Genomic DNA, 72,089 nt, shown 5'->3' on the forward strand with positions numbered 1-72,089 from the left:
CCTCCCACACATCATCCTACAAGTGGTAATGACCATGAAGTACTGCCTCCATTCATTTCAGAGCCTGATGCTAGGCTAGTTAAGCCAGAAATATACTCATTGGGCTGTCGCCATCTTTAAAAATGCTGTACAAGTGCTCACTTCCGGACACATTTTCACAAACAAGCCTGTTTTCCATAACAACAAGCCATATTATACAACCCCAAATCAGAAAAAGTTGGGATGTTGTGTAATGCAAATGATGCAATAATGCAATGATGAACTCCTCAAATACTTCACAATTTCATGTTAAGAAGCATTAAAATTGCATTGTTTCATCAATTGTCCACAGGTTTACAGAGTGATGAATACCCCTACATCTTTAAGAGATCTAAGAGACCCTGCCTGTCTGGGATGCTCTTTTTTATACCCAGTCGTGTTGCCAGTTACCCTAGTTAGTTATGAAACTTTCCTTCTTTTGTTTTTTTAGATTTATTTCAATATTATTGCAGGTTGTCACAACCTTTCCAGGATTTTGTGACCCCCGTCACAACTTTTTTTGAAACATGTTGTTGGTATCAAATTCAAAATGAACATATATTTTCCTCGAAGTAGTAAAATTAGTACATACGTTGTCTGTGTCCTTTTTGCAACTACATATGACTTTAAGAGATTTGCAGGTTATTACATTCTGTTTTTATTAGCATTTTACATAACGTCCCAACTTTTGTTGCTGTAGATGTCACAAATTGTTGTCCATGTCCATTGGCTGATCTCATCAGGAAATTGCAAGTTCGTCCACCAATCCACACAGACAACATACCTTTGTGTCCACCAGTAATGTGGCACATAATTGGCTTAATTGTGAAAATGTGGGCAGAAGTGAGCACATTTCGGACGCCACTTAAAGATGGAGTTGGCCAACGGGGATGCTAACTGGCTGAAGCTAACTCTTTAAACCCTGTCCCCCTGGTAATGACCCCACTAGGGATTCAGATCACCACCCTCAGCCTCTGATTGGTTGTGGGCTGCTGATCTTAAGTATCTCAGGCTGTAATGTGCTCTATGCACATGATTTGCGTATATGGACAGATCAACTTCCTGTTTACGCTGTACACAGTAGGCTATGATAGAAAATTACAGATTATTTCACTTTGAAACTGCATTTGTTTGTGACAGCCTGAAGTGACAGAACCTGAAGAACATAGTAGCTTAGAGCAGAAGTGAGGGGAATTGTCGAGGCCTGGTGGAGATAAACAGATAGGCCTGCTTGAGTGCATAACACTGCATTAGGTCCCTGCAGCGTGCAGCTAAGAATAAAGCTCCAAAGCAAGTGTCACATAAAATTACCGCTGCAAGGAAAGGAGCTTTAAATGATTAATTTGGGTGAAACAGTTGGCACAGGCACACAGTGACAGTAGAGAAGTGTTTTTGGATGCCTCCAGCCCTCCTGTGTAGTCTTGCTGCGACATGCCCCTGCATTCAAAACAACACTGTTGGTGGTGTGTTGTGGTGCCAGTAGTGTGTGTGGGACTATGTAGGTGGGCGGGGAATTGTACGTGTGTAGGTCAACAAACATTCAATAGCAACTTAAACTAGAAAACGCAATTCCAGGGAATTACCAGTGCATGAAAATGCAAAACATATGGTGTGAAATATATTGTTAAAACAGATGATGTGCTAATTGGCAACCAACATGATGAGGTTTAATATAGTTCAAATGACTGAACTAGGTAGATGAGGTTTAATATAGTTGGAATGACTGAACAGTTAAATAGGTGGATAGTTTAAAAGGTTAAATTATTTGCTAGGTAGACAAAGTTTAATATAGTTGGAATGACTGGACAGTTAAATAGGTGGATAGTTTAAATGGTTAAATTATTTGCTAGGTAGATGAGGTTTAATATAGTTGGACTGACTGAACAGTCAAATAGGTGGATAGTTTAAAAGGTTAGCCTGAGAAACTGATAGGGTGCAGGTGGCCTGGCCACCTGGCCTAGGGATTCTAATTGCTTAACGCAGTCTTAATAGAGCCATATTGTATGCTTAAAGCCTGAGACAGAGTATATAGTTTAAAAGTTAAATGTAGATAGTGTAATGGATGTTGATAGACAGAAAGTTGAATGGATGTTGATAGGCAGATTGTTTAATGGATGTTGATGGATAGTGGGTGGATGAGTGAATGGTTTGAAGAGGATGAATGGATAGAAAGTTGGATGAAATGTGTCTTATATCCTTGTAGAATGGAGAAACACAGAGAGAGTTGGTCTAGTTCAGTAGAAAGCAGTTGATACAGGTGCAATCAGTTGAACTGATTCTTTGATGGGGCCTAGATGAGCAGCTGGAAGATGATACAGGTGCAAATCAAGTTAATTAGTCCATTGTGATGTCATCAGCCCATGTTAAGTCTATGGGGAAATTTTGAGTAGTTTTTAATTAATAGTTTAAAAAGTATAAAAGCTGAAAAATACAAAGCCCACATGTCCTAAGTAAGACCTACGCAACATAGTTTGAATGAAGTTTCTACGTTAAACGGTTGAAGCTGCATTAACTGCGTTAGAAGAAGACAAATAATAAGAATAAGAAGAAGAAGAAGAAGAAGCCTAGGAAGAACAGTACAGTGCATTTTCATGCACTGTAACAAGTAGGCCTACGGGTGGGAGGGGAGAAAGGCAGTAAATTCTGCAGTTCTGTTGTAAGCATTGTAATAAATAGACAAAACTATAAAGATACGTCACATCAAAATCAGCAGCCAGGTCCAATTTTACCTCCTTTTCCACAATCTTAAATAGTTTCTTGAGGTCTTAATAAAACATCTGTGTCGTACTTTGGTCAAAACAGCAAAAGGATGAAGTCCCACAACATTATTTTCAACCCTGTCTGAAGAGCCCTGAGGGTTCCGTTTGTGCCTTTTTTAAATCAGCATGAGTATAGTGCATGATGGCAATAAAGTTTCAACATGTTGGTAACAGGTTGAGGGATAAAATTAACTGTTCACAATTTTGTTCTTCAGTCATGGGTATTGCATGCAATTTGGGCTAAATGCCTAATAAGAAATTGTCTTCAGGCGTAAAAATATATGGAATGCCATTGATTGCCAAAACATATGTAACAGTTATGTTAATGCGTACTACATGTTGACATGTACATATTAACATACAATTTAAATAACGCATTAACACGGAAATTACAAAATTTTGTGCTGGCACATTCTGAAAAACAAAAAACTTCTTGGGCTCTATGAACCTGTGCATTTGCAGTATCTCCTTGCTAAAAACTTTATCGTACCATGGAGCTTTAGCACCACCTACTGGTGTGGCATTCATGCTCAAGCACACAGAACCAACAGACTAGTCTTGTAAATGGCAGGATATCATTTACAATACACTGCGTTCCAAATTATTATGCAAATTAAATTTTTCTTAGATTTTCCTAAATAGTTGATGCAAATAACAGTCAGTATAATCTTCAAGTCATCAACTGTTAGAGTATTATTCGAATTTTATTGAACAAACCTCCCAATGATAACAGTATGTTTTTCAAAAATAAAAATAAAAATAACAGTATGTTGTTCAAAAATTATTGAACAAACCTCCCAATGATAACAGTATGTTTTTCAAAAATAAAAAACTCAAAATGCACTGTTCCAAATTATTATGTACAACAGAGTTTCAAAACATTTTATAGGTTGTAAAGAACTAAAAATGGTAATTTGTTGAATTTGCAGCATTAGGAGGTGATATAAATTAAATCAAAAGTTATTTCAATCAAAAACATCTTAACAGGCCAAGTTACAGTACAGGCCAAAAGTTTGGATTCAAAGCATTTCCTTTATTTTCATGACTATTTACATTGTAGATTCATCAAAACTATGATGTGTTCATATTAATGAACACGTGGAATTATTCTCACAAGAAAGTGTGAAATAACTGAAAACATGTCTAGTGTTCTAGTTTCTTCAAAGTTACTTTTTAAAAAAATTTAATTGCCATAAAAAATATTCGAAAATAACTTTGAAATCATTCATAGTTTTGATGCCTTCAGTGAGAATGAAAAGAAAGAAAACACATTGAAATGAGAAGGTGTGTCCAAACTCTTGGCCTGTAATGTAGGACCCCTTCATTGATATCACCTTCACAATTCTTGCATCCATTGAACTTGTCAGTTCTTGGAGAGTTTCTGCTTTAATGGGCAGCCGTGGCCTACTGGTTAGCGCTTCGGACTTGTAACTGGAGGGTTGCTGGTTTGACCCCAACCACCAGTAAGCACGGCTGAAGTGGCCTTGCCTTGAGCAAGGCACCTAACCCCTCACTGCTCCCCGAGCGCTGCTGTTGTTGCAGGCAGCTCACTGCGCCGGGATTAGTGTGTGCTTCACCTCACTGTGTGTTCACTGTCTGCGTTTCACTAATTCACGGATTGGGATAAATGCAGAGACCAAATTTCCCTCATGGGATCAAAAGAGTATATATACTTATACTTTGCAGAATAACCTCCCAGAGCTGCCAGAATGTCAGAATAGCCTCCCAGAGCTGCTGCTTGGATGTGAACTGCCTCCCACCCTCATAGATCTTTTGCTTGATGCTCAAAAGGTTCTCAATAGGGATGAGGTCAGGGGAAGATGGGGACCATGAGTTTCTCTCCTTTTATGCCCATAGCAGCCAATGACCCAGAGGTATTCTTTGCAGCATCAGATGCTGGTGCATTGTCATGCATAAAGATTTTGCTACGGAAGGCACGGTTCTTTTTTGTACCACGGAAGAAAGTGGCCAGTCAGAAACTACATACTTTGCCAAGGTCATTTTCACACCGTCAGGGATCCTAAAAGGGCCTACCAGCCCTCTCCCCATGATTCCGGCCCAAAACATGACCCCACCTCCTTGCTGACGTCTCAGCCTTGTTGGGACCCGGTGGCCATTCACCAACCATCCATTACTCCATCCATCTGGACCATCTAGGGTTGCACGGCACTCATCCATAAACAAAACTGTTTGAAAATGAGTCTTCATGTATTCCTGAGCCCACTGCAACCGTTTCTGCTTGTGAGCATTGTTTAGTAGGTTTATGCACACTTGCAAACTTCTTGAGGATCCTACACCTTGAGGTCTGCAGGACTCAAGAGGCACCAGCGGCTTCAAATACCTGTTTGCTGCTTTGCAATGGCATTTTAGCAGCTGCTCTTTTAATCCTATGAATTTGTCTTGCAGAAACCTTCCTTATTATGCCTTTGTCTGCACAAACTGCCTGTGCTCTGAATCAGTGACAAATTTCTTCAGAGTACAATGATCATGCATAAGTTTTCGGGAAATATCCAATGTTTTTATACCCTGTCTAAGGTAGTGCACAATTTCACGCTTTTCAGCAGCAGAGAGATCCTTTTTCTTACCCATAATGCTTGAAACCTGTGGCATGTGGAACATCCTTCTTAAATAGTTTTTCTTTGATTGGGCTCATCTGGCAAACTAGTTATCACAGGTGTCTGATATTGATTCCAATGATCCAAAGAGCCCTGAGACACAATACCATCCATGAGTTTAATTGAAAAACAAAAAAATAAATGTGTTATTTTTTAGTTTATGACACTTAAATCCAATTTGCATAATAATTTGGAACATGGTGTATATTTGTCAAAAAAGTACTAAGATATACCAAGGTACCAAGATACATTCAAGCAAGTAATGCAAGTAATGAAAAATCTTCATTTTAAGCAACTGTTTTTGCATTGAAACATCCTTTCACAAAACACTGCTATTATATTATATGGTGGAATGAACAAACATGAAACAATATGGAATGTTATTCCAGTGGGTATTTTGAATTAGGGTATTCTGAATAGATCAAAATAGTGGGCTCTGCATCTACCAACTCAACGAGTGTGCTTCTGATCTATGCACAGATATGTTACGCCATCTAGTGGAGAACGGATAATATAGACCTAGTCTACCTAGTCTACCATATCCTATATAAGTATATATAGTTTTTTGATCCCGTGAGGGAAATTTGGTCTCTGCATTTATCCCAATCTGTGAATTAGTGAAACACACTCAGCACACAGTGTACACACAGTGAGGTGAAGCACATACTAATCCCGGCGCAGTGAGCTGCCTGCAACAACAGCTATTGGGGAGCAGTGAGGGGTTAGGTGCCTTGCTCAAGGGCACTTTAGCCGTGCCTACTGGTCGGGGTTCGAACCGGCAACCCTCCAGTTACAAGTCCGAAGCACTAACCAGTAGGCCATGGCTGCTCCAAATTGATATGTGATTGTGATTGATTGTGTTTCCCACAAAACAGTAGGCCTGGGCCAGGGATGGGCAGTATTTCTAATATATGAATTTAAAATATGTATTTCAAATACAAAATACTATTTTGTCATTTGGATTTTATTGAGATGATGTATCAAAATACTTCAGTGTTGTGTATTTTTGTATTTTCAAAATACTGTAAAATACTTTCTGTGAAACACTGTGATGACATCTAACTAACTATAAAGCACAAAATCTCTGTCTCTGTCTGCCTGGCACCCTCGCATGGTCAAGCCCCTCTGCTCCAGTAGAGCATTTATTTTCCTTAGCTGGACTGATTAACAGGCCCCATAGGCGTCGTCTGAATGCAACACTGAGAAGTTAGATATGCTTAAAGGCATAAACTGAGGAGACATCACTAGTTACTGTAAGGTTGCACAAACTCCTTTGCGCACACAAGGTTTGCTTGCTTTGCTATTTTCCTTTCTTTTTTCTGTTTTACAGTTTTTTCAATTAAATTTAAAAACTTTAAATTGTCTATGCTCTCTGACTTGTGAAATATTACAGTGCTATGGTAACCCTACCTCAAACAAAGTCATTTCCAACCTCTTGCACATTTCAAATAAGAAATGATTGATAATGTTATAATTATTGGCTTCTGATTGGATGGTATTAATGTGACAACCTGATTTTTTATTTTTATGATTCAAACTGATTCAACTGTGATGAAACTCACCATAAGTGTGGTGGTGATGGTGTTAAATAACTTAAAAGGTTAAAATGCTACCCAGTTTAAATTTCTAAATAAATCATCCATTTGGATTGTTTGTCTTTTAGTTATTGTCACTGATTCATAGTGGGCAATCTAAATAAGTATACTTAAGGAAGGGTTCCTGAGTTACCGAACATTTCTCAGGGCAGAGGTTTATATTAAAAATGTCTAACATGAGGGGTCAGCATATCTAATCTGTTGAATGATTATGGAAGGAGTCTCTTGCTTTCAGATGTTTTTCCAGTGTACAAGTGAAGGGATAGATGAAAAAGGCTTTTAGAAGTATTTTGTAGTATTTTGAAAATACAGTATTTTATTTTGATACATGTTTTGGCTGCTGTATTTTGTAGCTTATTTTGATACATTTTTAAGGTGGGTATTTGGTATTTTATTTGGAAATACATTTTGATGTATTTGTGCCCATGGACATGGCTACTCGCAAGCTTGCTGCCTTCCCATGAAGAGAGTTTTGCCTAGCCATTTACATTGATTATACCTATAGGCTGCTTATCATTATAAAGTTTAAAACCAGCTGTATGGAAAGGCAATCATGTCATTCATAAACGCAGGAAAAGCTGAAAACACAAACACAACAAACACATTTACACCAATTCCATCAGGCTCTGACTATTATTTGAAAATGTAGCCTAACCTAAGAATGAATGACCTTTTTGGTCAACAGGGAGTTCAGTGCACGACTGTTTAGATTGTGGGTTCCCAAACTCAATCAATAGGCCTTTTCACACAGAGATCCCGCTAAATTTGCGGGAAGAGGAGATGTATTTTTGCCGTCTTTTTGTGTCTGAAAGCGAGGTGAAAATTGGCCGGCCTGCTGATCTATTCACATGATGCGGCATTTTGGGGAGCCAGAAGTCAGGATCAGCTATAGTAAATTAAATGGTGACGTGTAACAGGGGGCGTGTAGAGTGATAGTCGTAGGCCTTATTATGTGTGCGTGGGGCTTCAGATACAGCAGGTGTGTGATTTCAAAAACCATGGCGGGAGAACCGACTGCACTTTGGTTAGCTTGCATTTGCTTTGCTGTTGCTGTTAGAATGTTAGATTCTTGCGATAGATGTCTTCAGACAATAAAAAGTAATTTTGAAGGGAAATTGAAGAGAAGAGTTGCCCTTGCGTTCGCCGTGATTTCCCTTTGAAAATCAGAGGTTCACAGGCTACTGTGGCCTTGGTCAGTGGCGCCGCCAGCCGTAATCTACAATTTATTCATGAAATCATTCAATATTACAACAATAAAAAATAGCTTGTGTATTGTCTTAATTGAAACATGCTTCGCGCACAAATGATAGCCTAGGGCAAAGAGAATGGACATCTCAACATAAGGATACATTAGAAGATGATGATTGGTGTGGGCCTCCCCTCTGAAAACAGTGACACCTCCGCGCCCCCCCTCTCTCCTCCCCGTCAATCATTTTCAAATAATGATATTCACTTCAGTTACGCCACTTAAATCGATACTATGCAATGCAATGAGTTTTCATCATATTTTCGATGTTTGGCTTTGTTGCCCATATCAGGCTCGGGCCGTGCAGCGATTGTGACAAATCTGTCCATTTTAAGTTAGCTATCTTACGTATATGTGTCACTTAATATTCATTTCTATACAAACCAAGGCGGCGGATTCCTAAAGAAACGCAAGCACTCACACAAGCACTAGTATTAATAGTATTAATGTGACAACCTGATTTTTTATTTTTACTTTTTTTTTGTATTTACATTGATAGAGGTTGTGCACACACCAGTTTCACGTGAATACAAAATTATTCAACTGTGATGAAACTCACCAAGTGTGGTGGTGATGGTGTTAAATAACTTAAAAGGTTAAAATGCTACCCAGTTTACATTTCTAAATAAATCATCCATTCGGATTGTTTGTCTTTGAGTTATTGTCACTGATTCATCATATGATTTCATCATATTTTCGATGTTTGGCTTTGTTGCCCATATCAGGCTCGGGCCGTGCAGCGATTGTGACAAATCTGTCCATTTTAAGTTAGCTATCTTACGTAGGCTATATTTGTCACTTAATATTCATTTCTATACAAATAAAATTACATTTTACCGTGACTCGAAGAGCTGTAAACAGTGTTGTAAGGCTGCGTGTAGGCCTACAAATCCGCTTGGAGCTCCAGTGGAATTTTTATTTGCCGATGAGAATTCTTGGGCTAACCATTCACTGGTAACTTGCTGGCGCTCGGCTGGCGTTATGAAGTTTGGCACAATACATTCTCACACAGGATAGGGATCAATAATATTTTCCACTATCCATAAGATTTAGTATACATCTCTTCTATGATTTATTTAGATTTTAGAATGTTGACAATTACATAATCATTGAAAACATGATAGAACATGGATAGTTCTAAAATGAAATAAACGTTTTTCCTTCTTTTTTGAATCAACCTTCCGCGCCTCACCTCAAATTATTTGGCGCCCACCAGGGGAGGCGCGCCTCACAGTTTTGGAACCTCTGGATGAATCAAATGTTTAGTTGCTACATTTTGTGTGGACTGAACGGAGAACCACGGAAGGGCACTGCGGTCATCTGTCCACTTGATCTATGACATTTATAGCCTGCGTCACTGCGCACGAACAGTCTAGAGACTCTAGACAGTTTAACCTGAGCAGGAGAAGGTCCGGGTGCAGGTGCAGGTGCAGATGTGGTGCTTTTGCTGACTTCACGCGTCAGAGCGAAGTTTACAAATCGACATTATGGCCCTCTCCCTCCTCGAACGATTGCAAGTATGGTTTATGAGCGCTGTCATGTCAATGTTGTATGGTTTATTTTGGTTGTTGAGTCCAAGACCGACCGCTGGATCATCTACCAAAGTTCCTCCAGTCACCAACCCGCTGCTGAAGCTGTCTGCAACGCAACTTGCAAAGAAAATTCGCCAGAGAGAGGTTTGCATGAGTTTTTTTTTTTTTTTTTTTTTAAACAGAATTCTCATCGAAATGGAAAGAGAGGGAGGCCAGTGACAGATTATTTAACCAATGTTTAAGATTTGTAGCCTAGTCTTTGTAACTATATGGCTGTGACCTTCCTTAAAGTGTTGTGTGTAGTCTGCTATGATGTAGAGTGAGGGATGTAGAGAATCAGTTAGGCTACCTATTTTCACTTTGAACTCTGGCTTAATGATTGTAGGGCTGGGCGATAAAACGATAATGATATACATATACATATACGATAGACATGTAATCAATATCAATTAAAAAATAGCCTACGTGATAGAAAGTTCGATAATTAAAAACAACACACACCTCCTGCCTTAGGCCTGATACATAAGTAAATAGGCTAAATAATAATGTCATATTGTTGAGCTATGTGCACTATCTATACAGATTCTCCTTGAGTCCTTGCCCCGTGCTCCCCCCTCTCAATGGACACATCCCTCACAGTTAATCCAAACATTCACAATCGTACAAGACTGACTAAATTGCTATTAAATCCGGTCAGCATTAGCACACTGCGCGAATTTATTCACAACTGTTGCATTCAAGTTGACTGCTAAATTCTTATCAGCTAAATCCGGATGTAGGCTAAATGGAAAAGCTTTTTCCAAGACTCAAACGGGCCTGTCCTAAGGATAAAAATTATTCGTTACTTTGAAACTTAAACACATGTGGGGAAACTCAACAGTCCAACAGACTATAAAACTAGACAATTAAGCTATTTTGTTTACAATATTTTCAGGCTTCAACCTGGGGCCGGTTCCCCAAAACGTTCTTATCGCTAAGTAGTTCTTAACCTATTCCTTTACCTCTCTCTTAACGTTATGGCACGATTCCCGACACGTTCGTACGCTAAGTATATCTTCTGTAGGTCACACGTTCGTAAGCACTCTCTTATTACGGTACCGATCCACTTGCACGACACTTCATTTTTGTCGTGTCGCATAGATGTCGCGCTGCCTCCCCAAGTTCAGTCGTTTAAAATGTCAGTTACCAGATCATACTCAGTTCGTTTTAACGTATCTTAAGTGCTTTTCCACAAATGGACCACATTTTTAGGCATGTACTTAACAGTATACAACACATTAATAGCCTAAACAAACTATGCAAGCCATTTGGAAATCTTGTTTTATTTAAACTACTCAATGCAATCTCAAATCCTCCCCAGAAACACCAACAGTCAATATATTCATCCAAATTGAATATATTGACTGTTTGTTTTATGGACTACTAGGTGGTCGTGGAAGAGATCGTTAAAACATTATTTGTCTTGTAAGCAGAACCAAAGTTTCACAGGCACCGTTGTGGTAGAACAAAGGACCTACAACCTCGTCCTTTCATTGGAGAGTCGCCTCGCGTTCAACGGATTCATTTGCATAAAGATGGGCTTTGCCCAGCTTTTTGACGCGCGACATATTTTCAAATGCAGCGCTGCCTTCCCGGAATGCTTTGCGGGGGCGTTAAAGTCGCTTGACGTCACCCATACGGTACCGATCCACTTGCACGACACTTCATTTTGTCGTGTGTCGCATAGATGTCGCGCTGCCTCCCCAAGTTCAGTCGTATGTGGGCGTTTTGTTTAAAATGTCAGTTACCAGCTCATACTCAGTTCGTTTTAACGTATCTTTAGTGTTTTTCCACAAATGGACCACCATTTTAGGCATGTACTTAACAGTATACAACACATTAATAGCCTAAACAACCCATTTGGAAATCTTGTTTTATTTAAACTACTCAATGCAATCTCAAATCCTCACCAGAAACACCAACAGTCAATATATTCATCCAAATCCTAGTTTCGTTTGTTTTATGGACTACTAGGTGGTTGTGGAAGAGATTGTTAAAACATTATTTGTCTTGTAAGCGGAACCAAAGTTTCACAGGCACCGTTGTGGTAGAACAAAGGACCTACAACCTCGTCCTTTCATTGGAGAGTCGCCTCGCGTTCAACGGAATCATTTGCATAAAGATGGGCCTCGGCCAAAGATTCTATAGTTAACTAAGATGAATCATAAGACCAGATGGGCCTCGGCCTTTTTTTTTAGGACTGTCTATGGCCTGAATATTTTCGCCAATCCCTTAGCCCCTTTTTGTCATGTCTCCCTAACATACATTAATTCAAATGCAGGTGCTTGCCTTCCCGGGATGCTTTTCAGGTTTGTTGCAACAATAAATAAAAGCTTAACCCGTTCTTATGGTTAGTTGGCAGGCATTCCATTCACTTTCCGCTTAAAAGTGAAATTATTTCGCTTGACGTCACCCATAGGACTAGAGTGGAATGAATGGCACTAGTTCCGACTCCTAAATAGGGATGTCAAAAACATAAACCTTTCTGTGAATAAGCAATAATAACATATACATACAAAAACACTCTTTCGAAGTGAATAATTTATTTTGCCCGTCGTGCAAGTGGAAATCGAAATAACATTGTTTGAGCTCTCAAGACGCTAGTTTGAGGAGACAGTGACAGATCGCCACTGTGCAGCAGTCTTTAGAAATCAGCGCAGCACAGTAGCCTACAAGTCAAACTATGGTAGACCGACAGTCTGTTGACAATGTTGTGGCTCAACGATGATTTTATGTTATGGACATTTTATGACTAATAATAAAATATGTTCGCAATGGATGCAGGCCTATTTATGAAGTTTACTTTATTTGGTATCAGAACTAATATGGTGGTAATTAGCCTAGGCTATTTAGTAATTTCATTAAAGCGTTCAAATTGGCAATCACTTTTGATCATTAAAAGCTGGCAAAGAATTTGCCTCTAAATGGCTAAGATCTATAAATGGGCAAGCATGGTGGTGTCCAGTGAGCGACCAACTAGGCCTATGGCAGCGATCCAACGTGTCCTTGCATTAAATAAAAAACGCCGTGTAGTCCATGTCGCTCCATAGCTCTTTTTTGCTGTTGTTGCACAAGTTATTCCGAAAGCTGGAAAACGGTGTCACCTTGTGCAAGCTCACCTCGCCCAGCAAAACGTCAAGTTCTTCTGACGAGAAGCTTGGTGTCCTTTTTTTATGTTGCTTCCCCACCATACTGTATGTAAATCTCTCTCTGTTCATTGTAGATAGGTTGCTTTTTATTGAAAACATTAACCAATGGCAATCTTTTTTTTAATTTGAACCTTGAATTTCCCCTGGGGATCAATAAAGTATCTATCTATCTATCTATCTATCAATACCACATTAAACAAAAGTAACTGCAGCTCCTTGACAATCAATTATAATTGTAAGGTACCTTACCATTAATATAAAAGTGTATTACATAATTTTAAGAAGTTGTTAAATCCATGTCAAGAAGCGGCACAAGTGGCACAACGGGATAAGGAGGGTGGATGATTAGCGAGGGATAGGCCTACCCGGTTAGTCTACCCGTCACAACATATCGTGTGAACATGTTACTGACAATTTGATAATTTAGTTAATAGTTTATATTTTACTGATAACTTAAACTATGTTAAAATAAATGTTACTGGAATAATTTGAGGAATGTTTCATTTGCATAGAACGTGTTGTGTTTCTTAACGCCGTCATGCACCTTCACGTGAAGTAGAAAATCGATTCCTGAGCAATCGATGTCAACTAATTCAGCACCTTCACTTGGGACAGCGCCTTTGTAACGTCGAACGTAGGAGGCAGCGTGTTAAGAAGCTTCCTAAGGGACACTTCGGGGAACACACTTAGGAACATAAACAACTTTGGTAAGATATATCTTTTGAGTCTTCTTAGCGCGCTAAGAGTGAGCGTTATCGGGGAACCGGCCGCAGACCAACCTTACGAACGTGTGACTTACAGAAGACATAGGCCTACTTAGCGTACGAACGTGTCGGGAATCGTGCAATAACGTTAAGAGAGAGGTAAAGAAATAGGTTAAGAACTAGCCTGGCGAGCCAGACCCACATTAAAATGTAGGGTCTGGGCACTCACCGTTCGCAGTGCTCAGTCCGAGGGGCGGGATAATCAGTTGTCTTTCAAATTCCCTCTACATGCAATAGGACGCAATAGGATATTTGTTTTCAAGTAGCAGGGAATTCAAGCCAAACCGTTGCAACTCTGCCATTAATCATTATGTTAAGCCCACCAAACGACTCTATACACGATTTCAATGCCTGATTAAGTTTCGATTTCTGGAGCTCACAAGCCAACGGAGAGTTGCTAGACTAGCCCTGGCAGCAATTTGCAAACGGTCCCAGCCCTATTGCTATGTTGGCAGCAGTAGTGTGTGCTACTGTATGTGTGTATCAGATAATGGCATCTTCTTGCATTACAGACAGATTGTGTTATTTATATTGTGTGCAGGTGTCAAGTGTTGAAGTGGTCCAGGCTTACATAGACCGAATCCAGGAGGTTAACCCTCTACTCAATGCCATGGTCAAGGACAGGTCAGGCCCATTTTTATGTGTGTGTGCATGTGTGTGTGTGTGGCTGTGCATGTGTGTTGCAGCATATATGGCAGTGGAACAAGTTGATCACAACATCGCTTAACATCCACAGCCCAGGTAGCCATCCACAGGTATCAGCTGTTTCCCAATTCCAGGAAATGTCATTAAAGCATCTCTCTCTCTGTCTCTCTCTCTCTCTCTCTCTCTCTCTCTCTCTCTCTTTCAATTCAACCAAATGAGTGTAGGGTGTTTTCACATCTATAGACATTTTTAAAAGAACTGAACTCAGTACAGAAAAAGTGGACCAAAAAGTTGACCAAAACAAAAAGGACTCATTTGTTCATTTTGTATTCACATTGTTCATTGTTCATATGAAAGAGGACTTGGATCTCTTTCTGGTGCACTTTGGGGCCTCAGTTTTCTTCTCAAAGTAAACGGTAACACTAAAACAAGGGGCTACATTAGATCAGGCAGTCTGCCGATTGGACCATTAAACCACACAATGATCCAAAACATACAGCCAAACAAGGCAATAAATGGTTAACAGAGAACAATATCAATATTTTAGAGTTACCCAGCCAGAGTCCAGACCTCAATCCATCAAAAAAGTGAGCACAAAGTGATGGCATATAATCATCCCTGCCTCAAAACCAGATTGCTGCTAAAAAGGTGCGGTCTAGAATCATTCCAATTAGCTTATTCGCTGTCTCTGTCAGAGTAAGATAAAATGATGCATACCCTTCTCGGTAACACTTTATAATAACTACACACATTTCATCATTTATTAAGCCTTTGTTACTTATTAGTTAATGGTTTGTTCATCATTAGTAATTTCTTGTTCATACATAATTTATCATCAGTAAAGCATTTGTTCACACAATTATAAATGGTTCATAGTAAATAAGCCTATCCAAAAAATATGTTTGTAAGTACATGATTTATACTTAATAAGTAATGAAACAACCACTTATAATGAAATCATTTTCTTATTATAAACCAGTTGCAAACTATTACAAAATGCTTTGTTCATCATTTGTAAAGCATTGTTCCTATGTTAATTCTCATAAATAAAGTATACACACAGTTATAAATGGTTTGCTCATAGTAAATAAGCCTATATCTAAAATATGTTTATGAATTATTGTTAATACTTAATAAATTATGCAATAATACTTTGTTGATGAAGTAAAATTTCTAGTATAAACAGTTGTTACATACACATGCACTAATGATTAGTTAGGGTGAGAATACATATTTTAACCACTTCCTAATACTATAATTCATGATTAACTCAGGAGTTACAAGTGATTAGTTAATGATATTTTGTGAGCTTATCTAAAGTGAGGACTTTCTATGCCTTACAACACATTTAGTATACAGTATATGTAAATATGAATGTAATTCTGCGGCATAAAGCAGATGTATTTGTTTATTGCACAGAAAAATAAAAATGACATGTCAAGCAGTCAATTGACTACATTGCAGTCAAGAAGTAGGGCAAATTAATTTACGAAACTAAAACATGGGTCATAGTTGTCTAAGCCTCTATAGCGTAGCCTGTTAAAAACGTCGCAGAAGCCTACCCAAGGCTAGATTAATTCTGAACAGTTATTTCTCTACTTGCTTAATTATCACACCACTGTTTTGATTTGCGTAGTTGCGTTAACCCAACACTGACAATAATATAGACAGCAAATTTCGATTTCCGTTACCACCGTGTAGTCAAGCCTTAAGCCATACCCAAGTAGCCTAAATCGAGGTAAATCGAGCTTTTTCAGAAGGGGCGGCAGGCAGAGTGATGTACAGTGGCAGAGCGACGCACAGTGGCTGAAAGTGGTACTAAAGCTTCACGCAGCTTCACGCCTCGTAATGCGTGACTGAAGTGGCCATTTGAAAGCGATGCCCACTGTATATTTGTGAGTTTATCTAATGTGAGGACTTTCTATGCCTTTCAACACATAGCATCTGGACTTGTAACCGGAGGGTTGCCAGTTCGAGCCCCGAACAGTGGGCCACGGCTGAAGTGCCCTTGAGCAAGGCACCTAACCCCTCACTGCTCCCCGAGCGCCGCTGTTGTAGCAGGCAGCTCACTGCGCCGGGATTAGTGTGTGCTTCACTTCACTGTGTGCTGTGCTGTGTGTGTTTCACTAATTCACGGATTGGGTTAAATGCAGAGATCAAATTTCCCTCACAGGATTAAAAGATTATATATACGTATACTTATACTTACTTATACTACATTTTCAAATGAGTTGTAAAGATTACATTCACATACATTCATTTAGCAGACAAGCGACGTACACATTGAAACAACAGGGAAAGCCAGGAATCGAACCCCCAACTTTTCAAGCTACTGCATGATGGTCCAGCTCCTTATCCACTACACTACCTTGGCCTGGATAGAAACCCCCACAACTATGCAAGAGTTTCTGTTTTCTTCTACTACACACTGTCATTAAACAGCTGTAAACTATTATTAAATGCTGTATTCTTCGTTTGTAAAGCATTATTCCTACATTAATTCTCATCTGTAAATCATGTTTACACACAGTTAAAAAAGGTTTGTTCATAGTAAACACACATACGTATCTATATTATATTTTTGAATTGACTGTTGTAATACCACTGGGCAGAGGTAGTGTAGTGGATAGGGAGCCGGGTTAACATGCAGTAACCTATAAAGTTGGGGGTTCAAACCCCGGCATCCACCAATTTGGCCTTGCCCTTTAATTTCATTGACATGTGTAAGTCGCTTTGGGTGAAAGTATCGGCTAAATTAATAAATGCAAGTGTAAACTTTATAACTCATTTGTAAATGTGTTGCAAGGCATAAAATGTCCTCACTTTAGATGAGCTCACAAAATATCATTAACTAACCACTTGTAACTCCTGAGTTAATTATGAATTATAGTATTAGAAAGTGGTTTATAAAATATGTATCCTGTATATATATATATATATTTATAACTGTGTGAACAAATGCTTTACTGATGATAAATTAGAAATTACTAATGATGAACAAACCATTAACTAATAAGTAACAAAGGCTTAATAAATGATGAATTGTGTGTAGTTATTATAAAGTGTTACCCCCTTCTCATCTCTGTGGCAGATCCAACTAGCCTATAGCACCCAAAAGTGATAAAAGAACTCCAACATTTACTTGTTGAACTTTCCCATTTACATCTTATGACAACATATAGGCTACAAATATGCAATTTTATGAGCATATGCAAACTTGGAACTATGTTCTCATTCAGGAAAAGCACTGCTACTTTGGTAGAGTGATTTGCACACAGCACCTGAAAAGCTGCAGTAGCAGTGTTTCGCCTGAAAGAGAATGTAGTTCCAAGCTTGTATATGCTTAGAAAATCGCTGTGTTGCATTTTACATTAAAATGTGTACACATTGTAGTTATACCAGTCACAACATGTAAATAGAACGATGTTTAAGTGCTTTTGTCACTTTTGGGGAAAAGGCTAGGTGGAACTGCCCACATCAATGAGCTATGCTAAGCTATGTTAAAGATCTCATCTCATCGTTTTTTCATTAATTTTGCAGTGGTCTGTAGTATTGATGAATGCCCTGTGAGCTGGTTTTGGTGAAAAAAATGCTGTCCTGCATCTGTTTCATGCTGTTCTAGTTTGGTGGGGAAGGTGGGAGGGGAGGAACGACTGGATTTCGCCTCTAGTCATGAATATTAATGACATGCTAATGAATTCACCTCTGATTGGCTAACAGTACTGTGACGCTTCCTCCAGTGCCTCCTCATCCGATTCTGCCGGTGCTATGCTCCATATTCAACTTTACAGTGCTAAAACCTGGCTAAAACTCGAGTCAAAACTGTTGCACAAAATGTCTTCGGAGATACAACTTCATGTGTTTGATCCTAATATTCGTAGGAAGAAGAACCGCCTCCTGATCGCTTGGTCGGTGAACGCTTGGTTTAATAGAATGGTAAATATTGCCTGTCAGCTTAAAAAATTTCTCCTGAAAGAGGTAAACGTTTGTGACAATCGTCATCTTGCTTTCAAGTAATAAACAGTTGAAACGCTTTAAAATAAAGACCTATTTCTTTTTACACAGTCAAAAGTCTTTGCAATCTTCCTAGTAGATATTTTACTTCACAACACAGGTAAGCACCCTAAAGAGTACTCCTAAGAGCCCAAAAAGATTCTGAAGGACTCTTCTCATCCTAACAATGGATTATTCCTACCGCTGAAATCAAGAAGACGCCTATGTAGTCACAAAGCCAGAACTGAGAGACTCAGGAGAAGTTTTTATCCCCAGGCCATCCTAACTCTGTACTCACACTGTACTGACTTTGCACACATTCACTCCTCAGCACTCTCAAACATTTCCCAACTCTGAACTCACACTATACTGACTTTGCACTCATTCACTCAGCACTCCATGACCCCCCCCCCCCCCCCCCACACACACCTACAAGATTCTTTAGCACTTTTACATCCCTCTCCCCTATGCTACAGACCTTTTATTTATTTTTTTTCTTATTTCATCACACGCCAAAACACACACACACACACACACATATCTGACTTTCTCCAACTTTGTACACTTTTTATTTATTATTTTGATTTCTCCTCCATCTACCCATGTCCTTGATTGCTTCCAGTTTTCTGCCCCCACCCCACCCCACCCCACCCCCATCCCCCAACACACACACTTACATCATCACTGTCATCACTTCACATACATACAGCACTCTTCTACATATTTGTTGCACACTGCCCCCCCCCCCCCCCCCCCACAAACACAGCATTATTGTCTTTCAGGATCTTTCTCCAACACACATCCTTTCTACATACTTTACAGCACACTGCCCCTTACCTTACACACACACACATACACATACACACACAGTCACTGCTCCACTTCCGCCCCACACATATCTTTCACTGTCATTACTCACATACATTACATATAGTAATTTGTTGTAATAGTAAGTCCCTTGACCTCTCTCTCAACACACACACTTTACATCATCACTGTCATCACTTCACATACATACAGTACACTGTTTGCTACTATAAGCCTCTTTCTACATACTTGTGTTGCACACTGCTCCCCCACATACACAGCACATTGTCTTCTTTGGATCTTCTCCAACACACATCCTTTCTACATACTTACAGCACACTGCCCCCACCTACCCAATTCCACACTACTTACACACACACACACACAGTCACTGCTCCACTCCTCTCCCCCCACACACACATCTTCACTGTGTCATCACTACATACATTACATACAGTACTTGCTTGCAATAGTAAGTCCCTGCCCCCTACATACACAGCACATTATTTCATCAGGAAGCTTCTCCAACACACATCCCCAACATTACAGCACACTGCCCCCAATACACAGCACATTGTCTCATGAGGAAGCTTTCTCCAACACACATATTGCACACTGCCCTCTCTCCCCCACATACACAGCACACTATCCCATCTCCCCTGTCATCCCCCCCAACACACACACCAAGACCCCTGGCAGTTGTTAGCCCCTTGAGCTGTGGATCTGCCCAAGGTTTCTTCCTTGGTAAGGGGAGTTTTTGCTTGCCCTGTTGCTCTTGGTGCTCCTTGTTGGTGCCCCCCTGCCCAATCCCAATCCTCCCCACCTTTATGCAGCCCTTGCCACTTAATCTACTAAACCCCTCTTCTACTGCACTTTTTACCCCATTAATGCACAAATAGGCTGACACCAGACATAATTTCACTGCATTTCTTACTTCCAGTAACTATATGCATGTGACAATAAACTTCCTTGTATCCTTGTATCCTTGTAAATGCAGTTCAGCCACTGACCTAGCCTGCTAATGCTATCGGAATAGCTAGATAACTATCATTGAAAGACCACTTGGTCATAGCCCAATATATATATATTGTAGATCTAAATGCAAACACGCCTACCTAGCTATATTTTTGCTGGAATTGTACCAGAATGCCTACAGAAGCAGAGAATGTGTGCTGCAAGACTTCTCCCGGTAATGAGAACTATGGCTTTGATAGCCTGACAATGGCAGAGGTTAGCCTACTCAAGTTGTTTTATGTCTCGTATGACAGAAAAAGTAGCCTACTATAGTATTTTGGGACTAAATATTACAGCAATCTTATAGGAATACTATAGTATTTGGACATACTATAGGTACTATAAGACTACTATAGAAAACTATAGTGGTTACAGGATATTATAGTTATTAGTAGTACTTTTACAGTATGTCCCAATTATTCCTATAAGATTACTATAATATTTTGTCCCAAATACTATAAGATTCCTATACTAATTTTTTTTCAAGGGGATTGCTCATGGTTAGAAAAATGGGCAACACCAGTACCCCTGTTGTCTGTATGACCCTGTACCCAGGATTAGAACCAGTCTGCCTTAGCATAATGTACTCCCCTTCAAAATGCACTAAACATTCGATTATGACAACTATGGCCCTCTGTGAGACAGAAGATATGAAGGGTAAGATAAACCTTTAGCTTAAAAAGGGACAAAAACTGATGAAACTCCTAAAACAAATATACAAAACAGGTCAATTTTCAATAAATAACTTTATTATATTTACATACAGCAGTGGTACTCAAAGTGTGGTCCGCAAGCTCTCTCAAGTGTTCCACAAGTAGATGTGGTAAAATATAATAGATGAGTTGTTTGCAATATTGAACCAACTTGTATGTAAATCCAAACAGTTCTGCAACACTGATGTAACCTATGCCAGTTTAAATCATATGAATCCTCTGACACCATAAGCAAGGTGCAAAGACAACAAGCAAGGTGGTTCCGTGAGAAGGCCTATTGTGTCTGTTGAAGTAGGTCTACTGTTTTTTTTTTTTTTGCTAGGTGGTCCGTGAAACACTGACAAATAGTAATATTGCAGTCTATTAAAATAATGCAAACACAAAAACAAGAACATCCAAACTATGCACAGAATTAACAATGTCCTCTTTTTGCCAGACGATGCAGACATCTGGCCTACAGATCCTTTGTAAGATGGTGCTGGGATGATTTAGGAAAAAGGTCCGAGTTGTTGTTTCGGGCTTGTATTGTCCTGGGGATCCGAAGGGACAACACACAAAACACATTCGCTGGCTGTGATGATTCTATTACATTGCTCTTGATTGCGCTTTGGCCATAGGTGGAGCCATCAGGTGTTATTGTGGGAGATGTCGCTTTCATCCTCCTCCTCCTCTTGATCAATCCGAGGTCTTCTAGCTGGCCTTGGATGAACAGGCTTGATGGCAGTAGAGGTAGCAGGCCCCATGCCCATGGTGTATCCGAAGTGCTTGTATCAATACTCATACTTTTCATGAAGTATTCTGTTTGGGTACCTAAAGTAAATAAATGTGTATTACTGTCAAGTTACAAGATACTAATAGTACACAGGACATTCACTATCTCACAAAACTGTACTGGCACAATGGAAACAAAAATATTTTAGTGACTGTGGTAAGGTGTATGATTTACTAAGTAGCACACCCACAAGAAGACATTCGGTAATATCAATTCTATTCTGTTATGTAACTCATGGTTTCATCAGGTCCATTTTACACAGGTGTATTAATCAAGCACCATGCAGTCTACATTCATAATCAAGGTGCTTGATTTTATACACCTATGGAAAGTGACCTGAAGAAATCCATGAATTTACTTTCCCAAACATTGACGAGCACATAAGAACCTGTATTAGCCTACTAGAAAAAAGACTTCTAGAAACTAACACAACAATAAAAAGTTAGATCACAAACCTTTTTGCTTCTAACGATGACCTAATGTAGGCTAGAAAGCTGTGTAGCCTGACATGAGGATGTGCTCTGGAAGACATACAAAACACTAAGTAAAACAGCAAGTAATCAAACAAAACATCATTGTAGGCCTACAAAGGTCAATGTAATAATGGCAAGAAGACATAAATTAGACTGAAGTGTAAATACCTGAGCTCTAGTGATAGCAACTTAGCCTAATAGTGCACGGGTATTGTGTTTTTGATTTCCTGTTTAGACTAGAACAATACCCGCATTTAGTTGAGCATAAGATATTGTTGCTAATATTATTATTTGTGGTTTAACACTTAGGTTAGAAGATTATAGGTTCAACAAGCTAAATCTCTGGGTAGTGTGGTCAGTTTTTATGAGTGTAGCTACACCAGGCACATAACTGAAGCATTCCGCTCACAAGTATGTACTGCAACAATTAGCTTCCAATAGGCCTAATCAATGGAAGTAGCTACACCTGACGGTTTAGTGGCCTGTAGGCTACGCTCGGGAAAAATAGACCATTCCTCTAATGGATTTTACCAGAGCCCTTCCTATTAGACATTCTCTGATTTTACACGCCGCTTAACAGAACACTTCAGTTACGCGCCTGGTGTAGCTTCCTGTAATATAGGCTAGCCTAAGCCTAGCTTGTACCCCTTTCATGCATGCTAACGGAAGAATATGAACATGCTATTTTGTAACAGACGCTAGGTGGAAAAGTTTGTTTGTACTTACAGCCTGTGAGCTGGTGGTCGATCATCATGACAGTACAGAACCAGGTTTTCAGAACATCGATGCAAAACCACTTTCTAACTGTAGGCAGTGACTGTGGTCGAAATGATTGGAACACAGAACTAATGTTGCACTACTTCGGTGGTGGTGTTCCAACGATAAATCCAACCATTTCTTCCTCAACTCATGTTTCTAAGGCAAGACATGCAACATTGATGTGTTATTGCCACAAATAACACAGGCACGCATTTTTTTCCTCGCCATGTTAGCAACTTGCTGTTAACTCCTACTAGCTGCAGAGAGACAATCCCCTAGCCACAAAATCTTCCAGTCTTCCTGTAGGCGGTCACAGGTCAAGGTGGGCGAGGCCATGAATAATCAGTTTCCCTTCGGCCTCATTGGGAAGGGCTCTTTATGATTCGCTTGTTTTTCCGGGTATTTTCTTTCATTGGCTAATGCGGGCAATGGGGGTAGAAGATCATTTTCACGTGTAGCATGCATATGCAACTTGGAGTGAGCTATAGTATTTTGAAAGTAACAAGTATTAAACGGTTTCTCAGTGAATGAGACCTTTAACAGTGGGTGCTTCAAACTAAGTTACTACATGCACACAAGACAAGAAGGGTATCCTCTTATCTCACTCTGGGGGAGACGGTGAATAAGCTAATTTCCCAAAATATTGGTGTGTTCCTTTACATAAAGATGACCCAAAGGAACATGGATTACAGCTACTGTAGCTTTATTTGTCTACACAAAGCACATCAAAACAAATGTGGTGAGTCCTCCACTAGCCCCTTTCAACTCCTCTCTCCATATACATATTAAACAGACCAAATGTGTTTAGATATAAGAATAAAAATATGGGCACAGCTACACAAAGCCCATCAAAACATATGTTGTCAATCATCCACTAGCTCCCTCAACTCCTGAAACAGTCCACACGAGCCAGCTATACTGTACCGCTAACCCTGCTAGTGCAAATATTAATGGACTATCAATAGGCACCACTATACGACTAATTTTTACATGTGACTGGATTTGTACCACCATTGTATGGCCAGTTTTTACATGTGACTGGATTTTTAACCAGAGACAGACAAGCAGACTCTCTCTCTCTCTGTCTCTCTCTCTCCCTCCCTCTCTCTGTCTCTCTGTCTCTCCCTCCCTCCTTCCCTCCCAGGTTCTCTGCTGCTCTGCAGGAGGCTGCTCAGGTAGACAGACTGATAGAGGAAGAGACTGAAGGAGGAGAGGAGGCCCTGGCTGAACGACTCCCTCTGCTCGGGGTCCCACTCTCCGTGAAGGAGTCTTTCGCCGTGCAGGGTACACACACACACACACACACACACACACACACACACACACACACACACTCACTCACATACAAACACACTAGCATACATTCACACACACAGATACACACTTAAATGTTTTAAACTCTCTCTCTCTCACACACACACACACACACACACACACACACACACAGACACACACACACACATACCTTCTACAACAGAGATAGATATGCAGACACACACATCTGTACCCAGCTTCCACCAACAGCTGCCTAACATAACTCCTCCCCACAACAACTCCGCTGTATTGTCAGCCTAGTGTTTGCCATAGGAAAATACATGCATTTCCACATTGCCTCATTCTCACCGTGTTCTATTAGATCCTCATGGTTGTGGAGGATGATGGTTAGCAGCTGTGAAGTTTTTCAATGCTGCAATGGCTAATCGTTTCATACAATTAATGAGCTTTAACAATCTCACATTCTGACTTTTTCTGGTTGATTATATATTCATGCAGATCATCTTCGATTGAGCCATTTATGTTATAATATGTTACAGCATTCATGACATTCCGGTCTGGTTTTAGAGCCTTGCATAGCACAGAATCAACCCTGCTGAAAGTTCTAAATGACATTCTGCTCTGTATTGACTCTGGCTCTTGTGCTATTTTAGTCCTGCTTGACCTCAGTGCAGTGTTCGACACGATCAACCACACCATTCTTTTACACCGCCTTACTGTTCCTACCTATCTGCCTCCATCAGGTGTGGCGTCCCTGAAGGTTCCATCCTAGGCCATCTTTTATTTTCACTGTATATGCTTCCCCTTTGTTCAATTTTAGAGAAATACAACATTCAATATCACTGTTATGACACAACTGGACCTCTCCATTTCACCCAATAGCATCTGCACTATCAAAACTGTTTGACTGCTTGGGTGAAATTAAATCTTGGATGGCAAGAAACTTTCTACACCTAAACAACAGCAAAAACAGAAGTGATACTTTTTGGAGCACCAAGTGCTGTTTCTGAAATAGACGAAGCACTTGGACCTCTGGCTGCCAACCTGCACACAGTACGGTTGTACGGCTGGACAGCTCTCTAAATTCCAAGATTCGAAATGGTGATGTTGGCAGAGTTCTAGAACACTAGTTGTAATGATTTTACAACCACACATTCTTTTAGTCAAGTCAGTTTAATTTAATTTTTATTTTATTTTCATTTAATTTTGTCAATCAATAGCCTAATGACTACTATAGCTATAACTACTATAATAAACTATTAGAATACTATAATGTACAAACCATAACTCCAAATAAACGCTTAATTAACTAAATGCATGCTGAACAGATACACCTTCAGACCCCTCTTGATCTAGCACATATGGCTGGTTGCACAACAGATGCTTTATCAGAAGACCACAGTGGGCGGTTGAGGATGTACAGCTTGATCATAGAATTGAGGAAGCAGAGAGCAGATCCAGGAGGTGTCTTATAGGCCATTTGGGCCAATTTAAATGTAATTCTGGCTATAGGGAGCCAATGACATCAAATTTGAACGCAATTATTTTCAAAGCAGTGAACACACTAGAGTATGTTGTTCTGAAAATGGTCTTTTCCCAACAAATGTCGTTCACCACCATAGGTTTTTACAGACCCCCTACTGCAAAGGATACATTTTACGATCAATTCAATGATATTCTGAAAGAGTGTAATCACAGCAAACAGTTAATCCTCATGGGTGATTTCAACCTAAACTGAAGATAAAGCAACAAGAAAAAAAACTAAAAACCACTGTAATACCACTTAGAACAGCTAATAAAAGGTCCAACAAGGATCACACAAAATTCATGTAGATTTGATCTTTTTCCAATAAACCTGAAAGGATAATAAATGGCTACAATCAGATCAATCAGGCTCCTTGCTGTTCAGCCTCTAGTATTGACCTTCCACAGCACTGTCATGGAGTAGAGGTAAAACTGTATGCGGATGACACAGTCTTATACACACATGCAAAGCCAGCTCAGCTAGCAGCTGGGAAACTGACTAAAACTATGGAAGGTGTGACTGAGTGCCTTGATCAATCCTTCCATACCTTGAATATTAGCAAGACAAAAGGGATATTCTTCACCAAAACAGACACAGACACTACATGCAGACATTCTCATTAAAGGTGAACCCATTGACACAGTGAATGAATTTAATATATGCTACTATAAATACATTCATTACATTCATTAACATGCTACTATAAATACATTCATTACAAAACCATACTACACTGCCATTTGCCCTTTGAAAATAAGCGCCAAGTTGTGTGGTCTTAATGAAACTGCTTATCAATGAGTCTATTCAAACTATAACCTCAAATCAATTAAGGAGAGAGTTTGAGCTCCCTTTCTTAGAGTCTAAAATAAATTTACTGGCCAAGAACACGGCTATTTGCAGGCATGCATGCGTTTGCTTTGTTTGCTTAAACACATTAAAAACTCAAGGATGCGTAAGTTGCACGTGTTAGTCACTGTTTACCTTGCAGTGTGCTGTACCTCCTCCACCCATTCCCTCTTAGGAATGCCAAACTCCGCTGGCCTGGTGTCCAGGGCAAAGTTGTTGGCCAGTGTGGATGCGCCAGTTGTGAGCTACCTGAAGCGGGCAGGGGCAATTCCTCTGGGGGTCACCAACACCCCGGAGCTCTGCATGTGGAGCGAGAGCCACAACCGCCTTTACGGACTCACCAGAAACCCCTACAGCCTGGACCGCACAGCTGGAGGGAGCTCAGGTGAGTGTGTGCACACACACACACACACACACACACACACATCCACAAACAATATGAAGCACTGATAGTTCCTTCAGGAAATAGCCTATTTCTCCAGTTAAGATATTGTTGTAGGGTCTAACTTCATATGGGATGGGCATTTTTAGACATTTCCCCCTCGAAATTGCACTGTGCCTACTTCAGAGGCCACTGTTCCCACCTAGTTTGGCCTACCATCAAATGCTTGGTCTCTTTAGAAAGTTGGGACCTTGTAGTTTCTTAGGGAACAATCAGAATAGCTAAGTACAGTGGGAAAAGTGGGAAGTACTGGCACAGAGGTACAGAGGCTAGAATACTGTTTTATATTTCTGCCGGATAACAAGTACCTCTGAACTGACCACATTTCAGCCCTCTAGGTCACTTGAGATGACTTTGAAACACAATTGAGCCCTAGCACCAGGTCTTGTGAAGCTGTGTGCAAAAGTAGATCAATATAGAATAAAAAAGAGTGCTTTGGACCATTATTTGCTCAAGCGTTTTGTAAAATGCCCTATGAAAACTCCCCATAGGACTTTTGGGTTCCCAAAAAGCATATTGACAATAAAATGCTTACTGTGTGGCAACCTCTTGGTGTAGAAGCATAATCCTCGTCTCAAATGAAAGGTAACACTCTGAGGTATCTTGTAGACTATTTGGATTGTATGTCATGGGTTCACAAAATATGGAATAATTACACAAAAGTCCTTTTTTTTGTGCATTTTCTTTGTTGCTTCAATGGGTGTGTATAAGATGGACTATACATCTGCACAACTAATATTGGATAAAACAACATGAATATTCCATTTCTAGGGATTCCTGTGAATATGTCCCAATATGTGGCATCTACTTATTGCACTGCAACTAGAAAGTAGGGAAGCACCAAAAGGGGGAGGGGGGCATTTTTTTTAACAAATAGTTTAATTAATTAATCTGACAATGTAAAGCACCATACCAATTGTAGGCCTACATGTAAAAGGATGTCATATAGCCTATATATTCCCAAAAGTCCAAGCTTTCAAATGGTGTATAATATTACTATGCTACATAACAATATGGTGCATAAAATTGATTTAGAATGTTGGGGGTGCTGTGGAAGGGTACGTTCAGACTTAGCGTCTTTTTCTCACAAAAGAAGTTATGCAGACCGCTTTTTCAGTTTGAAAAAAAAAAAAAAATCTGCTTTGTTCTAAAAAAGCAGCCGGAAGTGACTTTTGTGATAGACAAAGTGACTAACGTTACCTGTGGGAAAACTCACGTTGGCTATTGCTTTTGGTATGTTATGGTAGGGCCTAAAGTTGTGAAGTCATGTCAAACAATTCCCTATGCTCAGACACTAAAACGAGTCTTTCGACCGGTGTTCTGTCACCTTCTCCATTTTTTACTTGATTGTCATGGGAAACCACAGGTCTCGGTAATCTGCTTGTGATTTGTCATCTGTAAAAAAACAGCATGATGTATGGCGTTTTTCCGCTAGAAGTTGAACATTTGTCAACTTCTGAGCTGCAGAAAAAGACGGTTGCAGTCGCGTTTTAAAAGAAGCCGACTGTTATAATGTAAAACGGACGCCGGCAGCTGAGAAAAAGACGGTTAGTCTGAACGTACCCTAAGGCACACCGTTCCATAACTGGCTAATATAGACAATATACAGTATATGGCACACATGACACTTTTGAAATACTGAGATTTTTCTTTCTTTCTCTCTCTCTCTCAGGAGGGGAGGGTAGTCTGCTGGGCGGAGGGGCCTCTGTGTTTGGGGTGGGCTCAGACATCGGCGGCAGCATCCGTATGCCCTGCTACTTCAACGGCATCTTTGGCCACAAGGGCACCCCACGTGTGTATTTATATGTTCTTAATCGTTCTATAACATATACCTGTACTTATGCTGTGTGCAAATAGTCATACATTACAGACAATAATGTATACTGTCGGAATGTAATCCTTACAGGCAGGCTGGACCAGGCACATGAATTGAAATCAAGCTTTCCGTTAGAGGAGCATATACTTCCACTAATCAATGGAACTGGCTAGCATCATGTACATTTAAAATAATCACTGACCCCAATTAAGCAGGCAGGCACATAACTTGATTTTTGTAATTGATGACCGGCTAAGTTTCTCTGTAGCCTCAATCACAAAATCATGTCATTATCATTTACAATATTAAGAAGATCAGACCTCATGTGGCACAAGATGCCACACAACGTCTTGTACAGGCTGGACTATTGGCAAATCATTATTAGCTGGCCTGCCTACTTGTGTAGTGAGACCATTACAGCTGATTCAGAATGCTGCAGCACGCCTGGACTTTTAATCAGCCAAAGAGGACACATGTAACTCCTCTCTTAGTTACTCTCCATTGGCTACCTATAGCAGCCAAAATAAAATCTGCTGCCTGCTATTTGAACTCCATGATCCAGCGCTACATCCCCCATCGCCCATTGCTGTCCTCAGATGAGTGTCTGCTGTGTCGACCAGTGTGATTAACACTAATAGGTCACATTGTGTGTGTGTGTGTGTGTGTGTGTGTGTGTGTGTGTGTGTGTGTGTGTGTGTGTGTTTGTTTCCATTTACCCACACAGACGTTGTGAGTAATGAGGGCCAACTACCCCCTTGCTCTGGTCAGCAGGAGGACCTCCAGTGCACTGGACCCATGTGCCGCTACGCTGAAGACCTGCTGCCCATCCTGAAGATCATGGCAGGACCCAATACTCACAAGTACACACACACACACACACACACACACACACACACACACACACACACAGCCATTATGCACCAGAACGCTCACCACACACCAGCTTGAGGTGGAGAGTGAGGGAGTAAATGAATGAGCCAGTTACATGGGGGGATGATTAGGGGCCCAGATTGAATGAGCCAGTTTGGGAATTTAGTAGCCAGGACACCGGGGAACCCCCCACTCTTTGCGATAAGTGCCATGGGATCTTTAATGACCACAGTGAGTCAGGACCAATGTCTCATTCATGTCATCCGAACGACGTCATCTATGGAATTGATTTTCATGTACGTTGCTGTGTTCTCAGGCTTTCCTTATCTGAACCTGTGGACTTGAAGAAGCTGCGTTTCTTCTCTGTTCCTCATGATGGTGGATCCCCATACACTTCTCCTGTGGACAAACAGCTCATACAAGCTCAGAGACAGGTCAAAAACATACACACATGTACACTCACATAAACAAACTCCCACAATCACACACGCACACACAAAACCATACACATGCATACTGATGGTAATTTTGATACCATAGATTTAATAGAGACCCAGTCAGACCAATAGTATGAAAAATCAGGAACAGAGTTTATTTACGATGATGCGCATCAAGGGAGACAGCAAGAGACAGCATGACTTCACCTTCACCTAAAGATCCATCAGCTGCTCTAACTAGACAAGGAAATAGTTAGGGTTTAAGTATCTTCCAGGCTGACGGGAGATGGCGTTGGTCATTCCATCTCACGTGGACTACACTGAATCAGACTCTGATTATTGGCAACCTGCAAAGTCATAATATTCCCGCTTATCTCTAAATACAGTCACACACAGATATACACAGGGACAGTACAGATATCATACAGTCATTATATAGAATCATACTTTTAGTATCAAAGTGACCCACTAATGAGAAATGCAGAACATTAAACCACATATTGGAATGTTGGGCATAATGCAGAACATTAAACCACATATTGGAATATTGGACATAATGTTCTATTCCACTTTATCTCAATACTGTACATACACATGCACTTACGGTAACTACATTCACAACCCTTGTGTATCCTTACCTCAGAGTGGCTCACAGTCAACAAATAATTATATCTTATATTATATTATATATAATGGAGGGAAAGGATGTAGCATACTCCTCCATGCAGATTTACACGCTTCAAAGACATGCATAATTGACGCGCGGCCACATATGTTGGCACACGATGCCCCCCGAATGCCGCGTTGATGACGCAATTCTCGTCAAGCCGCATGCTGGACACAGACATCGGACTTTATCGCGTCCTGGAAGTCCCATTCCATTACAATCCACACTCTTTTGTTGTGAGTTCATTCTCCTTTCTCTTCATCTGTCATCATCGTCATAGCTACCCTTAGTGGACACATAGCAGTCTACTGTCACAAAGTGGGATTAAAAGTTTATTTACGTATTATTGTAGTTTATTCTGTGCTACATTCTGTTATTCTGATTGATGGAGGACATTTCCTACCAGAGTTAGACAAGAACATAAATAAAAACATGACTTGTGTAAGTTATACAGTAGCCTATTCTGTGGCAAAAAGGAGGGCAGAAATGTAGATGGCTAGACTGCAGCAAAAATGTTTGGAAAGCACAGGAGAAATAGCCTGGTTCTTTAAATAGGTCTAAGCTGTATAAGCACTCTGACTGTGTGTGTGCGTATGTTATTATGATGTAATCTCTTGTGATTATCAGTGATACATCTTATCTTTTATTCACTGTACAAATAATGAATATAACAGCTCATTTGTCTCGATACCGGCCAATACATTTGTCAATATTGATACATCCTCTACTATGAGTACCAATACTTTTTTTTCCTCCACTTCAAGCACTGCCTATATGCATGCAAATTCTCTGGAGGCAAGTTCTTCTAAGTTCATGAACTCTTATTCTCAGCACAATTGTGTGTGTGTGTGTGTGCGTGTGTGTGTGTGTGTGTTGAGGTATTATTGATCTGGAGGGAGTGAGGAAGTACAGTAACATCCTTTCAACATGTGCAGGGGCGGAGCCAGAGGGGTGGCTCCGGGTGGCACAGGCCACCCTTGAGATTCGATTGGCCACCCCAGGTGCCACCCCCAAATCCTAGTCTACGATTGGCTATTAACATGGTCTAAGGCGGGACCTTTCTTGATGCCCTTGCAGCAGTTTGAAGTATCAGACATCAGAAATGTACAGTGGGCATCGCTTTCAAATGGCCACTTCAGTCGCGCAGCTGCGTGAAGCTTTAGTACCACTTTCAGCCACTGTGCATCGCTCTGCCACTGTACATCTGCCTGCCGCCCCTTCTGAAAAAGCTCGATTTACCTCGATTTAGGCTACTTGGGTATGGCTTAAGGCTTGACTACACGGTGGTAACAGAAATCAAAATTTGCTGTCTACATTATTGCCAGTGTTAACGCAACTACGCAAATCAAAACAGTGGTGTGATAATTGAGCCAGTAGAGAAATAACTGTTCAGAATTGTAGCCTTGGGTAGGCTTCTGCAACGTTTTTAACAGGCTACGCTATAGAGGCTTAGACAACTATGACCCACGTTATGGTTTCGTAAATTAATTTGCCCTACTTCTTGAATGCAATGTAGTCAATTGACTGCTTGACATGTCATTTTTATTTTTCTGTACAATAAACAAATACATCTCTGCTTTATGCCGCAGAATTACATCTCATATTTGAACTTACATAGTCCAATGCATCGTTACACTCGTTAGTGTTTCCCAAAACAATAGTAGCAACAAGCGCTCGCAACCACTATCGTAAAAGTTGTGTAGTTACAACTACACCTCTCGACCTGTGGTAGAATGCTAGTAGAAGCATAGTTCCAGGGATCTTCATGTCAAAGACGTCACTGACGCCAGTTATTTGTTTGCAAATTAATAATTATAAATATATTTAAGTTTCTAATTGATATTTACACTTCTAACCACCATACATCCATATTTTAAAATGCCCAAGGCAGAAAAATACATAAATTAAAAAAAGTCAATTTGCAGTCATGTGTGCACGTAAGTAAAAGTCACACACCTGCAGATAATAATAAGGTGGTGCGACTTTTTTGACGAGTCAGCTGAGAATATGTAGCCTTTGATTTTCATGGAGTGGGGGGTCCTTGTTAGTTTACGCAAACCAAGCCAAAAAGGTTGATTCTGATTTTGATCATATGATCTGCACAAAAGATAAACTTAGGTAAACAAATCGATGTCAATATTGTTGTCAAAATCTTAACCCAGATTCGAACTCTTGGACAGGGGACTGGTAACTGCTGTGCAACGGGCCGTCATCTGCCGGCCTTAACGCAATGCGCCACAGAAGTATGTGCAGGTGCCCGGTCACGTGCTACTAAACGCCATTAACCACCTTTTAGTCCAGACTACTGGTTTGAAACTATCATGGTCCAAACTTAGTACTATGTGGCAATGACAGTTTTGGGAAACAGTCGTAACTTTACATGTTGGTTAGTTAAACGATGCATCCTGTTAGTAAAAAGCTAACCTCCGTGAGTTGTAACGGAAACGCACCCCAGATCAGCTTGTAGGCCATTAGCAATCTGTTTATTTTATTTTTGAAGCCTACACAGTAGATCACATGCCACATTCTCACTTTCAATAGACAGATGCAATAGCCATTGGTCAAGTATTGAGTATAAAGCAATTAAGATAGTACCCTATACAAAAAAAGTACTTCATACCATCATAAAAAATCGTTAAAACCAATAGCATTTTTGCAAAAACACTGGATTAAATATCGTAGGCACCAGAGAAAAACTTGTACATCCATTGGCCGTGGGGAGATTACATGCCAGTTGCCTCCCTTCAGTGCTATCGCTCGCTGTGAGCTTGTTTCGCAAAAAAAAAACTATTGCAGATATCAATGCGCCTTTGTTCATGGGTTTGGACTCACAGCAGAGGCTTAGACAACTATGACCCACGTTTTGGTTTCAGAATTTGCCCTACTTATTGACTGCAATGTAGTCAATTGACTGCTTGACAGGTTATTTTTTATTTTGTACAATCTGTACAATAAACAAAATACATCTGCTTTATGCCGCAGACTTACTTGGCCAGCCTATAGAACGGGCACATTTTGGAGAGAATAGAGAATGTCATGCGACGAAGAATCTGTAGGTTATTTGTAGCTGGTTACCAGCAAACAATGTTTAATGCATTAACTCAAGACGTCAAACATTTTCTAAACAATACAAACAGAAAGGATGCAGCAGGCAGCAAATGTAGAAGAGTCATTTCCAGTGGAAGAACAAAATGCTGAATGAAGCCCAAATATATGAAGGCATATCTGGCAAGTTGTTATTTTTTGAAGACGTAAATGGTTGGGCTATAGGCCTAGTTTGCAAGAAGGAGACATAAAGCGTGAGCATGCCACACCATCCACAGCTGTGGTAGTGGGGTAGGAGGATTACTGTTAGCGCCAGGATTTATATAACTTCAACAGAAGGCCTGCCTCGAATGCAGGCTTGCCCAAAAAAAAAAAGGCCTGTGGTTTGCGCATGCCTACAGTAAGTAGGTTTTAATGAGTTAGGAGTCCTCTAGACTTCTGTTAAGCTGTCAGAGGTGGAAAGTTGCGTTCGTTGGGGGCAGGGCCGGATTAACAATTCATAGACCCTTGGGAACAAATGTCTGATGGCCCCCCCTGCCCCTCAGCCAACGTGAATCGGCCTATCGTGAAGATTTGTATTGCTATTTAAGGCACGAGCACATCTGTGAGGCCAAGCCTCACCAAGTAGCCCGTTTGTTAACATTAACTAACATTACATTTAATTAAACTGCTTATAGGCTATGCCGAAATAGTTTCAACATTTTGAATATCAGTGTTGGGTGAATTAGGAAATGCCTTATGGCTGAAAGCTGCTTGGGATCCCCCCTGTCAAGCAATAACCATACAAAAAGTTAAAAACAGATGACATGATGCCAGGGTCGGACTGGGAACAAAATTCGGCCTTGGCAATTTTCTTCCTGACCGCCCACTACTGGACCCGATGGACCTTCAAAGTATCATGGTTAAGTTTTCAAACATTTCACTGACTGCTGGTCATGCTCTCTGTGGCCACCTAGTATCTGTAGCCTAAATTGAGGAAGCCTTGCTGGTCTAAAAATAAATAAATAATAATAAAAAAAAAACGTGTGATGGGGAGGACTGAACCCATGTCGACTGCGTGAAAAAGTATTGTATAGGCATTAAGTTGTTGCGCCACAGGAGAAGCACCCAGCCATCAAACCCATGTTTACATGTCAGTAACATTAACGTTAATAGCCTATAAGCCTATGAACTGAATTCTTAAAAGAATAGGCTGGACAAAAGGATACACAATTAGGCAACACATTTTTATTTAGATAGATAGATAGATAGATAGATAGATAGATACTTTATTGACCCCAGGGGAAATTCAAGGTCTCAGCAGCATACATACAAGACAAACACATTCTTTAACAGCAGAAGAGTAATTAAAGTATATAATATAAAAACACAACTAAGCAGTAAGGACAGTAGAAGATAAAGAATATGCTAAATATACTAAAATACAAATAACAAAATTACAAATTATACTAACACTTAATCTAAATCAATTCTAAAAACAGTATCCACATAGTGGTGATTAATAAATCAGTAGCGCCAGCATGACTGGGGGCAGGGACTGAGCCTGTGATTCTCTGTGCATAGTAAGGTATGGTAAGGTGCTCTAAAGGTGCTCTGTGTGAATGAGTGTCATGGTGGTAGTGCAATGGTGATAGTGGTCATGGTGATAGTGCAAATGAGTAAGTCAACAGTGCAACAATGCAGAAATAAAAGTAAAGGAAAAGTCTATATATCTATATATTTAACTATTTAAGTGTGGCCACAGTTCATTGTGGCATGGAGGGGGGTTATGCATATGTGCTAATGTGCTAATATATACATAAACAGTGAGGTTGGCTCACTGTTTACAATAAAGGCATAAAGACAGTGGTACAAGTGGCTAGTGGACAGGCAGTACCAAACATGGAGAGGGATGAAGAGGCAGACAGACTATGCAGAGAAGTCTATCTCCCCTCTTCCCTTAAGTGAGGCATCATTGAACAGTTCAATGGCCCTGTGGAAAATGACTTTCTCATGACTTTCTCAGTCTGTCAGTTGTGCAAGGCAGTGAGCGAAGTCTCCAGCTGATCAGGCTCTTCTGTTTAACAATAGTGCTGTGGAGTGGGTGACACTCAGAGCCAGCTTTCCTTACCAGCCTGTCAATTAATCCTTCTTCCTTGTGCTTCCACCCCAGCCATACTACTGCATAGAAGAGGGGCAACAACAGACTGGTAGAACATCCTGAGGAGCTTACTGCACACATTGAAGGACCGCAGCCTCCTCAGGAAGTACAGCCTGCTCTGCCCTTTCTTGTAGAGTGCATCAGTGTTGGCTGACCAGTCAGTTTATTGTCCAGGTGGAGACCCAGATACTTGTGAGTGCTAACCACCTCCACATCAACCCCATCAATGTGAACTGGTAGCAGAGTGGGCTTAGACCTGCGAGGAAATCCACCACCATCTCCTTGGTCTTTGAAGTGTTAAGTTGAAGATGATTGAGTTTGCACCATTGCACAAAGTCCTCCACCAGGCTCTTGTACTCCTCCTCCTGCCCCCTGATACACCCCACAATTGCAGTATCATCAGAATACTTCTGCATGTGGCATGACTAAGCAGAAGTCAGATGTGTACAGGGTGAACAGGACTGGAGAGAGCACAGTTCCCTGTGGCTCGGTGCTGCAGATCACAGTGTCAGAGAACAGTTCTTCAGTCTGAAACTGTGGTCGCCCCAGTCAGGTAATCTGTAATCCAGGTTACCAGGTGGCGATCCACACCCATCTTGGATCTCCCCAATCTGAGGGCTGGATGGTGTTAAAAGCACTTGAAATCAAAGAACATGATTCTCACAGCACTTTTCCCTTGTCCAGGTGGGAATGTGTCCTGTGTAGAAGATAAGTGATAGCATCGTCCGCCCACTTTCTCCTGATAAGCAAACTGTACTTGGTCCTAGTGTCTAGAGGGGGTGTGAGGGTGGGGCTGGGGGATGGTGGACAGACCACGCCATTGGAGCTGGAGCAGGGGTCAAACCTGTTGTAGAAGTGGTTCAACTGGTTAAGCCCTGTGCCTCCCCCCTCCCAGAGCACACAGAGAAATTTGATTTATTTGCTGGCGTTCATGGCTCTACACACTTCAGGTAGGAGTAGCCACAGCCTAACCTCAGTGAAGCGTTTGTAAAAACTTAACCATGATACTTTGAAGGCCTACTAAATGGCTTGGGCAACGGTAGCATGATAACATGGTAGCCAGATAACATGAACAGCTATGTTAACTTGTTACAAATTATAATAACGTTAGCTGACTTCTTTTAATCCCAACTGAAGTCAATTTCTGTGAGTGCCGTCAGCTGGTTAGTGGCGCAAGTGGATAGACGTCTGATTACCAAGCAAAAGTCAATTAATTATTCGTGGTTCAATGCCCATGTGGAAAGAATTTATGCTATTTAGGTGTTTGTTTTTTGGGTTGCATGTTCATGGTCCAGTGCATGTAGTACTACATACAATTTTGACTTTTAAACATGTCATGCATATTTGACCTCTAGTAGGCCTATATCAGAAAGTGACAAATCTGCAACGGCCACATCTGGCAAAGACTCGTAATCAATCATGGTCATCAAACGGCCAGTTAACATGGGAGCCAGTTGCCATGTAACACCGGTGTTGTGTGCCTTCTGGTTTCTCCACCTACGGTTTCGCTAGCGTGCATAAATCAGACATTCACAAACAAGTTTTTAAAGGCGGTTTGATTTGCTTTTCATCGCCATGGACATTACAGCCACTTTCGGACCAAAGGTAAAAAATATATGTTTTGAAAACTAGCATTAAACTGGATTCTCCCACTAAAAGCAACTCATCTTGACTCTCTCCATCATGATTCCCACTCTTTAAACCAACTAATATGTTCACTTGAATCAATTAAAAATTATAGGCTACCATTAATTAATAGCGTGAGTTAACATGAAAAACAAAGGGGTTGTCTCTCATCTACAACAACTGGTTACCTTGGGCTGCTACAACGTCAACCACTGTGCACAGTAGGCCCTATGCTACTCTTTGTGGTTGATCAACTTAAAAGATTTTTGGTGATGGCGTTATTGTAAGGCCTAGTAGACCTAAATTCTGAGAAATTAAATGGAACACGATCTACATAAGTGTACCAGACCTTTTTTTGTCTTCAAGGGTTGAATGAAGGGAGTTTGCAAAATAGTGTATTTTCAAGTCAATAAACATTCTTAATTTTCGAATGTCTTTGTCAGGGAACATCTGACTTTTAAAAACCATAGGCCTGGTAGTCGCTCAGACAAGGAGTTATAAGATAAAGGCAATACCATTTGTGTCACCTAAAGCCCTACTTACACTGACAGACTTTGGAAAGATTTGCAAAGATTTGGAAAAGATTTTTGAAAGACTACAGTCTCAGACCGTCTCACATCTAAAGACAAGTGGTAGAGTTTTAAGTCAATGCAATGACTAGGGATCTTGCAGGGTCACTATTTACAAGACTGCAACTAGATTCCTTTAAATTATTACCCATCGTGCATAGATAAACAGGAACTGAAATGATAGCCTACTAAGCTCAAAGTCATATTTTCGTGTTTCTGCAGCATTGTTTTATGTGTGACATCCCTAACCGATATAGAGTTGTTCTGTCACGTGGAAGAGCCGACTAAATATGTATAAGAAATGACAAATATTATAAGAATAACAAATAATCATATAGGCTACAGCTGTCGCCTACTTTGCCCCTTCCTGTTTGTTGTTGGAGAGAAGTCACTATTGGTTTTTATAGTTCACGTCACTATTTGCATGAGCCACGACTAGAAAGACTTGCATGTTTGTGTGCAATGTGTGCATGTTTGATATTGTTTTAACGGCAAAACTAGAAAAAGACTGACTCGAAACCGCTTACTTACACTAAACGATCTAGTTGACGGGAGTGCGCTGGATTCCAGTACAGCTCCCATGATTTCTGTCCGACTTTGGAAATGTAGTCGCCGACTGTGAAAACAGACCAAAATCGTACAATGTAAGGCCGCTATAATGCACTTCAGTGAATTAGCAAGATACCATCAGAAGCCAACAATCATAAAGCACAGTGCGTGCACGCGCGCTCTCTCCCCTGCACATGAAGCTGTCTGCGTGTTGTAGGCTAGATTTGCGTGAGTTCTTTCTATCTGCTTTACTTTTGTGAGTTCGTTCTATGAGGTACCAGTGTTTAGCTGTCTGCTTTGTCACTACTTTTAAAATGTATATACATTTGTTGCCCTGCAACAAGTGAACAATACATCCACAATATACTCCTTCATACCAACCTCAAGTTTCTCAAGAAACTGAAAATTTAATTAAAGGAACCATATGTAAGATTGTGGCCAAAACTGGTACTGCAATCACTTTTAAATTACTGTAGAGCGGTGTAACCCCTCCCCCTCCCTCGAGGTTGCCAACCCGGATGCCGAAACACTACTGACTTTGTGATTAGTACATAGGTGGAGGGTGGCGCATCAGGCCAAAACACAACATGACATGACAAAACACAACATCAACATCAGTTGAGGGCTGCAACTTCACTTTTTAAAATGACAATATCCTGGCTGGACTGCTGTTATCAGTGATATAAGTATTTGAAATTAACATGATTTCTTAATGTCTAGTGACATACCAGAGCCATTTTATGATTAATTGAAATACATTTCTTACATATGGTTCCTTTAATAATTTGCCGAGACTTGTTGTTATCATAATATTGAGATTCAGGAAGATGAAATTGCTCTCATACACAATGCACTCCTTCATACTAACCTCAAGTTTCTTGAGAAAATAAACAAATAGACAAAAAAGCAGTTCAAATTATTTTAACAGCTACAAAAATAGATGTTCATAGATATAAGTTATTGTGGGGGAAATGTCTTGGATGAGTATATTTGTATATCTTCATTTACAGTAATAGAATAATAATAAAATTGATTATATTTTAATGTCCCCAGGAATTTGCTTTAGAACAGCATAGCCCAGTGACAGACAACTTAGATAATTCACTTTAATGTGTTTGTATTACATTTTATTCAAATACAAAGAAATTTTATGTGAGAGTAAGGTATTTGTGTTTTTTTTTCTCCTTCAATGTATGAGTATGGTGTTTGCGTCTGGTGTCCCTAATGTATTTGTGCTAATTTCACATCTTGAGCATGTTTCTGTTTATCTGGATGTTTTGCCTCATGCCACCCTTGAATTATCAGTGCCTCACTTGCCACCCTTGTTAAAAATGTCTAGAATCGCCACTGAACATGTGATCACTTCTGGTCATATTTACAAACAAGCCAATTAGGTACCACGTTATAGATGGCCACAAATTATGTCATCCATGTGGATTGGCTGCTCCTAGCAGGGAATTGCCAATTCATCCACCAGTCTACTAAGAAAACATACTTTTGTGTCCACCACTAATGTGGCACCTAATTGGCCTGTTTGTGAAAATGTGGTCAGAAGCGAGCACGTCAGATGTCATTTTTAACGATGGTGGTGGCCAACTGGGAGGTTAACTCATTGAATGGCAAGCTGTTTTCGGGAGCTTTGTCCTAGAGTGCCAGCAATCTAGACCATTGTTGATGATTTTTGTACAACAACAGCAAATTCTGTGTTATAGCTATGAACACATACAATGGCTCGTTTAAAAGGTGACACTTTAAGCTCTCGGTGGTGCAAACCGTGTATTTCTACACGCCTCTGTTCCTGAGAAATCCCAAGCTAAACAGTGGCTAGTTTTCATCAAAATCGCATTTTCTAGAAATGGAGATATAACGTCTTTCATGAAATATGAAGTGTTGCCTGTATTGAAGTGTTGAAGTGTTACTTACTTGTGTAAACTTTCCGGGAAGTGATCAGCAAGACCTGGCGAGACTGCCACCTAGTGATAGACCCACGAAAATGGCCTGGTTTTGACCTGACGTGCATGCGTCGCTGATTCGACCCAAAGCAGCAACCGAGTTATGATAAAATGTCCAGATAAAATGTCCAGATTGTGCGTTTTCATGAGTTTTCGATCGTCATATATTTCATTTCCATTCATCACAGAGTTCCCAAAATCACATATAAGGTGTGTTAGAGTGTCTAGTTTCGTAATTTTTAAAAAAAAGCTAAAAACGTAATATTACGTTTTTGGCACTCGATGAGTTAACTGGCTGAAGCTAACCCTTTAAACCCTGTCAACCAGTGTGTGTGTGTGTGTGTGTGTGTTATTATAGGTTGTGGAGCGCCTAGAGGCAGACCTTGGGGTCAAAGTTCAGGAGTTGCGTCTGCCAGAGCTGAAGTATGGCTACCAAATCTGGGAGACCTTCATGGGCCTACCTGACAAAGATGGAAAGGTGAGGGAGAGTGTAAGGCCATCAGTAGTTGGCTGGGATCACACAGTCCACTCCAGCTACTGGAGAGCACTGCAAAGAACTCATACAAACAGCATAATGTGCTTTTTAACATCACAGTAATCAGCCCGGCCTCAACAGCTACAGCCCAAAGCGAGTGTGTTCTTGATGTTGACTGAGTGTGTTTTCTTCAGCCCCCACAGCCCTTTGCAGAGCTGATGGGTGAGGGGGGGTCGACTGTTTGGCCTCCATGGGAGCTTGTCAAGTGGATGCTGGGAAGATCCTCTCACACTATGGCATCAATAGGTAGTGACACACAGTCAACGCACGCGCACATATTACACTGCTGCCATCGACTTTGAATAAGAACACCGGTGTTAGAAAAGTTTATGGTTTATTCCACTATTCAGCACAGTTCAGATTACATTCAGATCCCATGTTCAACTGAACACACAATGTGCTCTCACTTCTTCTTTACTACTAGCAACACCATTTCGTATACTGATATAAATGCTCTACTGCCACCCACTGGACAAACATTATACCTGTAACAGATTATGAGCTTAAATAAATTTAGGGGTTTGTCCAGTCCACATTGGGGATGGTTTTGTTATCAAACGTGGCACAAAAAGGTTGGTCTTATATTTCTTAATAAGTCATGGGTGCGTTTTGGGCGTAACATCTTTTAAACCAATAAAAATACTTCTGTCATTCCCTTTAACAGCAAGCAGCGCAATTTCAAACAGCGCATCGGTATTTTAATAGTCAGTGGCGCATTTGAAGGAATCTGCTTGCACGCAAGATTGTATGGAACAGGTATTCCACTAAGCCATGCTTTACTAAAACCTAGCAGAGTATAGCCTACACACATCTGCACATTTATCCTGCAGAGGAGTTGCTGATTACATCTCGTGTCAGTGCGTCTTCAGCTGTGCTTCATATGTGCCTTTCGACCAGGCTTTACTTGGTCAGTGGCGTAATGCTTTTTAAATGGTATAAGATAGCGATTTTTTTATACCATCTTATACCATCTTTTTTATCTTTGATTTTAGATCACGCGCCAGACCACACCTTATGTTGTTAATTGCCACAACCCTGGGCACATTGTGTAATAAAAGAGAAGGGCATGGCGAAAAACTCAAGTGTAAGATAGGAATAAACTTTGCATCATGAAGCCATGCGCTGCGTCAAAATAGGGCCCTATAACACTGAATACCATACAGGTCACACACACACACACATAAAGACACATGCACACACATGCAGGCACACGCATGCGCACATGCACGCACACACACACACACACACACACACACACACACACACACACACACACACACGCATGCGCATGCATGCACGCACACATATTCTCCACACACGGACATGCACGCACACACCAAGTAGAATCTAGTAGATCCATACACACACACAGGCAAGCACATACTCGTACAGATGTACGCACACACACACATCAACACACACACACACAAATAAACACACACACACAAAGACACGTACACAAACGCACGCACATGCACACATACAGGCACGCACACACAGGCATGCACACACACAAACACTCAAACACTTGCACACACTTACACACACACACACACAGGCACGCATAAACACTCAAATAAACACGCCCACTTGCAAGCTCACACACACACACACACACACACACACACACACACACACACACACACACAAAGACACTCACACAAGCAGGCACACACACACACACAGCGCCGGGATTAGTGTGTGCTTCACCTCACTGTGTGTTCACTGTGTGCTGAGTGTGTTTCTCTAATTCACGGATTGGGATAAATGCAGAGACCAAATTTTCCTCAAGGGATCAAAAGAGTATATAAATATATACTTATACCTATACACACACCATTTTTACTATCACTGGCGAAGAGACCTGCGGAAACTCAGGCGAGCAAGTGCTCCACCAGCCATCATGACCACATTCTACCGAGGCACCATTGAGAGCATCCTCTCCAGCTGTATCGCTGTGTGGGCGGAAGCTGCACTGAATACAACAGGAAAGCCCTGCTGCAGCATAGTGAACACAGCTGGAAGGATTATTGGTGCTTCACCCCCTCCCTGAAGGACATTTACACCACCCACCTCACCCCAAGGCTTACCAAAATTGTGAGTGATGCAAGTCACCCCGCCACAATCTGTTTGATCTACTGCCCTCTGGGAAGAGGTACAGAAGCCTGCGCCCCAAGACTACCAGACTCACCAACAGCTTCATACACCAAGCTGTAAGGATGCTGAACTCTCCTCCTCTCCCCCCTCCACCCTCAGCGACATAACATCCTGGACATTGGACCCAAAATGGCAGCCTGCACTACTCCACTTGCACACTTGCACACTTGTACACTTTACAACTTGGGTGTTGTTGTCCTGAAAACACAACACTTCTGCTGCTCTTACATAACTTGCACCACTATGCCACTTTCTTTCTTACTTAGGTCAAACAGAACTGCCCAAGCCTTTTATTGGCCTGACTTTGCACTAGTATTTTATTGACTGTCTATGCACAATTTCAACCAAATTTTGCTGCTCTTATTTTTTCATTATTATATGTGCCCTCTTATTTACTTATTTACTTACTTTTTGTTTACTTGAATGTTATGTTTGTCTGTGGACCTAAATTGGCAAAATATGTCTTGTCTTCACCGTGGGATAGTGAGAAAATGTAATTTGATCTCTTTGTATGTCTGGAACATGTGAAGAAATTGACAATAAAGCTGACTTTGACTGAAATGTGCAATCAGTGGACCGTCATACACTTTACTTAGCACACATTATATATACTTCACCTGTCTAGTGTTCTTATTGTCATCTTTTTGAAGTTGTGCTTCACGTCAAGAAAGCACCTTTTTGTGTTTAAATTATGTCATATGTATAATGTTAGACATGACCAACATACACACATTCTAAAGCAGACACCATTGTTTTTAATAACAGGCATGCATGTGCGTGTGTTTGTTTGTCCAAGGCTTGGCTCTCAAACAGTTTGTTCACTTTGGCAAGCCATCGCCGTTCCTTTTTCAGCAGAAGGAGGCGCTAGAGAGGCATCTGGAGGAGCTGCTGGGTTCTGATGGGGTGCTACTATACCCCCCTTATCCCTGCCTGGCCTCCAAACACCACCACCAACTCTTCAGACCCTTCAACTTTGCCTACACTGGTAACTCTGACACTTTGTCCCATACTTGTATTGCACATTGTCAAATATATGATGTACTTTTCACCTTTTATATATGTAAATACGGACCTTAAAACTTAATTGTCATTGTGCCTCCTCCTTATCCACCACCTCTCTGCTGCAGGCATTTTCAACGTCCTTGGTTTGCCGATTACCCAGTGTCCTCTTGGGCTGAGCAGAGAGGGGCTGCCGCTGGGTGTGCAGGTGATTTCCTGGAAACTGCAGGACCGCCTGACATTGGCCACCGCCTTGTACCTGGAGAAGGCTTTTGGGGGGTGGAGGGACCCAGGGGAGTCCTGACTGATATATACATATAAAAATCACTAATATTTCTTGCAGTGTAGACTGTGTACTACCCATCAGTAATGCTTCAAATGGGATATTGTCAGTAATTGATTGTTTGAGTGTAGAAATTAAGTTTTTGAGTTCTTTCTGCTGCCGGTATTCTTCGTATAGGAAATGTATGGATAGCTGATGGCCCCAAGCTGGACCCAAGCTGTGTACCCGTATTGGCTATTTACAGTATGCTTCAGCCGTGAAACTAGCCTGATCCTACCATGCTCTCGTACATTTCATAATGTACAGAGAGTTTGGCCACTATCCATTGCCAAGCATTAATTTCCTTGAAGGCGAGTACTCTGTTGAAGTTTAAAACTATTGAATCTGCCCAGAGCCACTCTGGATCTGCCATAACCAATCGCTAAAGTTTGGTCGTGACGTGTATGTCATGCTCAAACTAGCGCACAACCTCATTGTCATCGTTCTCAGCCACCCCCTCTGTTCGCTGATTGGACAGGTAAAATTTGGCCTGAGAAAACCCGAAATATAACGAAATCCCAGACGACGTACTGAAGGGAAATTAAAATTGAGCGAAAGTACATAGAAGGGCGGAGCCGGGCTACCGTGAAACCAGTTAACCACTAAATGTTCATTTCTTCAGTGCTTTGGTGTCCTTTTTGTACACCTGTTGACTCCCAGATACAGTATGCTCACAACCTGCTTTTTTCTGTTTCAATATACAGTAATGGCAGTTCATTTGTGAGGACACCAGTACTATTGAACTTAATTGCTTTTACAACTTGCTACTGTAGTCTTATTTAAAGCTGCCACTGCTGAGTAGGAGTTGGAAAAAAAAATTGAGATGGCACTACACAGCAGCAGTTCTGCTGGTGATAAGTTATCAATACATTGACACCAAGTATAGACTGTGTACTACCCATCAGTAATGCTTCAGATGGGATATTTACTCATATAGACAATATAATTGATTATTCATTAGTGTTTCACAATATCATTCCTTCTTAATTGTTTTTTTTTTTTTCAGAGTTATTCATGCGCTGATGCCTTGAAACTATACACTGTACATTATTAATTTATATTGTATACATATCCATACTCTACCTGCACTTGGTATGTAATGCTCCTTTGCACTTCTGGTTGGATGTCAACTGTATTTCATTGGCTCTGTAACTCTGCTAAATGACAATAAAGTCAAATCTAATCTAATCTAAACAACTTTTTTTATCCTTCTACAGACATATATATTGAATGTGTAAAACCAATGACATTTGGGTCTTTGTTCGGAAGTGCTATTCCAGAATAGGCTTGATTTATTTGCTGTTGGTCTTTTATGCTGAAGACTAATACATCTTTTTGAATCGAACTCTGCCTAGTTGAATATTCGTCTTTGTTTTCAAGTTGTGAGCTAAATTTTCTACTGGCCTGATTAACAATTTTTTTTACCATGACAATGTAATCGTAAGGAAGAAAAGCTCCTCCCTGGTTTTTTTTATTTGCTATCTGATGGTGAATTCACACCGCTAGATATAAGAGTGCACACACTCAATCTGCATACGAGATCATTAAGATGGATTAGTGCATGGCTGTGATTTAGCTGTAACTGTTACATGCAAAGGGCCATGTGTGTTGAGCAAAGATACAAAAAAGTCTTTCGGATTTGATGCCAGCTACATGTGTTTAAATGTTGCCTCACGTCTTCTTCTAACAACAGTCTCTTTATACTTGGAGCTGAGGAGGCCATTTACTGAGATGGTCTCCCATTCTTGTCTGATGTAGGATTTCAACTGCTCAACAGACTGGGGTCTTCTTTGCCCTGTGTGTTGTTTCATGATGCGCCAAATATGAACATCCTGGACTGCAGTCACATTTTAGCACTTGGACTCTTCTACTTTGGAGCCATGCTGTGACTGCAGGCAGGCCATTTCAGCACTTGGACTCTTCTACTATGGAGCCATGCTGTTGTAATATCTGCAGACTGCAGTTTGGCATTGTCTTCGCTAAAAAATAGATAGATAGATAAATAGATAGATACTTTATTGATCCCTAAAGGGAAATTCAAAAATGACGGGATGGCAGCATATGTTCCTTCAAAACCTGTACATATCATTCAGCATTATTTGTACCTTTCCATGTGCAAGCTGCCCATGCCATGTATCCAAAACAACAAACCGAATTGCTCACCACAAAGGCTAGGCACATAGGCACAAAGGCACAGTCGAAAACTGTTTGCTTCCCAAATCAGCAACCACCTGTGTCTGGGTTCAAAAGAGTATATATACTTATACTTATACTTATACTTATTATTATATATTAGCACACATGACCAATGGCTGCTACAATACTGAATGGCTGTAACCCTATTACCTCAACCTATTCTTGCACTGACTTCGTTTTTTATATTACCTTGTCTACATTATACTTTACTCTCTTATTTGTCCATATTATTTATGCTGGTCTCTAGACCTTATTCTTGCACTGTTGGACTACTGTTGGACTTCTTTTTGCACCTTCACCATGACACTCATTCTTGAGCACCTTACCATGCACACAACAAAACTACTGTTGGACAACTTTTGCCCTTCACCATGACACTCACTCTCTTGAGCACCTCACCATGCACACAGAACTACAGGCCAGTCCCGGCCCTGTCACTGCAAGTGTCTCATGCTTGATCACCCTCAAGCACACTGTGGATTTTTTAATTTAATTTGTATAGTATATTTAGTTTTGTTAGTTTTTCTTATCTTCTACTGTCTCTATTGTACAGTGTTTGGTTATATGTTTATACTTATATTTACCATTTCTGCTGTAAGTGCATGTTGTGTATGATGTCTGTATGCTACTGAGACCTTGAATTTCCCCTTGGGGATCAATAAAGTATCTATCTATCTATCTATCTAACGCCTATAAGCTGGAGAGGAGGTTGTTCACATTTTTTTTAACAGGACCCCCTGCTTCCCCCTCCTCCTCAAATCCACCACCCCTTCAGCTGCATCCTCACACCTCCTCGACCCTCTCGATCACCACCATGGACTGCAACACAGCGCCATTAGCAACCTCCCCTGCATCAGGAAACACAGGGCCCTCCTCTACCTCCCCTATCAGCCTGTATGTTTCCAAGAGCCAGGTAAAGAGGCAGCTGGAGAGTCTGTGTCAGAGCAAAGCTGCAGGCCCAGATGGCATAAGCCCCAGGGTCCTGAAGGCCTGTGCAGAACAGCTATGCGGGATTCTACAGTGCCTATTCAACACCAGCCTGTGTCAGATGAAGGTTCCAGTGCTGTGGAAAACATCATGCCTTGTTCCAGTACCCAAGAAATCTTCTCCATCAGTCCTCAATGATTACAGACCAGTGGCATTAACATCACACTGCATGAAAGTGCTGGAGAGATTGGTGTTGGCACACCTCAGACCTCAGGTGACCACCTCAATGGACCCACTGCAATTTGCCTACCAACGTGAGGTTGGTGTTGAAGATGCCATCATCTACCTGCTTCAGCGAGCCCACAACCACTTGGATGAAGCTGGTAGTGCAGTGAGAATAATGTTCTTCGACTTCTCCAGTGCCTTCAATACCATACAACCTGTTTTGCTAAGAGAGGAGCTACAAAGGATGCAGGTGGAGACATCCATAACATCATGGATTGTTGATTACCTGACGGAAAGACCACAGTTTGTACGGATGGGAGGATGTGTGTCCGAGAAGGTGGTTAGCAGCACAGAAGCACCGCAGGGGACTGTTCTCTCTCCTTTCCTCTTCACATTATACACCTCAGACTTTCAGTACAACTCTGCAACCTGTCATCTGCAGAAATACTCTGATGACTCTGCAGTTGTAGGGTGTTTGAAGGATGGGGAGGATACTGACTATAGAGAACTGGTGAACAGCTTTGTGGCGTGGTGTGGAAACAACCACCTACTCTTAAATGTGGCCAAGACCAAAGAGATGGTAGTGGACTTTAGGAGGGCTAGGACAAAGTTGAACACTGTCTCCATCATGGGGGAAGAGGTGGAGGTAGTGGAAAACTACAAATATCTGGGTGTACATCTGGATAACAAACTGGACTGGAAGTGCAACACTGAGGCTATTTATAGGAAGGGACAGAGCAGACTATATTTCTTGAGGAAGCTTAGGTCTTTTAATGTGTGCAGCAGGATGTTGAACATGTTTTACCAGTCTGCTGTTTCTAGTACCATTTTCTTTGCAGCCATCTAGGCAAATGGCAAGGGCAAATGACACCAACAAACTCAACAAGTTGAGAGCTGGCTCTGTAAGTGGAAGTACACTTGAACCCCTAGAGTTAGTTGTTGAGAGAAGGATGTTGCAAAAGCTCCTTAACATTATGGACAACACCTCACATCCACTGAACGAACTACTGGTCAAACAACAGAGTGTTTTCAGCTGGAGGTTGCTCCAACTTCGCTGTAACAAGGAGCGTTATAGAAAATCATTCCTGCCCACTGCCATAACTATTTACAACAACTCCCCTTTGTGCCGTGAGAGAAAATCTTATGCTGAGAGTCAATGCAGTTTACAACCTCTTTAACAGAGACTATATCCAATTGTATTTTTTTTAACTTGTATGTATGTTTATGTGTGATATATGTTTATATTATTATTTGCTGCTGTAACACCATAATTTCCTTTTTGGGATGAATAAAGTAATATATCTATCTATCTATCTATCTATCTATCTATCTATCTGATTTGCAACATCTATAACATCGAAAGTAAATAAAAGTTCTGGAGCATAGGCTAACATGGGCTTTCATCTTTTTATGAAGATATTCCCAAAAATACAGCATTTCACAAATAACATTTCACTCTAATATGTTATCAAAATGAAAAGCAAAAAGAAGAGTTTTGAACCTGACTTTATCCAACGTTAAGTGTTCTGTACTTGGAATGTATGCAAATTATTGCATATTTCAGTAGATAATGGCTTGTTTACATAGTTGTACCTAACATTTCAGAAAACTTGCAATAATACTGAAATAAATGTAACAAAATGTAATAATAATAATAATAATAATAATAATAATAATTCATTTTATTTGTATAGCGCTTTTCAAAGACCCAAAGTCACTTACAGAATGGGGAAACAAAGTATCAACATGCATACAACAGTATCACATGCATACATACACACACACACACGCACACGCACACAGACACACACCCACACACACACACATCATAATGGACATGAGCAATGGAGTGAGAAATGAATAATAATAGTACAGACATCCAGGACAAGACATGAGCAATAACAGTCACAACAGTCACAGTGGGGGTCGAGTTGTGGGGGAGGGTGGCGGGGTAGGGGCAGGGGGAGACGGGATATGAGGAGGGGAGAGGGCAAGGGTGGGGATGGTTATGATTGTGGGTAGGGGAGGTCGTAGGCTTGTGAGAAGAGGTATATTTTTAAACAAGATTTGAATGTGGAAAGTGAGGGGGAGTCACGGACAGATTGGGGGAGTGAGTTCCAGAGTCGGGGTGCTGCTGAGGAGAAGGCTCTGTCGCCGAAGGTTTTAAGTCTTGATGGTTTGGTGATCAGAGTGAGTGTGGAGGAGGATCGGAGGGCTCGGGAGGGTCGGTTGGGGGTGAGGAGATCGGACAGGTAGGACGGGGCCAGGCGATGGAGGGTTTTAAAAGTCAGGAGGAGAATTTTGAAGGTGATGCGTTGTTTGATGGGGAGCCAGTGGAAAGCGAAGAGGACAAGAGTGATGTGTTCACGGGACTGGGTGACTCCAAGGTTGCGTGCCAGGGGGGAGGGGGTGATGATCGAGGTGCCGATGGTGAGTGAGATGGGACCAGTTTTATTGAGGGTGGATTTGGTGCCTATGAGAAGTAGTTCTGTTTTGTCACTGTTGAGTTGGAGGAAGTTGTGGGTCAGCCATGATTTTATTGTGGAGATGCAGGTTTCAATGTGGCTGGGGGGAGGGTTTTGGGTGGATTTGGTGCTGATGTAAATCTGGGTGTCGTCTGCATAACAGTGGAAGTCAAGGTTGAGTTTGCGGATGATGTGACCAAGGGGGAAAAGGTAGCAGATGAAGAGCAGGGGACCAAGGACTGAACCCTGGGGGACCCCCTGCGTAACAGGAGAGAGGGTGGAAGAGTGGCCAGCGAGGGAGACAAACTGTTGCCTGTTTGTGAGGTAGGAAGTGAGCCAATCGAGTGCGGTGCTCTTCAACACCCAGCTGGCGCAGCCTTGCAGGAGGATGGTGTGGTTGACCGTGTCGAAGGCTGCTCTGAGGTCGAGTAGTAGCAAGATGTTGAGGGCACCGGAGTCTGCAGAGATGAGGAGGTCGTTGATGACTTTGACGAGGGAAGTTTCGGTGCTGTGGAGTGGGCGGAAACCAGACTGGAAGGGTTCATAGAGGTTGTTTGACTGGAGGTGGGTATGGAGTTGGGCGGCGTGCGTTCAAGTGCGTACAATGTGTTCAAGTGTTTTGGAGAAAAATGGCAGATTAGAAATGGGGCGGTAGTTGGAGAGGTTGGCTGGATCCAGGGTGGGCTTTTTAGGATGGGGGCGATGGAGGCAAGTTTGAAGACAGCGGGAACATGACCAAGGGATAGAGACTGATTGAAGAGGGTGGTGAGGTGGGGGATGAGGACAGGGAGGCAGGCTTTGGTTAGAGTAGTTGGGAGGGGGTCGAGAGAGCAGGTGGTTGACTTGGATGCCGTGATGATATCCGAAATGTGTGAAGAGTCAACGGGGGAGAAGGCAGTGAGAAAAGGAGGGGGCGGGTGGATAGGGAGGGTGAGGGAGATTAGGGGGGGTTGGAGGATGCAGTACTGATGGTGCCAGTCAGGGAGCAGTTGATTTGGGTGATTGTATTGTTGAAGGCACGAAGAAAAGAGTTACAGTGATCCGAGGAGGAGGGTGGGTTGATGTCCGGCGGCTGGAGTAGTTTGTTGACAGTGGAGAACAGGGTTCGAGGGTTCCGATTGGTGCTGTTGATGAGGGTGGAGAAGTGGGCAGATTTAGCAGCTTGAAGTGCATCACAGTAGGAGGAGATGTGATGTTTGTATGCTTCAGCGTGAACAGTAAGGCGGGTGCGTTTGAAGAGTCGTTCAAGTCGGCGGCCAGTCCGTTTCATGGTGCGGAGTTCCATGGTGTAGCAGGGGGCGGAGTTGGTGAAAGAGACAGAGGAAGTTTTCCAAGGACAGGGATTTTCTATGGAGGGTGGCAATGCCTCCCCCGCGACCAGATAGGCGAGGTTTGGCGATGTAACTGTAGTTGGAGGGAGTGGCTTGATTGAGGGCGTAGTAGTCCAGGGGCTGTTGCCATGTTTCACAGAGGAGAAGCAGATCAATGTTATTGAATTGACATGTAAACAATCAGCTGTGGAAGTTTTGTGGGAATATTAGTTCATTTTAAGCCTATTCACCTGTAATGTGCAGACATAAAATAAAAATAGACATGAATAGGGTGATACACAAAAAACTCAAAAAACTACTACCAGTGCAATGCTATCACCTATTTTCTAACTCTACACTACACCTTGCAAAAAATCACTATGAGACTTATTCGTCTCACATGGTAGGCTACTGACCAACCCCTCTGGTTCAAGGGCTCTCAGACACTGCGTCTACAGTACTCAACCAGTGTGCCTCTGCTCTATGCGCAAATATTTTACGCCATCTAGTGGAGAACGGATAATATAGTCCTATAGGCATATAGACTATCCCTTGACAGTGTCAATATCATGTTTCCCACAAAACAGCAGGCTGCTCGCAAGCTTGCTTCCTTCCCACGAGGAGAGTTTTGCCTAGCCAGTTATAGCCTATTGATTATACTGTAGGCAATCATTCATAAACGCAGTAAAAGCTGAAAACACAACACTTAAACACAACACACACATTTACACCGATTTCATCAGGCTCTGACTATTATTCGAAAATGTAGCCTAACCTAAGAATGAATGACCTTTTTGGTCAAACACAACAGGGAGTTCAGTGCACGACTGTTTAGATTAATCAGAACTCTATGGCCCCAGATTGGCAGATAGCGGACCTCTGGTGGTATAGACCTCTCCAGAATAAGTCCCGCCTCCGTAACTTCCGTATCCATCCAACTTCCGGCGCGATTGTCTATGGGAAATAACATGGCGTTTCGAAATATCATACTGGTAAAACATCTGTAGGTAGCGAAGTAGAAAAAGTTGGTGGGCAGATTGGCCTACACACTTCTGCCATCTAGTTTCCATTGGAATTTTTGATTGTCGGTGCCGTTTAAGTAAAATCCAGTGGAAACTAGATGCCAGAAGTGTGTAGGCCAATCTGCCCAGTAGTACAGCGGTTAAGCCCTCAAATCAAGGGGAATTGTGCACTTTTTGAAAGAAACATGAAACTTCTACCATAGTTAGGTTATACCATAAGGTTTATTTTCAGATTTGGAGGGAAGTCAAATTTGACCTCTGAGGCCCGGGAGAGGTCAAATCCAAGATGGCCGCCAACAATATTCAAAAGTGCTTCACGTTGTTACCAAATACAGTAGAGAAACACTTAAGGTGTAATTTCCCACTAACCTTTGGGTGCCCATTCTGTATCTGATAACTTTGAAACCACCAGAGTTCAAGAAAATGCATTTATGTAAAGGTCAAGGTAAACAAAACATCAAAATATTTTTTATGTACCCCAATTAATTTCTTTTTTGTCCCTGTATTATTCAGTTATTAGTTGTTATTTCATGAGATGTGTGACTAATTTTATTTCTTCACAGCACAGCATTATCCACAGGTGACCCCACTAGACCATTTTCACAGACCACCTGCCATACCACCGCTGGTTAAAAAAACCCTGCTTTAGAGAGTTGTTGCTACAGACCACAGTACGCACAATGTAGAGAGCACTTCAATCGACATATTCTAACAGGTAAACATATTGACTATGAACAAACAATATTATTACATAATTACATAATATTATTTATGTTGCAAATTAATTTAACCATAGCCAGGAAGGAGTTTTCCTTGGTAGTTAGCTTTTGAGGTAAACATCATGGACATTCATCAAAATAATTATCCTAGCTAAACTAGAAGACAGTCTGGAACATTTATGTGAGCTGAAGCTAGTTTAATGATTGAACAGAGTATATTGTAGATATGTCAGCTTGGTAATGTGAAATTTGTTATGGCTGAAATAAGTCATGTTAACAGAGTATTCTAGTTAAAAAGCCGGTCAACCGGGCTTGAACACATTTGTAGCTAGCATGTTAATATAAGGCTGTCTTTAATTACTACTAATTAATTACTTCTTACTGTTAAAGACTATCAATTGGGAGATTGTTAGGGCAGGTTTTGTGGTGGACTGATGCTCAATGTTTGTTCCATCAAGTACCATGTTGATGAAGGCCAAGAGAGATGGTGGCACAGCCCTCTGCTGGCAGTTTTCTTTGAATGACCCGTCAAAAGAGAAAGATGAATTAAGGATCTCTTTGCGCACTACTTGTGCTGCTCGCATTAAGTGCATGGCATCACTGTCAGTTTCACAGACTATCATGAGAGCTGGTCCAATGTCCTTCTCAAAACTCAGGAGTGTGTCTCTTCCGTGTGAATGTGCCCTCAGATGTGGAAGCTCAGAAAGCAGTCGTTCTTTCAGTCTGGTGGCGTGAATCCGTTCACCTACAGTAAGACTAAGTTGTTCCAGCCTGGTCTTGTACAACTGAGCGATGTCTGTCAATTTGAAGAAAGGGGCACTGTTCTCATCACTGTTCATGTCTTCTAGATATGCCACTAACTGTGCAAAGGCTAAGCCATGTAGACAAGAATTATCTCCATTATTTTGTTTAGATGCAGCCTGCCTGGCTCTGTTGTACAATGAAGACAGACAGTGGTGATGGTACTTGGCCTCAATGGAAAGGCACACTTCCTCACTGTCAATGTTGTAGCTTGATGCATTATGGAAACCTGAAGAACCTGTAGCAGGCTCATTGCAAAAGAAGCAAGTAGGTTCTGTGGACGGTGAATGGCTGGGGGCAGATCTTGTGTGTACAGTCAAGGTATTTTGTTGTTGTGCTGTAGTTACTTTCCCCCGACTTAGCTCATCAAATGCTTTTTTGTTGAGTTTTAGCTGACATCTCTTGTGCCACTTAGCCTTGTGTCTCTTGTGTCTATACACACGCAATCTGCCCACAGCCATTCACCGTCCACAGAACCTACTTGCTCCTTTTGCAATGAGCCTGCTGCAGGTTATTCAGGTTTCCATAATGCATGCACCTACAACACTGACAGAAATGTGAGGAACAACTTGGTCTTACTGTAGGTGAACGGATTCACGCCACAAGACTGAAAGAACAACTGCTTTCTGAGCTTCCACATCTGAGGGCACATTTACGCGGAAGAGACACACTCCTGAGTTTTGAGAAGGACATTGGACCAGCTCTCATGATAGTCTGTCAAACTGACAGTGATGCCATGCACTTAATGCGAGCAGCAGGGTCATTCAAAGAAAGCTGCCAGCAGAGGGCTGTGCCACCATCTCTCTTGGCCTTCATCAATATGGTACTTGATGGTACAAACATTGAGCATCAGTCCACCACAAAACCTGCCCTAACAATCTCCCAATTGATAGTCTTAACAGTAAGAAGTAATTAATTAAGTAGTAATTAAAGACACAGCCTTATATTAACATGCTAGCTACAAATGTGTTCAAGCCTGGTTGACCGGCTATTTAAAGGGACACCAGGCAAGCCTGCTGCTTTTTCTCTACGAAACTCCCCCTCGCTCGGTCTGAAGCTCTTTTCCTTTTCTTTGCGTCTTCTGTCAAGGGTTTTCGTTGCTTCTTCGCCGGCTCTGCCATACACACGTTTTCAACAATCTCTAGCGTTTCGTTAGCCTGCCTGCTTCGGTCGGCGGGTAGGATACACTGAACTTGCAAGCGGGATATTCTTCCTACAGGCAATAGGGGCGGGCGAGAGTCTTCACTCGCCCTGTAACAAGTCATTTAACCATATACCGACTTACGAAGATGAGTAATTAACACGGAAACGTTGCCTGGTGTCCCTTTAACTAGGCTACTCTGTTAACATTACCTATTTCAGCCATAACAAATTTCACATTACCAAAATGACATATCTACAATACACTCTGTTCAATCATTAAACTAGCTTCAGCTCACATAAATGTTCCAGACTATCTTCTAGTTTAGCTAGGATAATTATTTTGATCAATGTCCATGATTTTTAACTCAAAAGCTAACTACCAAGGAAAACTCCTTCCTGGCTATGGTTAAATTAATTTGCAACATGAATAATATTATGTAATTATGTAATAATATTGTTTGTTCATAGTCAATATGTTAACCTGTTAGAATATGTCGATTGAAGTGCTCTCTACATTGTGCGTACTGTGGCCTGTAGCAACAACTCTCTAAAGCAGGGTTTTTTCAACCAGCAGTGGTATTGCAGGTGGTCTGTGAAAATGGTCTAGTGGGGTCACCTGTGGATAATTCTGTGCTGTGAAGAAATGAATCTAGCCACACATCTCATGAAATAACAACTAATAACTGAATAATACAGCGACAACAAAGAAATTAATTGGGATACATAAAAAATGAATATTTTGATGTTTTGTTTACCTTGACCTTTACATAAATGCATTTTCTTGAACTCTGGTGGTTTCAAAGTTATCAGATACAGAATGGGCACCCAAAAGTTAGTGGGAAATGACACCTTAAGTGTTTTTCAAGTGGTTCCAACGTGAGGCACTTTTGAATATTATTGGCGGCCATCTTGGATTTGACCTCTCCCGGGCCTCAGAGGTTAAATTTGACTTCCCTCCCAATCTGAAAATAAACCTCATGGTATAACCTAACTATGGTAGAAGTTTCATGTTTCTTTAAAAAAGTGCACAATTTTCATGGTTACCCGCTGTACTACAGCAGCTTTTTCTACTTTGTCACCTACAGAGTTTGACAGGTACGATCTTTCAAAACGCCATGTTATTTCCCATAGACATTTGACGACCGATGGTTGGATGGATACGGAAGTTAGAAGGCGGGACTTATTCTGGAGAGGTCTATGCCGCCATAGACATAATATACATAGACACCGCATTGGCTGCTGGAAACAAGAAATGCGGCCGCCATCTTGGACCGGTCATACTCCCTCGTTGCTATGTTGCAGCAGAAGACACAAGATGACAGCACTGTGCAGCATGTTCCTTCTCAAATCGGCGGACCATACTGGGATTTACTTTTCACAAGTAAGATTTAACATAACCGCACTATTGGTTGTATTTTGTGAATAGAATATTACCAGAGGGCTGAGAAGGAGCAATCTTTGATATTACTGTATGAAAATCGTAGCCATCTAGCTAGGCTATGTTACTCGGTGTTCACCCAGCTATGAACTGAGACTTGATAAGTCATATTCCATAACACTGACTTAGATTACAACTGACACAAGAAGGCTATTGTAGAAATAAATCATACTAGATTTGGCCGAATAAAGTAATTTTACACAAGTGGCACAGACTAGCCTATTGGGCAATGCACGCTAGCTGCTACTTGTAGCATAAGTGTGTGGGTGGTAGCCTCACTATTTCCTGAATAAAGTAACTTTCAATAGCTCAACTTCTTTATTTATCAAGTAGCTTAGCCAGACAAGCTACACTTTTCTTGTCATGTGAAATTAGCACAATTTAAAGTAGCTTCCTATGTAGTGAACTAGCCTACTGCTGTGTTTGTTCATTATTATATGCTACTAATACATTTGACTGGGTGGTAGTTTTGTGTAGTGTTTTACTCATGGCAGAGTAACTGATAGTTTAGCTCACTAAAATTTGACTGGGTGGTAGTTTTGTGTAAGTAGCTTGCTTGCCCAACACTGTATTATTCACATGTCATTTACCCTGACAAGAATAAGATGCCTCTCAAATTCCTTTTCATTCATTTATTTATTATTTTGTATCTCTCCAGAACAACTGCCTTGTTAAAGAAGACTGTGAATGAACTGAACGGTCTCCTCACACCCCTGGAACTGAGGAAGGTGCAGCTCTTCATTGCAGTACTGCAGGGCATCTGCTACACTGTGACTGAATGTTTGATTTATGAGCTCCACCTTCATCACCTGCATTCGCCACTCTGTGTCCCATTTTCCCATCGCCTGGTTGACTCAGTCCTCTTTATGGAGTACCCAGTTTACTATGCCATCTTATTTGCCCACCTGCTGTCTGAAGCACTTTTGTTCTCAGCCAAAGTGTACCCAAGCAATTTTAGGAAGGTGGGAACATACAAAATGACATGTACCAGTTGTCGAAATCATAGAACCCACTGTATGACGGTAACTCTGTCTCACTGAGCCTGTGAAGACACTCCCTGATTCTTTACTGATTGCAATGAACGGGTTGATCTTAGCAGTTTCTAAAATGTTTCTTAATTCCTTTTTATTTAATCTCTTCATTGGGGCTGGAACCTTTCTGTGAACTGTAAATAACAGATGCTGTTGATGAACCCATTGACACTGTTCAAGTGACAAGTCACCTTTTTGTCTTGAATTGATGAACTGTTAATGCCCACTATGAATATTAAAATATACACAACCATGTTTCCTGTATCATACAGCTTTTCTACTGGGAGGTTTACAACTTATTCTGAGTCAATTTACCCAAGTTTGTCACTAAACCACATAGGCCTACTTGGAATACCCTCAGATGTCTGAATGGCACTGATCTCACTTAAAATGTTTATGGAACCTTTCTGTGGACTGTGAATAATGCTGTTGATGGAACTTTTCTGTCAACTGTGAACTATATTTAACTCATTAAACTTGTATCAAACTAGTTTTGTCTATGCTGTCAAACATGGATTATGTTCCCAGTTTTGATATCGGACGTCAGGTCACTTTATATCATATATCAAAATATTCTATTACTGTTAAACCCACTATGAATATTAAAATACGCTAAATCATGTGTCCTGTATCATAGCTACATGTATGACCTTTGCAGCAAAAAAAAACCGCGTGAGAATCTGTTCGGTATTCAGTGAGATATGATTAATTAAGTGCGCTGACAGCTCATCTCACCGGCCAAACAGATTATACTGAGTAGAGTGGATGACCGGTCCAAGATGGCGGCTCCAAATCTCGTCAGCGCTAGTAAGGAGTAGCGGTCGATGCGGCGTCTATGTATATTATGTCTATGTATGCCGCCGTGGCGTGCCACTGGTCCGCCACTGCAGTGTTTCTCAAACTTTTTCAGACCAAGGACCACTTAATCAATAAAAATAGCCTCACGGACCACCTAGCTAAAAAAAAAAAAGACCTACTTCAACAGTAAATTACACAATAGGCCTACTCACTGATTGTCTTTGCACCTTGCTTATTGTGTCAGAGAATTTATATGATTTAAACTGCCATGCCTTACATAGGCAGTGTTGCAGAAATGTTTGGATTTACATACAACTTGGTTCAATATTGCAAACAACTCATCTATATTATATTTTACCACGTCTGCTCACGGACCACTTGGGCTAGCTTGCGGACCACCAGTGGTCCCCGGACCACACTTTGAGAAACACTGCGCCATTGGACCATCTCTTTAAATTGAACTTGTCATGAATATTAATAAAAGTTAATAAAGTGATATATGGAGTATAACTGAACAAATGAACAAGATTTTAGACCTGCGACCCGCCAGAGAACAGATGAGCAAAATGCCAGCGAATCGCCAGATATGCCGACAGTGGTCCGCCAGCCTCTTGCTATCTGGGGCATTATAGCCTACGTCACGGCGCAGGATCCACTGATGTGCCATAGATCAGTGGCAGGGACAGTACTAGACAGTTTAACCTGAGCAGGTGTTGCACCAAATCCTGTGACCTGTCGAAATTTGTGACTCTAGAGGGCGCTCTATGAATTTAATGAGTTGGACTGACACATTGACAAAGCACTTACGCAAATAACGTAAGATCATAGAGGTCTAAAATATGGACCGGGCAAATAAATCCTCTACTATACTGAAACTTCAATGCAGATGCATTTACTGAAATGCAAACGCACAGTAAACGCTATATAGTCTGTAGTTCATCAACAAACAACCTACCGGTTAAAACGGAAAATGATAGCGAGAAAGTAGCTCGCATAGCCTAAACAGATAGACTCACTCAACACGCAGTAGGCTAGGCTACGTCAGCAAGATCGGTCAGCCTATTTTATAAATGGTGAAGACACATAGTGCTTTTGTGGTTAAGCGCTTGAAACGGTCATTTATTTTCAGAATGTGTCAACTCAAGGTGTTTCTGGGTACAACTACAAAATATGGAGTCCTCCTGTGCTCGTGCAATGTCATTTTTTTTTTGTAATAAAAATAATATAAATTGTGTTTAAGATAAATCTGCTGTTGTTATTGGGAAAATGTCATAGGCTACTTATAAACATAAATCGGGGGAGGGCCTTGTTTTGCAGCTTAAATGAAGTTTGTTATCATCTGTGTGGTGATTTTTTATGTAGGCTAGCCTAAGAATTTCTATGCCACTATTTTGATAGCATACTGTCAAATTATGTTTCCCCACTGAACTTCTGCAGAAATGGACTCATACGCTACACAAAACCATCTCAGGTGAATTCTCTGAATGTCCCATGTTTAACCAAACAGCTTCCATCACTCCAGTGAACTTCAGCAGGACAGGTCACATATTTTGATAGGCGTATTGCCTACTGTCATATTTTGTCATGCACGCCATGCAATAGGCCACCTGTTCACAGGAGTGATGGAAGCTGCTAAACATGGGACATTCAGAGAATTCACCTGAGATGGTTTTGTGTGCAAAATGAGTCAATTTCTGCAGAGTTCCAGTGGGGAAACATAATTTGACAGTAGCCTATATGCCTATCAAAATGTGTGACCTGTCCTGCTGAAGTTCACAGGAGTGATGGAAGCTGTTTGGTTAAACATGGGAGAGTAAGAGAAGTCACCTGAGATGGTTTTGTGTGTATATGAGCCTATTTCTGCAGAGTTCCAGTGGGGAAACATAATTTGACAGTCTATAAAAAATAGTGACCGATGTTTTGTTTTATTACTTTATTATTACATACAAAATCACAATACAGATGACAACAAACTTGATATCTGGAAAGCTGTTGGCTAAAATAAGGTTAATGAATAGCTGCAATTTTCACAATAACAACAGAATATTTATCGTAAACATACCATTTCTATGGAAGTAGGCCTATGCATTTTCATTCAAAACAACCAAAACATTATTTTTTGGAAGAATGACATTGCACGACCACACAGCATATGTTGTAGTTCTACCCACAAAACAACCTTGAAATACATTCATAAAATAAATGACAGTTTCAAGCGCTCAACCACACATGTCAACAAATTGTGTTTGTTTTTGTTATTTACTAGGCTACATATGCATTGTAATACCAAACCCCAGTGAAATGAAAGATGCCATCCCAATGACTTTTACAACGAGGTGTGACAAGGTGGAGCACTGGCTTAACCATTTAAATAGGCTATGTGACCGATCTGAATGAAGTAGCATAGCCTACTGCATGTTGAGTGAGTCCGTCTGTTTACTGGGGTGGTGAGAGATATTTGGAGTGATTTTATCGCAATCATTTCGCCTATGGGCTACTGTAGACTACTTTTGGAAAATTGTGACCTTCCGTTTTAACCGGTAGGTTGTTTGTTGATGAACTATTAGACTAGCCTATATTACGTTTATACCTACTGTGCGTTTTGAATGTCAGTAAAGTAGCCTAGTTCGTTTCTTTAATAGACCGTTCATGTTTGGACCATGATCTTACGTTATTTGCGTAAGTGCTTTGTCAATGTGTCAGTCCAACTCATTAAATTCATAGAGCGCCCTCTAGAGTCACAAATTTCGACAGGTCACAGGATTTGGTGCAACACCGGGTCCGGGTGCAGGTGCAGGTGCAGGTGTGGAGCTTTTGCTGACTTCACGCGTCAGAGCGAAGTTTACAAATCGCCATCATGGCCCTCTCCCTCCTCGAGCGATTGCAAGTATGGTTTATGAGCGCGGTCATGGCAGTGTTGTATGCTTTATTCTGGTTGTTGAGTCCAAGACCGACCGCTGGATCATCTACCAAAGTTCCTCCAGTCACCAACCCGCTGCTGAAGCTGTCTGCGACGCAACTTGCAAAGAAAATTCGCCAAAGAGAGGTTTGCAGTTTAAAAAAAAAATCTCATCGAAATGGAAAGAGAGGGAGCTCAGTGACTATTTAACCAAGGTTTAAGATTTGTAGTCTTAACTATGGCTGCGACCTTCCTTAACGTGTGTGTGTAGTCTGTTATGAGAGCCTAGTATCTGTGTCTTAATCAGTTACCTATTTTCACTTTGAACTCAAGTTGACTGCTAAATTCTTATCAGCTCAATCCCGATGTAAATGGAAAGTTTTTTCCAAGACTCAAACGGGCCTGTCCTAAGGAAAAAAGTAGCCTATTCGTTTGAAACTTAAACACGTGGGGAAACTGAACAGTCCAACCAGTAGGCTAGCCAATTAAGCTACTTTGTTTACAATATTTTCAGGCTTCAACCAGTGCTGCTTTTCATTCAGACTTAGGCCTACATTTATTTATTTAAATGTTTTTCATGGTTGCGTCGACATTTCTTTTCCCTCTGCCTTGATTGATAACTGAGGTGATTGAAATCAGAGGAAGGTTCATTTTAAAATAAGCGTATTTAAACTAAAAAAAAAAAAAAAAAATCAATAATTATCGATATCGACTGATATGAAACACTTTTATCGTGATCCAGTTTTCAGCCCTATCACCCAGCCCTATGTGTTGGCAGCAGTAGTGTGTGTGTGTGTGTGTGTGTATTAGATAACAGATTGTGACAGATTGTGTTATTTATATTGTGTGTAGGTGTCAAGTGTTGAAGTGGTCCAGGCCTACATAGACCGAATTCAGGAGGTTAACCCTCTGCTCAATGCCTTGGTCAAGGACAGGTCAGGCCCATTCTTTTGTGTGTGTGTGTGTGTGTGTGTTTATTGTTTATTGTTAAAAGGATCCCCATTAGCTGTCACCAAAATGGGACAAGATAGTCTTACTTCTTAGTCTTCTGTGTGTGTGTGTTTGTGCGTGTGTGTGTGTTGCAGCATATTTGGCAGTGGAACAAGTTTATCACAACATCGCTTAACATCCACAGTCCAGGTAGCCAACTCTATCAGCTGTTACCCAATTCCAGGATCTGTCATTAAAGCATCTCTCTCTTTTTCAATTCAACCAAATGAGTCTAGGGTGTTTTCACATAGGCTATAGACATTTTTAAAAGAACCGAACTCAGTACAGAAAAAGTGGACTAAAAAGTTGACCAAAACAAAAAAACTTAATTTTTCACATTGTACATTATTCAAATGAAACGTGGAGGACGTGTATCTCTTTTTGGTGCACTTTGAGGACTCAGTTTTCTGTAAACAGTAACACTAAAACAAGGGGCTATATTATGATGTTTGGAGGAAAAGAGAAGGCAGTCTGCCGAGAGACCTACCCCAATAGGTGGCATTGGACCATTAAACCACACAATGACCCAAAACATACAGCCAAACAAGGCAAGAAATGGTTAACAGAGAACAATATCAACATTTTAGAGTGGCCCAGCCAGAGTCCAGACCTCAATCCGTCAAAAAAGTGAGCACAAGGCCAGAGTGATATATGCAAATAATCATTCCTGCCTTAAAACCAGATTGCTGCTAAAAAGGTGTGGCTTAGAATCATTGTGGAGAGGCTTGGTAGGTATTATAAGAACCGTTTTGAGAGCTGTGAATGCATATGCAGATGTATCCATTGATTATTTATTTTAAAAATGTATGAATAATATAGGACATGCCATTTTTCATAAAAATGTTAAAAAAAGATGAAAATGATTCTTTTTTTCATTCCATGTTTCTCCTACATTGTCTTACAACCTTTTGGCATGTGGCAGTGTCATTTTTAGTAACAACAGAACAATCAACATTAAATCAATATTTGGCAGGGATATGAATAATTTTGTTCCTAACTGTATATATTTATATTTGGAACCTTAAGACCTCTTTTCCAAAATGTATAAAGAGGAAAATGCTATGTTGTGCAAAATGCTATGTTGTGTTTCACCTGAGGGGGCGCTAAAATCTATTTTTTATTGTAAATGTTTATTTTGGTGTTCCCAAAACACCTGTAACTACATGCATTCATTCTGTGAATGGGACTTGGTACAATATTGGTACTTTACAAAATTTAAACACAAAAACCCTATGTCCCTGGGGTATATTCTCTTTGCATTGAGAACACACCAACATTTTGGTAAATTAATTTATTCACTGTCTCTGCCAGAGTTAAATAAGATGATACTGTACATACTGTACCCTTCTCATTTCTGTGGCAGTTCCAACTAGCCTATAGCACCAAAAGTGATAAAAGAACTCCAACATTTACTTGTTGAACTCTCCCATTTACATGTTGTGACTTATATAGTTACAACATATAGGCTACAAATACGCAATTTTGTGAGCATACGTAAACTTGGAACTATGTTCTCATTCAGGAAAAGCACTGCAACTTTGGTAGAGTGATTTGCACACAGCACCTGAAAAGCTGCTGTAGCAGTGTTTCGCCTGAAAGAGAATGTAGTTCCAAGCTTGTATGCTTAGAAAATCGCTGTGTTGCATTTTACACTGAAATTTGTACACATTGTAATACTAGTCACAACATGTAAATAGAACAATGTTTGAGTGCTTTTGTCACTTTTGGGGGATAGGCTAGGTGGAATTGCCCACATCAATGAGCTATGACACGCACAGAGATGAGAAGGGTATGTGTCCTCTTATCTCACTCTGGGGGAGACGGTGAATAAGCTAATTTCCCAAAATATTGGTGTGTTCCTTTACATAAAGATGACCCAAAGGAACATGGATTACAGCTACTGTAGCTTTATTTGTCTACACAAAGCACATCAAAACAAATGTGGTGAGTCCTCCACTAGCCCCTTTCAACTCCTCTCTCCATATACATATTAAACAGACCAAATGTGTTTAGATATAAGAATAAAAATATGGGCACAGCTACACAAAGCCCATCAAAACATATGTTGTCAATCATCCACTAGCTCCCTCAACTCCTGAAACAGTCCACACGAGCCAGCTATGCTGTACCGCTGACCCTGCTAGTGCAAATATTAATGGACTATCAATGGGCACCACTATCAATTAATTTTTATATGTGACTGGATTTGTACCACCACTATATGGCTAATTTTTATATGTGACTGGATTTTTAACCAGAGACACAGATAGGCAGACTCTCCCTCCCTCTCTCTCTCTCCCTACTCTCTGTCTCTCCCTCCCTCCCTCCCTCCCAGGTTCTCTGCTGCTCTGCAGGAGGCTGCTCAGGTAGACAGACTGATAGAGGAAGAGACTGAAGGAGGAGAGGAGGCCCTGGCTGAAAGACTCCCTCTGCTCGGGGTCCCACTCTCCGTGAAGGAGTCTTTCGCCGTGCAAGGTACACTCACACACTCACTCACATACAAACACACTAGCATACATTCACACACACAGATACACACTTAAATGTTTTATACTCTCTCTCTCTCTCTCTCACACAGACACGTTCCATACATTATCCCTTACTTATTTTCACCTTTAGGTTTGCAAGCCAGGTTTGTTTTTGACAGGGGTGCTTGGTTTCCATACGACATTTTAGTTTTGATGGTTTCATGCTCAGCAATGCACTGCACACCACACACTGGGGTTTCTGTCCCATTTTGTCCTCAATTTTAGCGAATCCATATCCTACTTCAGATATTCAGGGTTGTAGCTTGTGTTTACTGCTAAAATGATATCTAACTATGTTTGACATGACCTGTCACATAAACATTGTATATATTCTGTATGTCCATGACGGTGACTGACATACAAATAAAGTCTTTTGTTTGATGATGGTAAACGCACACCTTGTGAGGTGCTCACGGCAGTAGATAAAGACTTAAAATAAGAAGTGTTGTGGCACACTCAGAACTTCAATATGCAATTGTTTATTAGACCAACATTTCGGCTTGCGCCTTCATCAGGGTCATTTTCACACGCAAGTCATTCAGGATTCCTTTATGCTACACATGAGTCTCTTGATTGGACAGGTGTTAATTGGAGGTGTGTCGAGTCCATTCACAAATCCACATGACAAATTGCAGGCTCTTGCTGCTCTCTTAATTATGAACATACTATGTATGAAACATATTATAAAAACATTTACATTATATATGTCATAGATTAAATAATTACTTCAAGCACACAATCTCCATACATTTCTACATACATTTATTCATACATCTCATCATAGAAAACATCTTAAATCAAATTCAGTATTAAGACCATGAGGGGCTAAAGAGCCCAATCTATGTATCCATTCAGCCTTTCTTTGTAAAAGGATTCTGTCCAAATCACCACCCTGATGAGGCGTCTCAACTTTTTTAATACCAATATAGCGTAATGAGGCAACAGTATGTTCCATTTCAATAAAGTGACATGCTAAAGGGTATGTATCGTTTCTGCATCTAATTGTGCTCCTATGCTCCGCTATGCATTGCTTGAGCTGGTGTGTCGTTTTCTCAATATAAACTTTCCCACATGGACATGTGATTAGGTAAATCACTGCAGTGGTTGAACACGTTATTGTAGCGTCGGTGGATGTACATGTCTAACGTTGAATTAGTGTCTCCCAGAATGCAGTACGAGTGAATGCTAGAATGTGTAATGTCGGTTATAATAGTTGTAGTTACGTTTACCAAGTTGTGTATTTGTTAGCGTGTTAGTCTCTTTGGTTGTACCTCATGTGTTTATCCTCGTGTTGATGTGTGTGGTAAACCCTTATTGTGTGTTACATGTGCGGCTGAGACTACCCCTGTGTTGCCCTATGAAGTTATCCGTATGTCTGATTGTGTCTGAGTCTTCCTGTTCCAATAAATGGCCGTCCTGGCCAAAGCTGAATCTTGTCTGAGGGTGAGATCGCTACATTGGTGTCAGAAGTGGGATGGGCCCCTCCCGGGGCGCGAAGATCTATGCCAGATCAAGATGGAGAAGAAGGCCGAAGACCAGACCAGCAAGATGGCGGCGAAGCTCAGTAGATGTTCCAATGGTCCTTTTAAGGACTAGCCAGCTCGCTGAGCTCGCCACTGCGGAGGATGGAGGACCTTCCGGCCCGGCGCGGGACCTGTGCAGGCGACCAGCGGGACCAGCCCTGCACAGCCGACGAGAGCTGCCAGCGCTGGAGGAAGCAGCCCCGACTGATGTCGCGGAAGTGTCCGCGGCTGGCAAGAAGTTCCCAGCACGACGCCGATGTCGATGCTGCCGTCATCCGAGGATCTCATCCATAGAGAGCGCGAACTCTCTGACGACCTTGGAACACGACCACAGCGGCCGATGTTTACACCACCAGCTACTGAAGAACTTCCAGAGCGTCAGCTGCCGGTCGAGAGTGTGATGGAGTCATAGCTGCTAGTTCGGGAGCTTGCGGTGCTCCAGCTAGTGACCAAGAGGGTAACGTCGACCTGTAGAGCCTTGGAAGCTATCGTTTCGTGGACTGTTTGAAGTGCGCATGTTCGACACAAGTCTGCGCAATGTTTTTCACGTTTTGTGTGTGAGTTCCTGTGTGTCCCGAGCCTGCTGGGAGGGTCGGGGTCTCCATTTCCCGCCACAGTGGAGCATCGTTGTGCTCGAGAGACAGCCGACAAACGTTCTACAAGAGGGCAGCGCGAGGAGGGACCTCGACGTGGGCTGCTGACCGCCTGGAGATCGGCACACTGTGGACAGGTGGCAACGGCCACGAGCTGTCACAGTAGCCAGAGGGGGCTACCGAACGTCCACGGGTTCCAGCGTATCCGGGGGTTCGGCTTGCAGTGGGACTGTTTGCTGCTGTTTGAGGTAGCACAGCTGCACGGCGGGAAACCGAGGGCCCAAGCGACACCACGACCCACGTCTGGCCGGTTCTGGTGCTTGTTCGGGGGAGAACTGACGTGACAGAGGCAGCCGAGAGCCCTTCCAGTCGGGAGGGGTTATCGTGCAGCCGGAGGCTTTCCGGTCACTTGGACTAAGCACTGGGACTGACACCGACGCAGCCGCGAGCGGTGAGCTGAGCTGTCATTGCCGGGGACGACAATGGCGCGGGAGGGGGTTATGTAGCGTCGGTGGATGTACATGTCTAACGTTGAATGAGTGTCTCCCAGAATGCAGTGCGAGTGAATGCTAGAATGTGTAATGTCGGTTATAATAGTTGTAGTTACGTTTACCATGTTGTGTATTTGTTAGCGTGTTAGTCTCTTTGGTTGTACCTCATGTGTTTATCCTCGTGTTGATGTGTGTGGTAAACCCTTATTGTGTGTTACATGTGCGGCTGAGACTACCCCTGTGTTGCCCTATGAAGTTATCCGTATGTCTGATTGTGTCTGAGTCTTCCTGTTCCAATAAATGGCCGTCCTGGCCAAAGCTGAATCTTGTCTGAGGGTGAGATCGCTACATTATGATGTCTTTTATTGGGATCTTTTTCCCTGACCTGAGATGTTTGAAGTCATGGCATTTATAAGTGCTGTTACATTGTGCGCATGAATTACACGTATAGTTCCCCGGCCGTATTGGAGCCAGTCGGCCTGTTTGAACATCTTTGGTTGGGATTAGATCTGAATGGACCTCATCCTTCAGATTTTTTCCTCTTGAATAGACTACCTGTGAATCTACCATTTAGTTGTTGGTCAGTTTGGAGGATATGCCAATACTTCCGTAGAACAGGTTTAATTTCCTCTGTGCATTTTGAGTACTGAGTAGCCTAATCAGTGCCGACGCGTCCTTCCATTTTGTCGATTTCTGTTTTTTAACAGCTCAGTTCTATTTTTCTTTTCGAAGTTTTGAGGAAGCATTTTTAATTTGTGCATCTTTGTAGCCTCTCTCTTTGAATTTCTTGGTCATAATTTGCATATTTCTCTCAAAATCATCAGATGTATCACATATACGTTTCACCCGGCAGAACTGACTGTATGGCAAGCTATTCTTCAAAGGGTGGCAACTGTTTGCTTGTAGAAGGCTATTGTGGTCGGTACTTTTCCTGTATAGATTGGGGTGTAGACAGCCATTTTCCCGCACAATTAGAAGATCCAAGAAATTAATCTCTTGTTTGTCAAAGGTCATGGATACAAAGATACATTATACAAATAAAGTCTATCAAAATAAAGGTCCAATATTAGATCTGATAATGTAGCATTTTAAATGAGCGATTTCTTCTTTTTTAACACAAGCTCCGCGACTCACCCAGAATGGTTCCACGACCCACTTTTGGGTCCCGACCCACCAGTTAAGAAACACTGTACTAAAGAATTTTTGATTCAAGTTCAGCGTGTGTAAAAACTGCAATAACTGTACACGAGCTCCAGACAGGAGTAGAGTTATAGTGGGTTTACTGAAGATTTTGATGGACGATGACAAGTTGAACAGGTTGTACAAACGGAGATGATTGCAGATGTGGTTTGTATTTCACAGACGCACATGCAATAACAAAAGTATTCCTCAGGAATCCAGAATTTGCTAGTTTCTTCAACAAAGGATTGCCGCCTTAGCCATTAAAAACAAACCCGCTCCTGCGCTAGAGGTGCCATTTAAATAGAAGGCCGAGAGCAGGCGGGGATTGCGGAGGCGGAGATGCTCGTTTGAGCAAGAGATTCTTTTCAGCCGCCCCTCAATTATGATCAGCATATTCAATGACAAAGAAAATTATATTATCATCTATAAATGGCAAAGGAATCAGTGCGCTAACTGGTCTTATGTAGGTCTTTCCCTTAATCAGAACTTTTTCCAACTGGCCAAAATGCTCGGGGAAGCTGGCGATCCACCACCATCACCACTGCAGCGGGAGTCCGGTTTGCCACTTCTGGAGGGCAGGGAGGTAATTCTTTATGAAGCTGGACCAGAATTGGTCCGTGAGAATCTGGCTATGATGCCAGCGTCTGTTTGGATGTAACTCAGAGTCAGTGTACATGACCTGGGGCAAAGCTGCTTCCCGCTGCCCCATAAGGAGTAGATTTGGGGTGACAGGGTCAGCATCAGCCAACTCTGAGGATGCATATCCGAGAGGCTTGGAGTTCAGGATTTCTTCCACCTCCACCAGAACTGTTCTCAGCACCTCTTCCGTCACACTCTTTTTTCTGTTTTCACGGCTCTCACCTCTCTCTCCCAGAAGCCTCCAAAATGTGGAGCATGCGGTGGGTTAAGTTTGAATTTAATTTTCTGCTTCGTCAATATCTACTGCAGAGCTGGGCTGAGATCTGAGAATTCTGAGAATCCAGTATTGGTGGCGAAGGCTGGCGAACACTCTCTCTGGTCCAGGATGGAGAAGTTTTTGGTCAAAATCTTTAATGAGAAGGGTCGTGATGTAGTGTTTTGGGTCCAACACTATAGGATGTGCTTCTGTTAGAGTCAGGTCCTGACTCTGACAAAGTCTTCCCCCTACTCTGATTACTTTCCCTATCGGGTCAAATTCAGGGGCCAGAGTGATGAGCCTGCTGGACTGTGGGATTGCTTTACCAGCCTTCAATAAACTGTATTCCTCGGGAAGGGAGTCAAGTTGGGCTTTCTGCAGGAGGAGGAGTTCGATCTTGGGGCGCTCAGGGGGATCGGCCGTCGAGTTCTGAAATACGGCATGCAAGGTAGAATCTACTAGTATTTAAGTAATCCTGGCGCAGTGAGCTGCCTGCTACAACAGCGGCGCTTGGGGAGCAGTGAGGGGTTAGGTGCCATTCCTACTGGTCGGGGTTCGAACCGGCAACCCTCCGGTTACAAGTCCAAAGCACTAACCAGTAGGCCACGGCTGTCCCTTCTACTAACTCCTGCCATGAGCGGTGGTGACTGTCATCTGGGGTTACGCCATCAGCATCAGCTTGAATGATGCCACAGAACACAGACCTAATTATTTAGTGCAGGCCTCATGTGAAGGATTGGAGGAAAACTTTGGGCATTGGTCAGGAGGCAAGTGCAAAAAAGGGGGGCCTTGGTTCCATCGACATGGACTGGCTATCGTAAGGTCATCCCTCGGGTAATGTCATCGGCTGGGTTACTTGCTGAATTGACATATCTCCAGTCACTAGGATCACTATTCTCCAGGATCTCTGTTACTCGGTTTGTCACAAGCACCTTGTACTGGCAATTTTCGGAGCAGAGCCAGGTAAGAATAGTAGTGGAATCAGACCACAAAACAGTCTGGTGAACAGGGAGGGACCGTTCTGTTTGTAGGAGCTTTGCTAATTGCACCCCAGACAAAGCGGCACAAAGCTCAAGCCGAGGGACAGAGAGCTGACGTTTAGGTGTAACTCGGGATCTTGCCATAACAAACGACATGTCTGCTGGCGCGTCGGGGTCCGGACTTATTTTCCCGATAATGACCGGCGTTCCATACATTAGCCTATCCCTTACATAACACAGTTTGCTCCATAACAACACACATCTTCTGTCTGTTCTTCCTATTACAGACAGGGCCAAGACTCTTCCTTGTGACATTTTCGTTATTATTATTGTCTGAATTTGGCAAGCAGCACTTAGAGCAGAAAGTAACTACTCCTCTGTTCAGTTCTATTTTATGTTTTATGCTTTCATAGAAGCACACACACACACACTTAAAGACCGTTGAATATGTTTGTAAATGTCTTTATTTCATGTTGAATCTTAATCTTAGGTTTACTGTAATTAGAGGCGTTCCCATGATCATTTCTAGGTCAAGAATCAGGTGGTCAAGGCCCCATTCAGATGGGAAATTATAACTGGAGCCAGGGCCACAACAACAACAACAACAACTACACTTGAGTCAAACATGCAGCAATATTCAGCATATTTTCTCAATATTAGCTCAGTTTATGCAATTTAAGGACATTTAAAGGGACACCAGGCAAGCCTGATGCTTTTTCTCTACGAAGCTCCCCCTAGCGTTTGTAGGTGTCTATGTGTGCGAGCCCTCGCTCAGTCTAAAGCTCTTTTCCTTTTCTTTGCATCTTCCGTCAAGGGTTTTTGCTGCTTCTTCGCCGGCTCTGCCATTTATACACACATTTGCAACAATCGCTAGCGTTTCGTTAGCCTGCCTCTGTGCTGGGGATGCAGGATGTAAACTGATCCTGCTTCTCGCGATGTCTGAGACTTTGTGAGACTGAAGGTCGGCGGGTATGATACACCGAACTTGCAAGCGGGATATTCTTCCTACAGGCAGTAGGGACAGACGAGAGAGTCTTCATTCGCCCTGTAATGAGTCATTTAACCATATACCGACTTACGAAGATGGTTAATTAACACGAAACGTTGCCTGGTGTCCCTTTAATAACAATGGCGGATGACTAAAGTTTCTGTTCCTAGCAAAACATCAAAAGTTTCTGGTTTTTGTTTTTGTTCCGTGAACCGGTTCAAAGCCTTGCACATGTTAGTCACTGTTTATCCTGCAGTGCACTTTACCTCCACGGTACCCC

The 72,089-nt window shown here is 41.5% G+C and overlaps 2 protein-coding genes across 2 annotated transcripts in view; both read left to right on the forward strand.

Moving 5' to 3' along the window:
* The first annotated feature begins 9,708 nt into the window (after positions 1 to 9,708).
* LOC125289589 (fatty-acid amide hydrolase 2-A-like) lies at positions 9,709 to 44,651 on the forward strand. Its single transcript, XM_048236520.1, has 11 exons — positions 9,709 to 9,909; positions 14,259 to 14,341; positions 24,038 to 24,177; positions 26,715 to 26,924; positions 28,654 to 28,773; positions 29,522 to 29,657; positions 29,984 to 30,101; positions 41,011 to 41,130; positions 41,322 to 41,433; positions 44,141 to 44,329; positions 44,472 to 44,651. Exons 1-11 carry the CDS (start codon positions 9,721 to 9,723, stop codon positions 44,645 to 44,647), a joined length of 1,593 nt encoding a protein of 530 aa, XP_048092477.1. The 5' UTR covers positions 9,709 to 9,720; the 3' UTR covers positions 44,648 to 44,651.
* Positions 44,652 to 61,526: 16,875 nt separating this feature from the next.
* LOC125289295 (fatty-acid amide hydrolase 2-A-like) overlaps positions 61,527 to 72,089 on the forward strand; it is a 17,718-nt gene continuing 7,155 nt past the window's right edge. Inside the window, exons 1-3 of the mRNA XM_048236049.1 lie at positions 61,527 to 61,786; positions 62,492 to 62,574; positions 64,965 to 65,104. Coding sequence (XP_048092006.1) covers positions 61,598 to 61,786; positions 62,492 to 62,574; positions 64,965 to 65,104 — 412 coding nt within the window. The 5' untranslated portion in view covers positions 61,527 to 61,597. The remainder of the gene's footprint in view (positions 61,787 to 62,491; positions 62,575 to 64,964; positions 65,105 to 72,089) is intronic.

This window comes from Alosa alosa, chromosome 24 (genome assembly GCF_017589495.1).
Source record: "Alosa alosa isolate M-15738 ecotype Scorff River chromosome 24, AALO_Geno_1.1, whole genome shotgun sequence".
Classification (NCBI taxonomy): Eukaryota; Metazoa; Chordata; class Actinopteri; order Clupeiformes; family Clupeidae; genus Alosa; species Alosa alosa.

Excerpts from the sequence above, each read along its gene's own strand:
- LOC125289589 (XM_048236520.1), top strand. The coding sequence starts at position 9,721 with ATGGCCCTCTCCCTCCTCGAACGATTGCAAGTATGGTTTATGAGCGCT. Across the intron at positions 9,910-14,258 it reads AGAAAATTCGCCAGAGAGAG|GTGTCAAGTGTTGAAGTGGT; the intron begins GTTTGCATGAGT and ends TATTGTGTGCAG. Across the intron at positions 14,342-24,037 it reads AATGCCATGGTCAAGGACAG|GTTCTCTGCTGCTCTGCAGG; the intron begins GTCAGGCCCATT and ends CTTCCCTCCCAG.